The following is a 72,089-nucleotide window of genomic DNA, read 5'->3' as shown; positions in this document are numbered from 1 at the left end:
TAAATCTAATTGTAGCAACTTGAATATTCAGATTTCTTGGGAGCGGAATTCTGCTCGACCACCTTTTCTTGTAAATACCTGTATATTAGGGGCTATGAAAAATAATTAACCTATTCGGTAGACTTGTTTAGCTGATAGTCCATCTGAACCTATTGTTGTTGTGAGTTGTCCATTTCAACACATTTATTGAATATCTCGAATGTGTTCATTATCTTTACAATTATTGATATGATTATTTGTTACACTGTGGAATTTTTTATTGAAACAAGTATGTTTTGAAATTTACAAAAAAATGATACTTATTCTTCATTGGAATATTGACTGTGATAAAATATTTCAGATTTTAAGATTGGATCTGCACAAGGAGTCTGAAAAGATGTTATAATTACTTTGTTCTCAGCCGCGCGCCAGACTGAGAAAGGGTTTGGAATCGGCCCACACTCTAATACGCTGATATGAACATGACTGAAATGTACATCTGTCACTCACGTCTTGATATCGACATGAAGTAAGTTAATTAGTACAGCACTGTCATCTGACCGACATTCCATGACAGCACTTAACACCACGCTCCTGAAATACCTTCCGATATCAAACAGTGAAAGGCTGTTAACAGATTTGAAAGCAATGTCACCGACAAGTTTGAAATATATCTCTGCCAACGCACGTTGTCGCTAGTGCAGCTCCCTTGTTGCATCGAGTGGGAGCACGCCATTATTCAAAATGTCACTTCCCAATCCTCAATCCGAACAGGCACTCAGATGTTATCAACGACCACCCCAGAATCGCCACGATACACTTAACCAGGAGTACATGTATGTACTGATGACGAGGTATGCATGCATGCACTATGGCCTCTGGAGGAGATTTGCATGCACTGTGGCCTCCCAATGTCACATATCACTGGTTCATAGATTTTACATTACAGCTGACGAAATGCACCAATGTTATTCATATTTCCCAGCACACTAGCCAATACGTTTGAATACAATCGGGATGGACAATAAATCCGATATAATTAATTAAATATATAACAACAGAATATTCATAAATCGTTAATATTCAACGCGGTAACCCTAAATCACTCACGCACATTGTTGTGACAGCGAAGCCATGTGAAATATCAATTTACTACATTACTTAAAAAGAAACCTGTTTAAGATCTATTGATTTATTGTTTTGAAATAAACAACTGTACGGGTGACGTTTTGTATGTCTAATATCATACTAGCATATCTACAGCATTATCAAGATCTGTTAGTGTTAGTCATGTAGGACTTAATAAATCTGGCACTGGCAATGTCGCACATTCCGCGTCCTAAATACTTGTCTCAAAAAGAGGAAGTCCCTTTAAAGTACGAAACGTTAAATCGTAGATCGTTACAACATACAAGCTCTGCAGTGATGTCGTAAACAACGATGTTTTATGGTGTTTTAGGCTCTGGTACTGTACATTGTATACATAACGATTGACCAAAATAACAATATAGATCTCATAACAAAAACAAATGTATTTACCATAAAGAACATGCAGGGCACAGGGTAATTGTGTAGCTTTGCGAACACCTTGTGTAATCACTGTTTAATAGGGATTCATTAACACATGCTCATGATATGGTAGGAATCGTGAAATGGACTTGCTTTTAGCGGATATGTCTTATGATTATGACAAAAGTATTTGCTCGCTTTTATTTGAAAAATCGTTAATCCGGCACCCTTTCAGTGTTAAAACCTTCCATACAGAGAATTCCCGTTGGGGCTTCGTAGGTAAATATATACCAAGAGATATTGTTCTGGATTCCCCACTCCGGAAAGTGATTCATTCTGATTTTCATGGAAACGGAAACGGATTAACGGTTTTAATTTTATGCACTGTTTTGTTTTGAAACGAGTCCTTGTGTTAGTGGTATATTTAATAAAGAAAAGTTTTAACTTATTAAAATAATATTATCACTATTCAAATGTCTTATATACAGTGAACGAAACACATCCAGTCAAAATAGTTTTTACAACGTTGTGTGATATCGCCCAAACCCTATAAATAACCCTTTACGAAAACTACAATGAATTGTAAAGACACGGAGGGTAAAATCAATGGAGGCTTTCTGAACGGGAGTCGTTCTAATCTAAGAGACAAAATACATAAATTCTGGACTGTCAGTTTGTATCACGTGACTTGGTATTGTGAAGTATTGTCATGTCAAGTTTGGCGGCCATCTTTCTTTTTCGCTCCGAACAACCCATCACAAAAACTCCAGTGTGTAGTTAATCAGACATCATCGGGTCGCCGATTTACTGTCGCTTTTCGCTGTAAATTTTATAGGCATGGTCGCTTGCGGTACGGGAAAAAGCGGTTTACGAGGCAGGCAACGCTGTTTTGATAGCTTGATGGTCCGTCTAATTTGTCCTCTGACTCGACATACAACCGAACAGTATCTTTTTAATGCAAGAAATATGTAAGAGAGAAACTAATGCCATTTCTCATTTCCAGTGTGTCTGTTTGAGTCCGATATTCCGAGAGCGGTGACAAGGAATGGTATTGGTATAAATGTGCCAGCGCCATACCATGTGTGTCTTTGACTTGGAAGACATTAATTCCAGTCATGGTAAAGTGGTTGGCCGATTCCCCGAGTGTACTTTGATGTCACATGTAGATCGAAGCTGCATAGCATCAATAGAACAAGACGAGATCTTGCCTGTATATTTCATCATGATGATTTACAGTACAGTAAACTACGTTTATTACGAACACGCTTATAACGAACTGACGGATATAGCGAAATTACTTTTTTGTCCCGACTATTTTCTGTAGTTATGCTCTATAGATGCTTATAACGAACTACGGTTATAACGAACTAAAATTAGTGGTCCCTTTGAGTTCGTTATATCCGTAGTTTACTGTATGTAATTAATTTTAATGAGTGAGTGAGTGAGTGAGATTTTTCTCAGATTCTAATTACTCCCCTCCTCTAAAAGCATGGGCAAAGATTAACTTTCGCAAGGATTTGGACGGTTGAAGTCAGTGAGTAAATGTTGCTTTACTCCGCTAAGAAACTATATAATAGATTTATTTCTCCAATTCCAACCACCCCCTTCTCTATAAATCATGTGTAGTCAGTGAGTAAATGTCGTTTTATGCCGCAGACAAACTATTACAGATATATCACTGCAGTCTGTAAAAGCTCGAATCTAGGTCAGACAAATAAGTGGTTGACAGCATGAGCAACGATTCAGGTCCCTGGGTGCCCTTGGCACACAAGCACCAAGGTCGTCCATTGTTACCACAAGTTACCGGAAACAAAGTTTGTTTGGTAGAATGATGCATTGTTTGTACATACTTGTACTGTCAGGCCATTCTACGGGAAGCGAGAAAAAACGTGAATACACATGATATGGTGTAATGCGTGGGTGAATGAGTAAGGAGGGTTTTACGCGGCTCTTAGCCATATTCCTGGAATACCTTGCGTTGGCTGGGTTAGCGTTCAGTGTCACTTGTTCGTTTCATTCGTCATTTGAGAGAATGGAAATAAGGGAATTTTTTTCTCCAAAATACCTCATCTATGGTCTTTAGTCAACAATATCACAACTGTATTACGGTGGTGTGTAGTTTACAGCTATATCACAGTGGCATGTAGTCTGCAATAACACGATTATAGCAAGGTGGCGTGTAGTCTACAATAACACAGCTATACCACAGTGGCATGTAGTCTGCAATAACACGACTATAGCAAGGTGGCGTGTAGTCTACAATAACACAGCTATATCACAGTGGCATGTAGTCTGCAATAACACGACTTTAGCAAGGTGGCGTGTAGTCTACAATAACACAGCTATATCACAGTGGCATGTAGTCTGCAATAACACGATTATAGCAAGGTGGCGTGTAGTCTACAATAACACAGCTATATCACAGTGGCATGTAGTCTGCAATAACACGACTATAGCAAGGTGGCGTGTAGTCTACAATATCACAGCTATATCACAGTGGCATGTAGTCTGCAATAACACGACTATAGCAAGGTGGCGTGAAGTCTACAATAACACAGCTATATCACAGTGGCATGTAGTCTGCAATAACACGACTATAGCAAGGTGGCGTGTAGTCTACAATATCACAGCTATATCACAGTGGCGTGTAGTCTACAATAACACGATTATAGCAAGGTGGCTTGTAGTCTACAAAAACACAGCTATATCACAGTGGCATGTAGTCTGCAATAACACAGCTATATCACAGTGGCATGTAGTCTGCAATAACACGACTACAGCAAGGTGGCGTGTAGTCTACAATAACACAGCTATATCACAGTGGCATGTAGTCTGCAATAACACGACTACAGCAAGGTGGCGTGTAGTCTACAATAACACAGCTATATCACAGTGGCGTGTAGTCTACAATATCACATCTATATCATCGTGGCGTGTACTCTACAATAACACGACTATAGCAAGGTGGCGTGTAGTCTACAATAACACAGCTGTATCACGGTGATGTGTAGTCTACAATATCACCATTATATCACAGTGACATGTAGTCTGCAATAACACAGCTTTATCACAGTGGCGTGTAGTCTACAATAACACAGCTATATCACAGTGGCGTGTAGTCTACAATATCACAGCTATATCACAGTGGCATGTAGTCTGCAATAACACAGCTATATCACAGTGGCGTGTAGTCTACAATATCACATCTATACCACAGTGGCGTGTAGTCTACAATATCATAGCTATATCACAGTGGTGTGTAGTCTACAATATCACATCTATATCACAGTGGCGTGTAGTCTACAATATCACAGCTATATCACAGTGGCATGTAGTCTGCAATAACACGACTATAGCAAGGTGGCGTGTAGTCTACAATATCACAGCTATATCACAGTGGCATGTAGTCTACAATATCACAGCTATATCACAGTGGCGTGTAGTCTACAATAACACAGCTATATCACGGTGGCGTCTAGTCTACAATATCACATCTATACCACAGTGGCGTGTAGTCTACAATATCACATCTATATCACAGTGGTGTGTAGTCTACAATATCACATCTATATCACAGTGGCGTGTAGTCTACAATATCACATCTATATCACAGTGGCGTCTAGTCTACAATATCACATCTATACCACAGTGGCGTGTAGTCTACAATATCACATCTATATCACAGTGGTGTGTAGTCTACAATATCACATCTATATCACAGTGGCGTGTAGTCTACAATATCACATCTATATCACAGTGGCGTGTAGTCTACAATATCACATCTATATCACAGTGGCATGTAGTCTACAATATCACATCTATATCACAGTGGCGTGTAGTCTATAATATATAAGTTATATCACAGTGGCGTGTAGTCTACAATATCACAGCTATATCACGGTGGCGTGTAGTCAGTCAGTCAGTCAGTCAGTCAGTCAGCTGCACGTAAATTCAAACACGCATGACAATGAGAAGCATACATGTCTGACAAATGACACAGACACCATACCCCATCTATGACATCGTTACAACACAACCTATTTTTCAAGTCAATGTAACACTTTGTTCTTCAAGCTCAATTAACCATGCAATTATTTCCCCGACACCAATTCAATTTCAATCAAGAGCTAAAACCTAATGCCGGCATGATAAGAATCATCAGATTTGGATTTCAATGCCTAATTTTTGGAGTACCATTTTATGATTCCAACACCTGAAGGATTTACATAATCCGCGGACTCGGAATAAGGATCTCCATATTTACGATCAACCTATCGCGTGCCGATCTCATGATAAGAAAAAAACATGTATAGCAGCTAAAAGGTCTGTAATTTCCAAATGGATACTAATTCGCGTTCGGACACAGGTATAGCGCCGCGACACGTGTTGGACAAGTCTGGATTTGTTTTTATTACAATACACATTTTACACAGATGAAAAGGCGACCACAAAATAGCACACATGAAAGACCCTTTTTCTTAATTTATGGCCAAATTGACAACCGGGAGAAATAACCTGATTGGCTAGAGCCCTCATGAGGTCAACGCACGTGTCCTGCTCGCTATGGTCACGTGACAAAATGCTAAAAAATGAAACCAAATCCTAGCGCCCGCGTTGCTTAGTGAAGGCTTCGGTCGACATCCTGGCTTTTACGCATCCTTGGGGATTTTGGCAAGTCCAGCTTAAGCTTAAAACTTCCTAACAATATTAATCCTGATATATTTGCTAGTCAGAATGAAACAAAAAGCGCTTTATTTATTACTTGAGATATAAAAACTAATTTCTCATTCAGAAGCATAGTAACTGTAGCATAATTACGGTAGCCAATGGTTCCCGTTTTTCTTCACCAGTAATTCATTATACGGAAATCTGGATTATGCCCTTCCCCTTGTACGAGAGTGCGCAGGATTCATGTTAAAGTCTCATTTCTTCCGAATTTCTATTTAAAAGGGGTTTTGGATTTTTTGTGCAAGGTGTAATTGTTTTGAAAACCCCTCGCGTGGAATACATTTATCACGATTCATACAACAATGGATTGTACAGGAGATTTCAAACACCAAGCGTCTGTTAATCTCACATTGCAAGGGTCTTTTATTATCATGCTCGGTGTTAATGACGAAATAATTTCGACTTAAAAGAAAGAGACTAGCATCTGTTGAACTGCTGAGTGAAGGCCACATTTAAGTCACCTCTGTGACTTATTCGATAGCGAACACTACATCCAGGCTCCCTCTAAGCTATTTTACAATTTCATTTGTTATTGAAAACCGATTATTTGAAAAAAAAAATCCAATCGGACGGGAATTCATTTTTCAAGCTCAAATGATTATTCGATCTTAAATGCGTGCGTCGCCAAAACCCTTGCATTTTACACATTAACTGCGACACTTCAGGCGATATACACATACATGATCTACATGTCCTGCGAGTTTTAAAGTATCAGTGAAAAATGGGTTGATGGAATTCGGTGCTTAAAAACTGGATAGAATATTCGCATTCACGATTTTATCACCTAAACCGTGCAAGGAAATCTGGGGTGGTTGGCGTGTTTCACAATATCACTGACGTATTTCAAAGTGAATTTCCTCAGAAAAATGAACTTATACTTTTGTAAAATTGATCGCCTGCATATCAATATATACCGCAAATACCTTGTATCCCCACTATTGAATAGTGATTCATAAACACGTGCAGATGATAAAAAGTCGGAATCGTCCAAAGGACTCTGCTTTTAGCAGAGATTTCGTACGAATGGTTCTGTCGCTTTTGTTTAATATTAATACATATCTCAATAACATGAACATAGAAAGGGAAGCAATTTCGTGCTTAAATATACGAATAAGTATCAGTATATACACATAGATTACAATTAATGAAAATAATTAGTAAAAAATTATATTCATTAGGTTATATACATGTAAAATTCAAGATTTACTCTACGTAAATCTACGGGATTGCGCATATTACAAAAAAACAAGATTGTTCGTGTCATACATGTCAGAAAAACCGATGTTAGATATTCCCCTTTCACTGGTCCAGAATGGATGAATGAATATTGTTTTACGCCGCATCAGCACTTTTCCAGCTATTCACGGCAACACTGGTCCAGTGGAACTTACGCAGCCATTTTCAAGGGTTAAATTTCAAGATTGGTCAGTGTTTGTATTTTTGTTGTGTAATGCAGCACTCTGCAATATCCCAGTTGTATGACGTGGTTCTGTGAATAGTTTGAGTGTGGACCAGACAATTCAGTGATTGATATAATGAGCATCGACATTAGCAGCTGGGATACGATGACATGCATCAACCAGGTCATCAAGGAGCCTGACCACCCTATCCCGTTAATACGATGGTATGGAGGATGGTGAACGAAAAGCGCAATAAAGAGTGAGTGAGTGAGTTTGGTTAAGGGGGTCTAACACGTTTACAACTTTGATGAAACGAGACATGGTGCTAACAAACCATAAGCAGAGAGACTCTGGGATTCGAACTCATGGTCATAGCTCAACACACGCCTTGGGGAAACAAATCTGCAGAAGTTACTGTGCCACCTCAGTAGAATAGACCCCACGAGGAAACATGTATCTATGAAAACAATGACATATATTTCGATACTACTGTATATGTGTTTGTCGAAAGATTGTTTTACGAATAGAGAGACTGAGCGCACCACAGAAATACGTGAGTGTAGGTTTATGCAGCTTTTAGCAATAGGCAAGCAATGTCACGGAAATGGCTTCACACAACAGAAATGTAAACGTCATAATAATTCATATCTTGCTAAAAAATGGTCATCACCCATTGGTCAACATTTGGTCAAGTATTTGGATACACTAACAAAAACATTCTAATTTGCCAGTAAGAGGTATTACACTTACATAACCAAACAATGATCTGATAAAATTGTCCATTGAGTTCATTGTTGAATTTCTGGAACCAAAGGTCAGTATGAACCCATTTTGTCACAGAAACCTCGTCAGTCGGGGCCCCTTTATCCCGGAAATCTTGCTTTCCGGACAGGTGCTGTTGTGAGCATCTAAATCAGGATGATGATTCATCCGCACGAATACTTTAAACTAAAAAGTCGCCTTCATGCGAAGACAACAGGATGAAACTCTGACCCGATCATTCATTAATCATTAAAAGGATTAAAGTGGCCCAAATGCGGCAAGGTCACGTTGGATGCATATATATACTGAGTGGGTGGGTGGGTGGGTGGAATGTGGGTGGGTGAGTGAGTGAGTGAGTGAGTGAGTGAGTGAGTGAGTGAGTGAGTGAGTGAGTGGGTGGGTGAGTGAGTGAGTGAGTGAGTGAGTGAGTGAGTGGGTGAGTGGGTCAGTGAGTGAGTGAGTGAGTGAGTGAGTGAGTGAGTGAGTGAGTGAGTGAGTGAGTGAGTGAGTGAGTTACGCTGTATGATGCCGTAGCAATTGAAAATTCCCGGAATAATAAATCAAAACACGAAATAGTATCTTTAAGAATATACAATGTGCGTAGTCATTCCCCCGAGCAGACATACGGAACCGGTGTTTCCGAATCAACAGGATACGAACTGACTTGGTTTTACATCATACACAAGACATCACACACATCCCCGGAACATTCTTATAAACTTCTTATTCACGTTTGTATAACTTATTTAAGTAACAAACACATCGTAGACGGTAACGTACAACAACACACTACCACAATCAACCAATGATTAAATTATAAAACGTCACCCCCAGAGAATAATCAGTCTTGAATATCTGCCGAAACAGATTCCACGGGGCGTTAAAGGCAAGAGAATGATAAAAATATATGAGTGAGTGAGTGAGTTGGGTTTAACGCCGCTTTTAACATTATTCCAGTCATATCACGGCTTGTCAGCTGAATGTGGAAGGAAAGCCCGAAGTGATGCAGGTTTTAGACGTTTACCACTTCGGTGAAACCCACGAGCACGGGTATGGTTCTGCCAACCTAGAAACATAATCGGGGCGAACCGGGATTCGAACCCACAATCATAGGTTCCTGGCATGCCCAAGGGACGCAACTCTGCACAGCGAATCGCGGCGCTTTAGACGACTGGGCCACCCGTGCCCCCCCTGAAAATATATGAATGGATCACTGAAAATCAGTGATAACACCAGGTGTTTATGAAAAGGGAAAGCATGTAGCACCCGCAACTCACACAATTTGCATAAAAAAGGTAACTGTTTGTTTGTTGCCTCACGAGGCACCCAGCAAGCCTCCCGTCATCCCAATACAATATTGCCATTAAATATAATGTATTTTTCACGCTTATCACCTTCTAAAGTCTAAACTACTCACATCACATGCCTGCCATAGCTTAAACTGGAAGACAAACCACGATTCTACTTTTACGAAATGACGGTGCCTTGTTCGTTTCATGGGCTGGTTACTTTGAAACACCTTCTCGAAATTAGTTTGTCACTTGTCCATAGAAAGCATCTGAAACATTTTCACAATAACGCGCAAGGATACACACCTTCGCCAGGTGCCGGGGGGAACTCCCGAGATGTCTGAAAACATTTTACCGGATGAAAGGCATCGCTGTAAGAACGCAGAGAGGATTGTATCTGTTACGTCACGATAATAGATTGTGACGGTATTTTTTGCTGCGTAAATAACATATGTGTATGGTTCACGCTGCATCGTTTTTTTCTAAATCTTTGAGTAATTTGTACTTTTCATGGAGAAGATGTATAATTAATTGCCGATCCGGTAACAAAGCTGTTTGTTTTGCGTTGTTGTTTTTTGGATTGTTTTTAAAACAGACTTCCAGGGATATTCTAGTGGAGAGGTAATAAATTACCGCCGTATTATATGTGTGGGGCCTTTGTGATGTTTTGTATTTTCTTGATATCACCTACGGTAGGATGGTTTGTTTCATGAAAAAAATATGACATCAATTCTGATGTTACTTCTACTTCGCCGAGTAAGCTTGCAATATTTCTGATTCGGTGTTTAAGCATCATTTACCCACTCACTCACATTGAGATGATAATAATCTTAAAACAGTAGATGTATAAGCTAAAAGGTGTGTGTTGTTGCGACCCTGTTAATAGCGTTGATCTTAATGCTGATTGCTGAGATTTGATTCCCAATTGAATACAAGGTGTGAGGACTTTGCTTTTATGAATTTCATTTATAAATCATACAATTAGCTGTATACGTTGGTACCCGATGGGATGTATTTAACGTAATGACATCTTGCACTGGGACCTGATTACATTTTTTTGTGGATGAATATTTGTGTCTTAATGATCATTGGTACCCGACAGGAGAAGTATAAGATGACGTCATTCCATGTGTTATTGAACATATGGGGGCACGGGAGGCCCAGTCGTCTAAAGCGCCGCGATTCGCTGTGTAAATGTACGGCCCTTGGGCACGCCAGAAAACTATGATTGTGGGTTCGAATCCCGGTTCGCCCTGATTATGTTTCTAGCTTTGTCAACACCATACCCGTGCTCGTGGGTTTCAATGAAGTGGTAAACGTCTGAGACCTGCATCACTTCGGGCTTTCCTTCCACGTTAAGCTGACACGCCGTGATATAACTGGAATACTGTTAAAAGCGGCGTTAAATCCAACTCACTCACTATTGAACATGGAGAGATGGGTACCCGACAGGAGAAGTATAAGATCACGTCATTCTTTGTCTTACTGTACCTGTAGAGATGGGTACCCGACAGGAGAAGTATAAGATCACGTCATTCTTTGTCTTACTGTACCTGTAGAGATGGGTACCCGACAGGAGAAGTATAAGATCACGTCATTCTTTGTCTTACTGTACCTGTAGAGATGGGTACCCGACAGGAGAAGTATAAGATCACGTCATTCTTTGTCTTACTGTACCTGTAGAGATGGGTACCCGACAGGAGAAGTATAAGATCACGTCATTCTTTGTCTTACTGTACCTGTAGAGATGGATACCCGACAGGAGAAGTATAAGATCACGTCATTCTTTGTCTTAATGTACCTGTAGAGATGGGTACCCGACAGGAGAAGTATAAGATCACGTCATTCTTTGTCTTACAGTACCTGTAGAGATGGGTACCCGACAGGAGAAGTATAAGATCACGTCATTCTTTGTCTTACTGTACCTGTAGAGATGGGTACCCGACAGGAATAGGATAAGATCACGTCATTCTTTGTCTTACTGTACCTGTAGAGATGGGTACCCGACAGGAATAGGATAAGATCACGTCATTCTTTGTCTTAATGTACCTGTAGAGATGGGTACCCGACAGGAGAAGTATAAGATCACGTCATTCTTTGTCTTACTGTACCTGTAGATATGGGTACCCGACAGGAGAAGTATAAGATCACGTCATTCTTTGTCTTACTGTACCTGTAGAGATGGGTACCCGACAGGAGAAGTATAAGATCACGTCATTCTTTGTCTTACTGTACCTGTAGAGATGGGTACCCGACAGGAGAAGTATAAGATCACGTCATTCTTTGTCTTAATGTACCTGTAGAGATGGGTACCCGACAGGAATAGGATAAGATCACGTCATTCTTTGTCTTACTGTACCTGTAGAGATGGGTACCCGACAGGAATAGGATAAGATCACGTCATTCTTTGTCTTACTGTACCTGTAGAGATGGGTACCCGACAGGAATAGGATAAGATCACGTCATTCTTTGTCTTACTGTACCTGTAGAGATGGGTACCCGACAGGAGAAGTATAAGATCACGTCATTCTTTGTCTTACTGTACCTGTAGAGATGGGTACCCGACAGGAATAGGATAAGATCACGTCATTCTTTGTCTTACTGTACCTGTAGAGATGGTTACCCGACAGGAGAAGTATAAGATGACGTCATTCTTTGTCTTACTGTACCTGTAGATATGGGTACCCGACAGGAGAAGTATAAGATCACGTCATTCTTTGTCTTACTGTACCTGTAGAGATGGGTACCCGACAGGAGAAGTATAAGATGACGTCATTCTTTGTCTTACTGTACCTGTAGAGATGGGTACCCGACAGGAGAAGTATAAGATCACGTCATTCTTTGTCTTACTGTACCTGTAGAGATGGGTACCCGACAGGAATAGGATAAGATCACGTCATTCTTTGTCTTAATGTACCTGTAGAGATGGGTACCCGACAGGAGAAGTATAAGATCACGTCATTCTTTGTCTTACTGTACCTGTAGAGATGGGTACCCGACAGGAATAGGATAAGATCACGTCATTCTTTGTCTTACTACGTCGCTATATAAGTGCAATAATCTTGGACGCGACGTTAAACCCAATTTCACCTCACCTCACCTTTGTCTTACTGTACCTGTAGAGATGGGTACCCGACAGGAGAAGTATAAGATCACGTCATTCTTTGTCTTACAGTACCTGTAGAGATGGGTACCCGACAGGAATAGGATAAGATCACGTCATTCTTTGTCTTACTGTACCTGTAGAGATGGGTACCCGACAGGAGAAGTATAAGATCACGTCATTCTTTGTCTTACTGTACCTGTAGAGATGGGTACCCGACAGGAGAAGTATAAGATCACGTCATTCTTTGTCTTACTGTACCTGTAGAGATGGGTACCCGACAGGAGAAGTATAAGATCACGTCATTCTTTGTCTTACTGTACCTGTAGAGATGGGTACCCGACATGAATAGGATAAGATCACGTCATTCTTTGTCTTAATGTACCTGTAGAGATGGGTACCCGACAGGAGAAGTATAAGATCACGTCATTCTTTGTCTTACTGTACCTGTAGAGATGGGTACCCGACAGGAATAGGATAAGATCACGTCATTCTTTGTCTTACTGTACCTGTAGAGATGGGTACCCGACAGGAGAAGTATAAGATGACGTCATTCTTTGTCTTACTGTACCTGTAGAGATGGGTACCCGACAGGAGAAGTATAAGATCACGTCATTCTTTGTCTTACTGTACCTGTAGAGATGGGTACCCGACAGGGAGACATTATACATCACTTTGATGGCGCATACACAAAACAGGTGAATGGATAATTTTTTGAGTGAATTTTGTTTAATGCCACAGTTAGCAATATTTCAGCTTCATCACTGCGGCCGGGAGATAGTCGAGTCTTGGCCAGGCAATGCAGTGGTGGATACTTCTTTGCAAAGGCCCATGCTGTCGATGTACACCAAATCACCAAAGCCACCAAGCCTGATCGCGCTATCTGATTCATTTGTCGACATGAGACAGAGTGCTGAAGATCTGGCCTAAGTCGGGTCCTCATTTGTCCACATATAAGAATGCATTACGTACGTTGTAACAAGGGTACCTGGCAGAAGTAGATAGCCACGCTTTCGTCACGTGATGGACAGACTTTCTTTATGCCACGATAATTACTTGTAAGTGAGAGAGTGGGGATTAAGCAACATTCACCATATCACGGTTGTGGGGCACCAGAGATGGACTTCACAATATACCTATTCGGAGATTGGAACACGGACCTTCGGCGTGACGAGCGAACGATTTAACCACAGGACTACCTACCGTCACCAGCATTGATCTGACAGTTTGTAGATATTAACATCAGCCATATTCGTATTGTAATGAGATCTGTGATGAACTTCGGATATGACGAATTCGATAATAAGGAAACATCGAGCAAAGCATTCAATACCAATCAGTACCAATCCCAATACATTAAACTAGGGTTATAACGAACTCAAAGAGACTGTTATTTTTAGTTCATTATAACCGTAGTTCGTTATAAGGATATATACAGCATAATTACAGGACATAGTCGGGACTAAAAAGTAAGTTCGTTATATCCGTCAGTTCGTTATAGTGAGTGAGTGAGTATGTTTTTACGCCGTTTTTAGCAATATTCCACCAATATCACGACAGGGCACACCAGAAATGGGCTTCACACATTGTACCCATGTCGGGAATCGAACCCGGGTCTTCGGCGTGACGAGCGAACGCTTTAACCACTAGGCTACCCGACCGCCCAGTTCGTTATAAGCGTGTTCGTTATATAACCGTAGTTTACTGCAGTAAATTTCAACATTTTTTATGTGATTGTCAAGATTCGGTTGTCACGGGCTGCTTTCTTACTTCCTTTGTAGTTCTGTATAAAAGGAGTTCGAATATATTCGATACATCCGGTTGAAACAACTTGACATTTACCCACAATCATATCCATCACATTTTCCCAACGTGTTCCTAAACAGCTGACTGCTGAGTAGCCTTGTGGTGTCCGCGATCAATCATCACATCACATTTGATCGTTATCAAAAATAGACGTGAGGCTCAGTACATGCCCGGTGACACAAAACATTCTTTTGAAAAATAATTATACTAAATCCACATTATCAAGGAGTGAGTATGGTTTTACGCCGCTTTTAGCAATATTCCAGCAATATCGCGGCGGGGGACACCAGAAATGAGCTTCACACATTGTACCCATGTCGGGAATCGAACCCGGGTATTCAGCGTGACGAGCGAACGCTTTAACCACTAGGCTACCCGAACACCCCTACACACCGCAGAACCATGTTCGATTCCCAATATAGTCACAGTGTGATCTGACCCTTATTTGTGTACCCCAGTCGTGCTGATTTTGAAATACAGTAAAGTACGTTTATAACGAACACGCTAATAACGAACTGACCTATATAACGAACTTATTTTCTAGTCTCGACCATTTGTTGTATAAATGCTGTATACATGCCTATAATGAACTACGGTTATTACGAACTAAAATTAGTTGTCCCTTTGAGTTCGTTTTAACCGTAGTTTACTGTACTTCTAAAATCATCTCGATATTCTATATCACACGTGTCCGTAAATCTACATTACACGCAACACACGACATCGCTGTCCATTTCAGGCTGTTATATAGGGCTCCGGGAAAGGTGACACACATTTCTGTCAAGGAACCTTTAAGCTTGACGTCGTGATGACTCAAGCCTTTATTTATGGCTGACAGACCTCAGATGAAGAGATACCTATGACTACACACATGGGGTTTCTTTCACCCTGGACACGAACACCCCTCAGCACGCAACACGTATGACATATGAGTCAGACTAAAACTATCTTAAATTTGGTTATTTTTTCACAGATAAGACCCAAAACCCAGGGGTAATCCTCCAACGTAGATAACGAGTTCCATATCCCCGAACTCAGATTGCCATGAAAATACCCCGATATCATCGATAAAACGCGAAACGAAATGCCTCATACAACGCAAAGCGCTAATTCCGTACATCTCCCCTTAAAGGGTAATAAAGTGTCCTTAGTGTTAAAAACGTGAATCATCACCCCCAACTGTTCGAAACCGCCAAACCGGAACGTCGGCGAATCGAACTCTGACGGTACGGGCCCAGGTAGATATTCTACCTGTATTAATGACAACGACACCTTTGCCTCCGACATGCCATGCCACATTGTCACAGGGTTAGGCACACCGCATAACACACCAGCAGGTGACCGAAAGGTTTCGGTGTTCGGACACAAGAAGTCGGCGTTGTGACGTTGACATGAGATTCACGTTACCGCTGCCCAGGATATATTTCTCCTTCCGAGCTGAGCACGGTAAAGATCAATGCAGAGGTATACGACCCCCATCTTACTAACGTGTGATTTTTCTATTCATACAAGATTTATTGGACTGACCTCCTTACTCGGTCAGGACACATTAGAACCATAAAAATGTCAAAGTTTTTGGCACGAGGAGCAGCGCGTCAATAGGCGTTGGGGGATGGGACAGTGCAGAGGAAACGAGGGAGGTTTGTGGACCACATCCATGTCGACATATTGTCTCCCCGGCATTCAATGTCGCATATCAGACAGTAATCGAAACCCGTCTTACGTCGCGTGCCATTTCTGACAAATATTTATTTGCTTTAGCAAGGTTACGTCCTGACAGGTACGCTGTTAAGGGGACAAATAAGCGGAGACGAGCGGATTTGCCTTGTTTGCCTCCTGTATAAGGGGGGCTTCAGTCCTGTGGCGCTAGTGTAGAAAAATGTGTTTTATTGAAATCTAAACCACAGTTAGACAGAAGTAATTATTTATACTTTTCGAATGCTAATTGTATGGAGCTGGCGGTTGGAAATATGTGGCAACGGTAATTAGTGTGACATCGGTTTTGTTCAGTGTAGTATACTCGGGGTATCACGTAGCTATCTGGAGCGTGGTTTATTCGTTTATTCGCTCTGAATAATTTCTCCGCTCCGCTTTTTTTGCAAATTATGTGTATTTTGTTTAGCAATGTTAAAAGTGTTTAGGATGGAACCTGGAAAAAGCCTGATATATTTTCGTCCCATTTGTATTAACATGAGGTGAGGTGAGGTGAAATTGGGTTTAACGTCGCGTCCAAGATTATTGCACTTATATAGCGACGTGCATGCACGTGTATGTGTGTGTGTGGCTGCTTGTACTAGTCCGGACTGATGCCGATTTATAGTGCTAGCTCACTGAGATACCATGCCGCAGTTTAACACGAATACCCCACTCAGACACAGTATACTGACTCCGAGCCGACCAGTCCTTGTTTTAGCCCCTTAATGCCGAGCGCCAGACAGGGTAACAACAAGTACAATCTTTTAACGTCTTTTTGTATGACGCGGCCCGGGATCGAACCCTGGACCTTCCGCTCTCCGGGCGGACGCTCTACCACAAGACCACGGAGGCGGTCGTATTAACATGAAGAGATTCAGAAGCGCCGTATTGATGTGACAGTTAGAGCGAGCAAATATACACGATATAACTGAAAATAAACATTTTTCGGGCAGAGGTTTATTCTAAATGTTTTTAATACATGTTTACCGGATTATGTTTGTTAATACGACTTAGGGAAGTTGCGCATTGTCTAATTACTATAATTATCGAGACAACCTTATCGTGGTATGTACCATGAACATTTACATCGACATAGGCACCTGCAAACAGTATAGCTTTTTTTGATATTTCGAAATAGCAGTATTTCATTAACCATTTACAATAAGACATTATTTCATATGGTAAACTTATTATATCGATTTACATGTAACCATATGTGCGTTTGGACATTAAGAAGAACAAATATTTAAAATATATTTTTTTTTGGCAAATTGTATTTGATTAGTATGTTTTTGTTTATTCCAAATTCGATAATTTTCGTGTAACATATACAGCACTTAATCGTGTACATGTGGTTTTATATCGATGGCATCCAGTGCAGAGCCAGCCCATGTTTCATTATGAAATAACGAGTCCTGGACGGGACAAAAACCAACACGTTCAAAATATTTCAGATGCCAAATTACTCAGAAGCCTCTGTGTTTTGATTGGCTGAAGTCACCTTCAACTTTCTCGAATTGGAAATGAAAGTCCGGTCAGCGAGCCAGCCAATCAGAACGACAGCTGAGTCATTAGAGGTTCGCGACATGCTCGCGTCGGGTGCTCGCGCATTGCCGTGGTTCAACCATACGACCCTTCGCCACTGCGTGTGACGTGGCTTGAAGCGGCAACGATGCATCATTCATGCTTGAGCGTCAATTTGGTATTCCAGCATTGTCCAAAACCTGCTTTCTTGTACTACAGTGTCTAACTCTCGTCAAATCTCGTCCATCACGAGAACATCTGTGAGACTAGCCTTATTTTGTCATAATTCTCGATCCGTGTATTCATTTATCACACGTTAAGATTTGATGGGGCTTGCACGTGCCGCCATAGCCTCGAATCCATGGAGCAGGGGGCATTTACATAATCAAAATGGGTGCTGTCCTAATTTGTCATGTACGGTGACGTAACGCCTTGTCCCAATACGTAATAAACCGTCAACCCATTTTCGGTCGCATTTAACATGACCATGTTTGAGACACATAGGGAACAATACCCCGAGTCGAGATCAAATCAAGTGTAAATCTCAGACCTCAAATCATTCATCAGACAACAAAAATTTAAATTACTGCCCACAGACGTCGAACGTTGAAAAAAACCATCATTTGACTATATTGCTTGATAAAGAATTTTGTCCGAAAGTCATTTTTATGCAAAATCGTGTTAACAACGATGAATCTGATAATAGAACAAATCACTGCTCGTCAAATGTTTAATTAACTTAAATCTACGAGACGCTACTTAATACAATTTATATTTGCATATCAGGCCTGTTACTGTTTGAGAGCAGCGCCGAGCTCATAAACCATAATTTTTACTGAAACAATGCTACAATACAATTGGAATTCTAAGAGAAATGAAATTCAAATCATATCTTTATATTTCAAAATTTAACCATCTATGAAAGCGTTCATATTTGTTCTCCCGTTAGAAAGAATGAGTTAATATGAACCCATTAAAAAAGAGTAAACGACAAAATCAAAAAGACCATTTCAACTTAATGATCCATTAAATGAAAAAAGTGGGAGTGACTTTAGCCATTTGTACCATTTTTACCGCGTACATATTTCATTTCAAACTAATATATCTAATTTCACCCCTTCAATATTCATGCTGCGGAAGATCTTCAACACGAATGTTACAAACGAGCATAGCTCGAAATAGCGTACAGATGCAACGGGTTTTGGGGGGTGAAACTGAATAAAAGCACCATTGATTACATAATCAAACTCGAGTCAAGAGAACAAAGACTTGCAGATATTCATTGATTGAGATATTTTAATTGCGTCATTTTTCTTTCTTTTTATTTCTCAAAAGATGATTTATCTCAAATGGCATTTGACACAAGCAACCTCAGATTTGTATCGAACAATAGGTTCGTCCAAGTAAGGTTTCGTTTGATCAAAGCAAACAAGTCACACTGGGGTCCTGGATTGGCGAGGCTTTTTACGCAATGATGAAAATACATTAATTTTCCTCATCACGCAATTTATCATTCATTATACCGAGAAAATTCTTCAATTTTCTTCTTTGTTGATAATGTTTAAGAATCCGTAGACTGCATAAATGAATTCCATATTAGAAAGAGCGACTGAAATTATGCAATAGAAAGTTTAATCCGCAGTTTGACCTTGTCTCTCCATCCGGATGAAGAAAAGCGACATGATTGATTTGAAGAAAGGATGATCTCGTTCGACGATGAAAACAGTCTTATCTCGACGTAACACAAGTTGAGGCAAGGCATGTCAACTTAAAAGAAGGTTTGTTTGAGCAATTTGTCACTAACACGAAAAAAATTAAACTTTGAAACGAAATAGGTAAAACTTTTCTCTCATACATCACGGCTATTTTGTTTTTTTTCCGTCAATATATATAAAAAAACGTAATTTGGTGTTGTTTACCCAATGTTGTGATGGTCTTAGATTTTGGAACCACACAATCGAAATACTTTCAATTATTAAAGATGATTTGTCTTAGGATAATATGATGATTACAGTTTAAATAGTGTCTGAAAACGATTTTATCCGAGCTGGATATTATAGGTAAAAATAAAAGCAATATATTGTGTAAGTTTAAATTAAAGACAATATAACACCAACAACTGATTTGAAATTCTTACTCAGTCATGCGAGTGAGAGAGTTTGTTTTATCGCTGCTGTCGGTATTTCGGCACGAGCATGGGTAGGGTGCTGACAAGCCTAGAAACATAATCGGGGCGAACTGGGTTTCGAACCCACAACCATAGGTCTGATACTACTAGACCGCCCGTGACAGGGGGCTACATTTCGCTGTGTGGAGTTGCGTCCCTTTGTCGTGTCATGCCAGCAGATCGAATCCCAGATTTGCTCCAATTATAACCATTGGCTTGTCAGCATCATGTTTTTGTTCTTGGAATTTACGAAAGATGTGAACATTTTGCCCTATGAAACAATTAAACGGGGGCACGGCCGGCCCAATAGTCCAAGACGACGCAATTCGCTTGGGCACGCTAGAAACTTATGATTGTGGGTTCGAATCCCGTTTCGCGCGGGTTATTTTGTCAGCATCATCCCTGTGCTCATGGGTTTCAACAAAGTGATAAACGTTTGAGACCTGCATCACTTCGTTGACACGCCGTGATATAACTGGAACTCATTCACTCACTTTATGAAATCGTGAAATCAAAGAACACAGGTATGGTGCAGACAAACCATGAATCATAATCAGGGGAATCTCGGATTCAAACCAACAAGAGCGTCTGTGCTACTAACGAGTGGGTATGGTTTTACGCCGCTTTTAGCAATATTCCAGCAATATCACGGCGGGGGACACCAGAAATGGGCTTCACACATTGTACCCATGTCGGGAATCGAACCCGGGTCTTCGGCGTGACGAGCTAACGCTTTAACCACTAGGCTACCCGACTGCCCCGGGCTACTAACGAACGCAACTTGCGGTGGCTCAGATTATACGGTAGACCACTCGGACACCCGAGGCCCATTTATTGACTATTCTCTTGTTTATTGAAGTTTCTTTTGTATAATCTACGTTTTTACCGATGAGATGACAAGAGTCATGTCTACGCCATATTTAAGAAACCCCATGTGACCGAATTTGCTTCAAACAAATTGAGGGGTCTCAAATCCCATGAACATACTTCAAATAAGAGACGGTTTATTAGTTTTAAATTGACGTTTGTTCGTCTGCTTTCTGTTGATTGGTTCGATAGTCAGGCAGGGTAACAACAAGCTGCTCTTAACTGCTTTTGGTATGACGCGGTCGGGGATCGATCACCCGACCTTCCGCTCTCCGGGCAGACGCTCTATCCACTAGACCACGGAGGCGGTCGGATGATATTATGCGCCGTCGGAGTATGACGAAACGCAATCAACGTAGGCTGACCACATAAGAAGTGAGTTCAAGGGGCCTGTTCTAATCAGGGTACCCATGAAGTTTTTGAGTAGTAACTATTATGGGAGTCGAACCCGGATTCTCGTCGTGACTGAATATCTTTTAGAACCATGTTCGGTATGGTGCCATGTTTGGACTTTGTGTTTGTGCAAATTTGAGTAGATTGTTTAACACCACTGTAAACACTATTCCCGTTATGCCACAACGTGTCAGCCTTGTGTGGGAGGAAAGCCCGAAGTGATGCAGTTCTCAGCCATAAAGCACTTTGATGAAACGGTGCGACAGTTAACGATGACGATGATCATGATAACTTCATGATACTACAGTGTTACCCTTGGTCACGGATCCGTGCGCAGTCCAGTTGCTTTCTCAGCACCCTGGGGAGTATACAAATACCAGTGAGTTCGGTTTATCCGGAGTTGTGTGTGTAAGTTTGTTTGTTATGTGAAAGCATCAGTAAAACAAACCTCCCCTTGTCCCGAATGTCAGACCCATAAATGTCACGCAGTCGGCTTCTTACTTGCTATTTCGAAACATGTTTACCTCGAAGTGGATTGACCATTTTCACTCTGCCTTCGGATATCATAGATCTTTAACATACCGATTTGTCACAACATTTCACCCACGAGAAACCAGGCCCATGTTTTATACTCATTATCATGCTGGATAGTGTGCTCTCGGAGAACGCTGTCTCGTCGCGCCGAAGGCCTCGTTTCGAATCCACAGAAGGGTGCAATGCATAAAGCCCATTTCTGATGTCCCCCGCCGAGATATTGCTGGAACATTGCTCAATGCGGCGTCAAACCATACCCACTCACTCTTTGAAAACGTGGATTTAGTATAATATTTTTGCAAAAAAATATGTTTCGCGTCACGAGGCATGTACTGAGCCTAACATCTATTTTTGATAACGATCATAATTCGTTTATTAATTTCCACATATTTTGCGGCCATTAGATGAAACATCATCGTATACCTAGATAATAGACAGATACATTTCATTTAAGAAAACATCATGCTATTGACGTCATCACTCTGGCTAGAAGCATAAATTATATGGGTTTTGATAGAAACGTCATAAAAATATTTCATATGGCTTTGTCTGAAAACAATGGTTATTACATTTTTCTTTTCACACCAAATCTGGACTATAGAAGACAAATATCCATTCCAAATAATATAATTATCCTCCTAATCAAAATAGCATCATGAGATAGCATCGTGTTCATTGCAAGTATATGATTTCTTCCTTTGTCGCACCGGCCAATCATTTAACGCCGATCATTATTGAAATATCATCATGATTCTCGTGATTAATACCAGCAAAATTGGATTCGCGCAAGTCACATTACAGAAATAGAAATCATTTCTTTGTAAAATATAATATGTTTGTCTAATTTCGCCAATTATTGAATCATGATGGCTTGTCAATCATTCGGCGAATTTCGATACCCACATTTTGTTCTATAAACGTCTAATCTACAAAACACATTTCTCACTAGTCGGTGTCATGTTGTTCTCGCGAGACTTGGACGAGAGCGAGATCAAAAGATTCCACGTGGGACATCAAAGTGCGAAACACAAAATCACCTTCGACTAACAAGCGAAAATAAACCTTATCACCAGAAACCGCTGAGCTTAAATGCGTAACACAAATTTTCAATTTCCGTTCTTTGTCTAAGTTTCAAATCTCTTATTAGAAACCTATCATCAGAGACCCCCTGCTGAGAACAGACGTTCCTAATGTCTCCTATCCTCGATGGTCGTCTGCTCTTTGGCCGCCATATTGGCCAAATGTCCACCCCTGCCGTGAAAATCCATTCTCGACCAGGCAAGGCGTATTTAGGACCATGTCCGAATCCCACTATCGAATCTGTACACGGCAAGGGCAGAAACTGCCAATTCTCGGGTTGTTCAGCTGTCACCATCTTTAATTAGATAAGCCATGATATATGGTTGTTAGGAAAACGTTCTGTGTATCTCACGGATGAGATTAGTGGGAAAGAAAATAGCATGTGCATGTCATCCCCATTAGCATACAATTGAGAGATGCTCAGCGTTCTAATAATGACGTCGAGTAAAGGCAGCAGATGGCAAATTTATGTCGAGACAGAAACTCGACTCAAATGACTAGAATGTTAATATTTTGTAAGGTCGAACGATTACCGAACTCTAGCGTCACACGTTTGGAACAAGCTGTTTTCGTGAATCAAATCTTAACTCATTAGATCATTAATGACATTGATCAAATTTCACATAAAGACTAATTTCAACATGTTCACGATTTAATATGTTTATGTGCGTCTATTCGTTTATTAAACCTGTTCACCTCATCGGATGAAATATGCGTAACGTAAAGGAAAATCCAAAGAAATGTTTTTTTATAGTCTTTGGTTTTTCACATGTAAAAGTCATTTAATGTTACTTAGAGTTTCTAGATTTGACAACTTCGATCAATGTTCTACAAAATTAAATTAAATTTAAGAAAACATACGTTTTATGCACTTACGAAGTATTTCAGTGACGTTCAGAATTTGAAATTCAACTAAACATCTATAAACGTTTAACTTTTGGTGAAGATAATTCTATCTGCACAAGGAACACGTGCTGGGCGTGTCATCGTTTCACGGCGGGACATGATATTCCACGATGTTAAATTGTTTTTGTTGAGGATGCGTCCGTTACACCGTCACGGTCACTGAAATAAAAGCAGTTTGCATTTCAGGCTCAGAGTAAAGACATAACTAGATAAACAACTAACTTCAGATTCAATTGAAATGTCATCTCCAACACGTCACGGCTTGTAGAGCTGAGATGCATTAACACGTTATCATCACTCCCTCAAACCTGGGATTGGAAACCCAGTTGTACCTTGCATCAATGGTTGTGTAGCACCTGTTTACTTTGTGCGGACAAGCATCGAACAGGACACTTTGAACTGCCGAAGAGACACTTATTTTACAAGCGGGATATATGGTCCATGAAAAGGATAATTTATTAGAGGTTGCTCTGTTTTGCAAATAAATGAAGATTTTATATGAAAAGCAGATTTGGTACGAACATTTAAGAATTAATTTTATTTTGTGACAATTATCTGAAACCCGGAACTACAACATTCAATACAAATGTCATTATCAAATATTTAAGATAGAAGTATGCATTACAAAGAGATTAATTCTGTGAGTACTTCGGTGTCATTATTATTGAAGTATTACATATACACTGATTTTCAGTAATCCATTCTTATAATTTTCACCGCCATTTTGCCTTTTGTGACCACAGAAATCTGTTTCGGCGGATAATCCAGTCTGTGTATTCTCTGGCGTAGGCGTATAATGTTCACAATCCTAAGAATGACAATTTTTTAATATCTATATTGTTTTTACATTTCGCGTAATATTAAGCAGGAAATTATTGATTTAATCACCCGCTATATACATTAGCCAGTTGTACAACTGTTATCGCTCCAATTATGAAAAAAAAGTATGAAAGTTAAAAATGTACAATGAAAAAGTTTGTTTTGAAGTTTCCATAACTTTATTGAAAACAAAAAGCATGTTGATGACATATTAATTTTTCTTGTAAATAATTTTGTTAAAGTGACTTTTTTATGCATTTCAATGATAGCTGTGAAGGGTATTGTCTTCAATCGAAACGTACGTAATCTAATACCGAAAACAAAAAAGTTTTCAAAAATAAACCGCGGACAGAGATAACGACTTGCTCAGGCTTAACTGCACTTTTTATCAAAGAAAAAATTAATAGTTATTTCTTTTTCCAAGAAGACAACCCAACATGTTTATAACTATTTTGAAATGCGATAAGAGGTAAAAAAAAAGTTAAATGATTATTTCGAACAAAAAAGCTATCCTCCCGTTAAAAATAACGATTTCCTTCACGCAAAAAAGTACTATCTAAAGTATAGAAAAATTATGGGTAATTTTCCAGACGAAGTCATTTTCGCCCGGCCTCTGTGCAAGGACACCTCAAGTGAATATTGGATTACCTTGCTCGGCGACAGATCATTGTGAATAGCAATCTAGCCGTGTAATTTTAAACTCGGAGGAAGACACATGGTATATATACAGTTGAAACTAGTTCGGTCATGACTCAAACTAGCATGCTATCTCATTCCCCCAAGCTCGGGACGGCCAGATAATTGCCCTTTCATTGAGTTTTATGAGTTTAAATGTGCCGCCGGGATTGGCTCTATTACGTCACGTGACCACAGAATCGGGGAAAATTACGGCCCTGTTCTGACGTTATAGGTACTAAATCATAGATTTATGCCGAAATGTATGGCCCTTGAAAGCCTATATGGCTGGCAATGATTCCCGTCCCAGTGTCCGTCTTACAAGCCTTGAACACAGAAGGTTATAGCTCCCATCTCTTGCGTTTAGGAAAATACAAAACTCCTTCCAGTTTTATATAAAGAATGGATGGGTATATATTCTCCGTGTGCTTTCTAAAAGCAGGATTACGTGTTAAAGCGAATAGGGAGCGAATTAGAAGGTGAAACGTGTGTAGTTGATGGATTATCGATTTCTGGTACGTCGGTGGATCTCGAAGAAAGACCTCATCGGCATGGAGTCTTAAAAGAAACGGGTAAGTGCATAGAGGCAGATTCCAGAATAGTTAATGGCGGCATTGGGAGGAGAAACCAGCATGAGATATCGACAGGGCGAGATACTGTACAGTTCCACTCTTGTACCTCCGACGAAGGTCGAAGGAAACACGCCACGCGCTGTCAACATTCGTGGCTCAACCGACGACAGAACAAGACGCGCTCCATTCTGCTTCCGAGCATCGCGAATCTGTTCACTGAATTGTGTTCGGTCAAGTGGCCAGTCGGTCAAACGAGCTTACTTAAGTATCGTCTACTACGGGACTCTTTAACATCGCAAACATTTCCAAGTGAATCCCGACTTGACACCCCACCATCACCCCCCGAGGACGTTACAATGGGGCTCGTTCAGGCCAGTTAGTCCGCGACTTCACCTATAGTAATATCTTCTGACCTCATTCTCTTACCACGTGTGAACGAAATTATCATAACGGATGTTAGTGAACGTATATATTCAGATTCAATCTATGTTCGCTGATGTTAGATACAGGAAAATTCAATCTAGGCTGTACTCGACGGGCTTTTTCTTTATCGTATTTATCACCGAATTTATCATTATGACACACAGCCGGCATACCTATGTACCTTGAAATACTAACTGACATTTTTGGCGTATGAATGATTTATACGTTGTAAGGAGAAAATAATATAAATCTATGAGAGTAGTTTATCTATATTTTGTTAACTAACAAATTCTCTTGTTCAGAAGAATCAATGTTTAATTGCATTTTACTTTACAATTTAAATGTCGCGTGACGATTTAGTGTCAATACTACATTAGGCGTTTATAACTTATTTAAATCTTAAAAGTTATTTTGTATTTGTGATAATTCGTCTTAGAAGCCTTAGAGTATGAAAATAAATGTTAAATATCACGGTGTTACGCATTTTGTTTCCTTTTATGTCTTATTGGTCTAAATTTGTAAAATGATACTGAAGCAATCATCATATTCATAGTAACACTATTACCGAAGAAAAAAATATCTATAAATTTCATCGCTGTATTTATTTTAAATTTTCTATATTGGCAAATAAATGTCGCTGATGACAACATGATCAGCCTAAACAAACAAGAACGCTAAATCCAATGAATTGATTTAATACATGATATCCATACATAGATTGATGAAATAGAAACTTATTGGTTTGTTAACTCTTCATACATGCTTAGATCGATGTGAGTGTAATCAGAGTATATCGCGTTATGTTTATTTATTATATTATAATATTTCATGCAATTATCATGACATTAACATAGACTTATCACGACACTAATAACGATAGTGCTAACCTAATGTCCTATTGGAATTAACACAAACATATTGCTATTTCTGTTCAGTGTCTACATGGGACGAGTTGTGTTTTAACTTTTCAATGAAGAGTTAAATTTAAATTTCGAATAACGAATCAAAATTGAATTCGAACTGTCTGCCAGCATTACAAGAACAGGAGTGTACTCACATAGTATGACAAAAATACCAGCTTTTATTTCTCATATGTGTTTTACGAGAATACACGAATAAGTGCCTTTCAATTTATCGATTTAAACATGATCGATTATTAATGAGAAAGCTTTGAACGAATATGGAACGTTGAGTATTTATTTAATGGTTGTACTACATTAAGATAATTTCTTTACATGCGGCATAAATGAAGCGGTAAAAAAGTATTTAAATATTTCATGTGATATTTGTTGAATAGAAATTGAAAAGAAAACACTCTTACTCACCAGGTAAGAGAAAATCGGCTATACAAACGTATATACAATTTCTCAAGTCTGTCGAAAATAACATTGTTTTTGTTTTAACAATGTCATGACGTTTTTTCTAATTATCATAAAGTAAAAAGATGAAATTACATACTAATTTTGTGACAGAAAATCCTAACGAATACATTTAAGCAGATTTTCATTGCGCTAAATACCATTAATAGGCCGTTATGGGCCGTTATATTTCATAAGTTCACATTTAATGTGCGAAAAGCCTCTGCAATAGGCTATAATGAACGAACTGTTTCACTTTATGCTGTAAATAATATCAAACCCATTGTTTGAAACCTGCCTTTGGGAGCATGCTAATGGTTACATGACGTGATAAAACAACACATGTGCACGTTATTTTCAGGCTGAGACAGTTTATTTGGTCGGTTTTATAACTTTTCGTCTTGGCCCAAAGGGAAACCAGTTCAGAGGCAACGTTTGCTTCCGAAGCAAAAACATGTTCGAACGTAAACAGATTCAATTTCATACATTTTTTTTAGTCAAGGTTTTTCTGGTTAAAATATCTAAAAAATCATGTACCATTTATTTCAAATAATCTTATGAAGGACAATTATTCTTTGGTTAATGTTAGTGTCTTATTTCTGTTTTGTTTTTTTATACGGTGTAATTGGAGTGCGACATAAAAAAAACCTCCTGTATGTGAATTAAGACGATAATCTTAACGACAGGATACAGTAGAATACCACAAATATCACCTATCGATGTCCAAATCAGCTTGGAGAGACATAGATTTAGCTTCCTTAAAAACACCATTTCAAAAATAATCTTAAAAGTGAAACATCTGCTTTAAAGTAACTTTTCTTCAACAATCTTTATGTTCAATTCTTGTCAATGTATGCCTTGTAAAAATCTATGACAACCCAAGTTAGCCAAGGGCGTTCAACAAAAAATACTGCTCAAATTAACACTGGGGCAGAAAAGATGTGTATGATTTGGACCAAACACATTGCTTCAGTATTCAAATACGCTTAGTATTGAAGTCACTGGCTTTGTAGTATTGTATTACCTTCCTATTTTAGAAGGAACAGTGTTCACGGGATTTAACACGTTTTCAATAGATTCCAACTACTTAACAGAACCAATTTAGATCCCCATATGCCGTCTCATTTCAAGTGGACACTCAATGACCACTGACCACTCAATAATGACCTCTGGAAAATATCAAGTTACTTTTCTACTCATTAACTGCATGTCCATATTTTCTAACCCTGAGCGTTACTCAATGTGAACAGTATATTATATACTACACAATATTTGATAGGGATACGTCTCTCAAGAAATAACTCAAATGTCTTTCAAAAGTTGAGGAGTATATATAGTTAGTTTAATTGTTGCATTATTCGGTTGTTATACTCTGTAAAATATATGATGATATAGTGAGTGAGTGTTTGCTTTAACAATGTATTGTTTGTTGATATAGACAACAATTTCCTCACGAACATGCGGATATTCATATCTGGGCCACAGTAGATATCAAAATAAAACTGAATCATGAATTAATTCATGACACGGGGTGTTTACGAAACTTTAATTTCCAATATTCCACAGAGAATCCTTTGTCGTAAACATTTGTACTCACGGGGTATAATTTCAAGCCCAAGATAAACTACAGTAAACTACGGTTAAAACGAACATGCTTATAACGAACTGAAGGATATAACGAACTTACTTTTTGGTCGCGACTATTTGCTGTAGTTATGCTGTATATATGTTTATAACGAACTACGGTTATAACGAACTAAATTAGTAGTCCCTTTGAGTTCGTTATAACCGTAGTTTACTGTAAATGCATTAGAAGGACCATTGACTGTCTTTGTGAAAACTATGTTATCCTAGGATAATTCTTATATTCTACTCGTTTATATAAAAACGCTTTATATACCACTCAAACGAAGTACAACAACCAATTTTTCAAATGACCATCGTTAATCTGTCATGTCGATTTTTTTAGTCGCGTCATGACAGATTAACTATAGTCATATGAAAAATCGGGTGTTCCTTACTTCTTTTGAGTAGAGTATTTAGGAGAAAAAAATGACATTGGTCATAGACGTGTGCCAACCCGCAAAACTCTATAAAACAGTTTTCACAAACTAAGTTCACAATCCATGAGAATCTGGGATTCGAACCAATCCACGTAAGACAGAAAATTAGCTTGTGATCATTAATGTATATTTGTCTATCACGTGAGACATACATTACTCCTTGCATAACATGCCATACTGTATTATGCCCAGTTTAGTGTATATGGCAAAGCCAACTCTCGTTACCACGAACTCAATTAACATAATGGCAATATATCTGACAAGCAGAATTCTTGAAGCTCTTGTGATGCAATAGCGTCATTCCTCTTGTCTTGAAGTAGGGGAAACTCGATCGTTTTCAATAAATCTTTGAGTAAAATGTTTACAGTCGACGTACCGACACGACTTTAGTTTACACCTTTAATTTAATTACGCTAATCATGTCCCCATTATATCCGTACTCTAATCGTTTATCTCGAAATTTCGTTTATTTCGAAATCATCCGAGTCCTAACTGCATTTGGTGTTTATATCCCCAAAAGTACTATAATCTGTACTTTACTAAGAAAGTGTTATCCCAAATTTGCTATTTGTTCAAATATCATCTTCGTATTAACAAAATTGGGGGAATCATATTGGACCAATTATCTTCGAGTAAACAGGAGTTACCTTGTCGTGCAAGTTAATATACAGTTATGTTTTCTCCCCATGTAAAATGCCACGATAACGCCTTCTTGGCAGCACAGCAGTCTATCACCTGTCACTGGACTCTCCGTAAGATGTACATTCTGCCTGGGCTCACCTGGTATACCAGTGGTATGGATGTCTTTCACCGAGATTAGATACCACTTGGCATACCAGTGTGTGTATTAACAAGAGCTGTCCCTCTCCCGTCAACATCCATCTTTCTCGCACACTCACGAGTGGAATGCTTTAGGCTGATACTCCAGTTTAACATTGTTTAATCCTGGCTTTGTCGAAGTTTTGGTATGTCGAAGGTTTGGTATGTCGAGGTTTTGATAACTCGAAGTAATACCTCTCCGTGCTTTATGATCACATTCGTTTGATTTCGTTTTCCTGTACCAGAGGAAATAGGGTTGTTTGTAAATGTTTAAATGATGACCCTTTCTTGATAGAAGCATTTCTTTGTGGATATTATTTTCTACAATGGAACCTGAAACAAATTAATTTCGAGCCCATCTGTGATTAATTGTGTGGCAATCAGTGTACGACATCTGCTATAATGAAAGGGGGTGAGGGGTGGGGGTGGGGGGTTATGTTCGTGTAAGAAATTATCGGTGACTTATTGTTGAGGATGATCACTGCGAGTTGAGCTGATTTACCTGCAGCTTCGTTTATTGGTCACAGCGTTCGCTATTCTTTGTGTGTAGTGATTGTAGGCTTTCTAGTATTGCTGTATCACGATGACTGTGCACGGTTGATGATGATAGGATTTGGTTTAGTGGCGTATAATAGGCTTGTTGCAGATTGAGTCGAGCCCTGTATAAGATGTTCGGGTAAGAAACTACACTACGACAGGCAGACACCGAGGATTGAGGTGAGGTGAGGTGAAATTGCGTTTAACGTCGCGTCCAAGATTATTGCACTTATATAGCGACGTGCATGTACATGTGTGTGTTGTGTGGCTGCTTGTACTAGTCCAGACTGATGCCGATTTATAGTGCTAGCCCACTGAGATACCATGCCGCAGTTTAACATGAATACCCCACTCAGACACAGTATACTGACTCCGAGCCGACCAGTCCTTGTTTTAGCCCCTTAATGCCGAGCGCCAGACAGGGTAACAACAAGTACCATCTTTTAACGTCTTTTGGCATGACGGGGACGGGGATCGAACCCGGAACCTTCCGCCCTCCGGGCGGACGTTCTACCACTAGACCACGGAGGCGGTCTATTGAGGATTGAGGTGGGTTGTGATAGGTGAGGGTGAGGTGGCGTGGTGATGGGTGTGGGTGTGGGAGTGGTAATGGGTGTGGGAGTGGTGATGGGTGTGGGTGTGGGTGTGGGTGTGGATGTGGATGTGGTAGTGGTGATGGGTGTGGGAGTGAAGTGGGAATTGTTGGGGCGAGGGGGGTTTAAGGTGGGGTGAGGGGGTGAGGACGGATAATGATTAGTGTGAGGACTAAATGGGATGTGGGTGTGGGGTTGAGGTGAGGTGGTAATGGGTATGGGTGTCGGGTGGTGATGGGGGTGGGGTTGGGGTGGTGATGGGGATGGGGTTGTATTGGTGATGGGTGTGGGTGTATGTGGGGGGTGATGATGGGTGTGGGGGGTGATGATGGGTGTGGGGTTGGGGTGATGGGTGTGGGTGTGGGTGTGGGAGAGGTGATGGGTGTGGGGTCGGGGTGGTTGTGGGTGTGGGTGTGAGGTTGGTTGTGGGAGTGATGATGAGTGGGGATTGTCGGGGCGAGGGGAGTGAAATGGGTGATAAGGGAGGGGGGTGGGTTGTTAAGTTGGGGTGAGGACGGATAGTGATGAGTGTAAGGGCTAAGTGGGATGTGGGTGTGGGGTTGAGGTGAGGTGGTGATGGGTGTGGGTGTGGGTGTGGGTGTGGGTGTGGGTGTGGGTGTGGGGTGGTGATGGGTGTAGTGTTGGGTGGTGATGGGTGTGGGGTTGGGGTGGTGATGGGTGTGGGTGTGGTTGTGGGAGTGGAGTGGAGTGGTGATTGGTGTGGGAGTGGTGATGGGTGTGGTAGCGGGGTGGTGATGGGTGTGAGTGTGGGTGTGGGTGTGGGGTGGTGATGGGTGTGGGGTTGGATGTGGTGATGGGGGTGGTGATGGGTGTGGGTGTGGGGTGGTGATGGGTGTGGGGTTGGATGTGGTGATGGGGGTGGTGATGGGTGTGGGGGTCTGGGTGTGGTGGGCTGGTGATGAGTGTGGGAGTGGGTAGTGATGGGTGTGGGAGTGGGTGGTGATGGGTGTGGGAGTGGGGTTGAGGTTAGGTGGTAACACGTGTGGTAATGGGTGGTGAAGGGAGGATGGGTGGGGGTGGTAATGAGAGTGGGGTTGAGGTGAGGTTGTGATGGGAGTATGGGTGGGGGTGGTAATGGGAGTGGGGTTGAGGTGAGGTTGTGATGGGAGTACTGGTGGGGGTGGTAATGGGAGTGGGGTTGAGGTGAAGTGGTGATGGGTGTTGGGTTAAGGTGGGGTGGTGATGCGAGTGGGGTGGTAATGGGATGGATGGTTATGGGTGTAGGGATGAGAAAGGGTGGTGCTGTGTGAGGCGGTGGGATGTGATGGGAGTGAAGTTATATGGGGGGAGCGGTGATGGGTGTGGGGGTGAGATGGGGTGGTGATGGTTTGGGGGTGAGGTGGAGGTTATGGGTGTTGTAGTGTTACAGGATGGTGATGGGTGTGGTGGTGAGGTAGAATGGTGGTGAATGTCTGATCCATGACCATCAGCACACTTCACAGACGAATCCAGTGTTCTCGTGTAGGTTAGAATGAGATACACAAAAAACATCCTTCAACAACATGGCGACATGAAACTGGCAAAGGGTTACAAAAGCGTCTTAACGGGTATCCATACCACGGGTAGACGTATCCCTATCATAGTCTACATTGATAGGTGTCTCACGAGAAACAGTACCCCGGGTATAGCCGAGACGGAGACTGTCGGACAATGGAAGAGTCACCCGCCTTATCGGGTGGGACTGACACACGTCACAGTCATAACACTACCCAGACAGGCTTTGGCTACAGATTACTGTCAAAGAAAGATTTCTTCCATTTCAGGGTTTGTGTATTCGAGTTTGGGGATCCCCAACAGCGACTTGTTAAAACGTCAGCTACTATGAATGAATTCACTTGTATCTTCATCTCGACACCGGTCCCTCGAGGAGGGTTTGGGTTCGCTATTACAATCAGCTGATAGGCAGTCTCTTGACTTTTTGTCTTTCGAGACGGATGGATTTAAAAGAGCAATTCACAATAATTACCAGTGTGTTTTATTCTTGTGGTATTTGTTACACGTGAAGGAGGAATTCGGTTTGGGTGACATGACTGTCTTCTCCTGTGTATACCGGAAGGTGATAGGTTCAGCGGGAGTGAGACAGGCCTTAAAGCCACAATCTTAGAAGATAAAATGACTATTGTATAGGTACTATTGTAACAGAAATCCAAATCCGTCTTCTGTCGATTACAATGCTAATTTGTGATTTGACATGACATCAATCAAAAGCTTCCATGTAACTGGACTTCCGTTGTCTGTTTCCAAAAGGGTATATTTACACCAAAGTTGTCAATTACACCACTGTTCTTTGTACGTTCCTCCCTTGATGAATCTGTGCTGTCCATGACGTGTTGAACAGCTGATCGCCTAGCGTCAGTGAAATGTGCACGTGTTAATTTCAGTTAAGAGTGTGTCGATTTCAGGTACAATATTTTCTCACTTCTTCACAAAGAGATCTTATTGCGGAAACAAAGTAAAAATGCTATCTCTTTCACGTAATATCTGTCCAGACTCATTATGAAATCTTAACACATTCATCACACAGTGTCTTCTAAAAGTAATTGCTCCTAATTCGTTAAGTATCAAAATCATTATCACAAAATATTTCAATACGGAGACAATGCAGCAAATATTGCGGCATGTTTGAGTGATTTCCGTCATCCTTTCCACGACAGTTAATTAATATTTTTCATAACTCATCCCATGCACGATCCCATGCATCCCCGATCGAGGCAGAGACCTCATAACATATTACTTAAACATAATTGCCATGTTTATTTCACTTCATTACCGCGTGAATGTTTTCAATGTTATATGGCTTTGGTGTTTTGGGGAGCGCCATAAAACAAGGATGTTTTGTCATTTGACTTGTGAATGAAATACTGCCCATCTGCAGGATGGTTTTATTGCGGAATGACTATAATAAAACTCGTACAAAAATAAACCGTTTAGTGCTCCCCGACCTTGATCGTTACACAGAGCCCAGACAGAATAAACACACACAGCTATTAGAAGCATTTGGTTTTGTCATCGCATGGCATCGAACCCACGTTGTTTCTTCTTACTTGAGAAAGTTAATATGTTGAGGGGTGAGGGGTGGGGGTCGGAGATAGGATGGGAATGCCACCTACTAGAGAAATTGTCTATGTACGTATGTTTTGAAAGATTATTTTCGTCTTACTTTTTTCAATGATGATGTTAATTTTTTTTTTATGTAATGGTGCTTCATTAAAAAAATTCTTTTTTTAGATTCTGAATTCATAAATTGAAAATTTAGTTACATTAATGTGGCTATAGGTTTTGGAGTTTTGAATAAGCATGAGCGATTCTGCTGAGTCAGCGTTCGGAATATGGTTATAGATCACTCGTATGTACACACATACATAGGTATATAAATAAATGAAAGTGAATCTATTTCTAGTATACACCAACATATCACAGACAGGCATCAATGAAATGTGTTCTATCAGATTAGTTAACTACAACCTCGGTCATGAATATACCTGCGACAATTTTGTCATTGAATGTGTAGCAAGGTTTGTCGACACACACATTTCAAAAGATGGATGATTTAATGCCCAATTATTTACGTATTAATTATGATAAAGGGCCAGTCTCTGACTTCTACCGAGGGAACAAGCCCCGTCTTCCTCCGGCGAGACAGTTAAACGATAAATAATACGGAGCGTCCCAGTATTACTACATATTGAGGGCTTCCTTGATGTGGGGTGAGCAGCGAAGCATGGCCAATATTCAGGTGGAGAACATAGACTCCCATTGAGAGAAATGTGTGAGATATTCAAATACAACCAATGCGAGTCAAAGGGGAGCTCTGTAAGTTTCATTGGACAAGCGTCACGGGTGATAATCGTCTTTTGATATTCAGACGTGTTCGGTATTGACTCCAGCCAGCAAGGCAGAGACGAATATAAGATTGTACAAAGAGGGGTGGGTGTATTGTTCCAAAACGCTCAGCGCCCGCTGTGAATACTTACAAGATGAAAGAGACCGACCCATTGATGCCTTCTTGGAGAAAAAGCCATCCCCCGTCTCTAACTATTGTGGAGTGGTCAAATTTGGGTCCCCAAAAGCTCTTTGAAGTCAGTCCCTTGACCCTTGTTCCCATAAATATCTACCTGTACTTGTAGCTGTCAGGATAGGGGACGAGGATTTCGTGGGGTCCTTTATCATTCTAGAGGAAGCAGGGCGAAGTTGTAAAGTGATTGTTGCTTTGGCTTAAAGGAGAGTTACGTGAGAGAGATGTAATGTTAGCTGAAGGGGATTTTCGGGGTCATTTTCAGGGATCGACTATGGAGGGCTTCGCAGACGGTGGCATTTTATTTCTCGCTGTATAAAGAATATCTTGAACATTAACGTTTTGTAAGATTTCTGATAACTTGTAAAATCTTTTGAATCCAGGACATCGTGTTTTTCAAATACTCTTATCAAGATTGTTTATGGAAACCTTGAGTGTATATTTTATAGAAAAGAATATTTCTGAAATTATCTACATTTTCTGTTAAGTTAAATGTTTTTTCTTCTGGTAATTCAAAAGTATTTTGTCATTTTTGTATGTGCATATTTGATTTAGCTTTGGAAAACGTCATGTGATTGTCGCTGGAAATTGCCGAAATTTGTAAAAGTTACTTTTTGCTGTATGCCTGTAAATCCTGAAAATAGTATTGACTGGAATAAAAAAAAAACATTTCATGAGTACTCCCCATGTGAATTATTAAACGACTCAAGAATAAAGTAACAGGACCTAATGAATATAACAAATCGGACAGGTACCATTTGCTACAGGTTTTATTTACATAAACATGAACATCAACAAAACAAAACCAACTGAATTGTGCTAATATTTCTAACAGCATATTTTATTATAATTATATGAATTATCAAATACATATATTTTATGTCAGTACACTTCTAAATAATAACTACAGATACTGAGTACACATGTGTATGTTATGAACGTATTAAAAAAATCGTAATAATATAATAAAATGAGAGGCTGATTATTTATATCTATATTATTATGTATCGTTCAACTTACCAAACACAATTTGTAGCTCATCTTATAAAATATTTGGTGGGAATAACTTGAAATACCTGTGTCTCAATTAATTTTATCAGCTTACAGGAAGTAACCGAATAATCGTAAAGGCCTCCTCACGTCCGTCTAATATAAATTATAGATTTTCAGGATATTTCTTTGGCGCAAAAACGAAATGAATAATGTCCATTCTCCACTGCTTAAAACGAGAAGGCGAAGTCAGATAAGAGCCGGTTATCCAGAGAATAGTATCACGACCTTTCCAGTGACCTGTGACCTTTGAGATCCAACGAATCGCGATCGTCGAAACCAGACCTCTTCGCTAGATTTTAACCGCTGACTCGAAAGGTTTATGAGGAGGGGGTAGACATTTAATTACCGAGACGAATTCAGTCCTGGATTCTAACAAGGATTGCTCCGAGATAAAGACGGCGATAGGCAAATTTTAAAATCACAATTCAAGCCAACTTAAGTTAGGCGGACGGAGGACGATCTTGGTCCGGTTTAGGTAAATCCTTCATGAATTTTCATGTGTTTAATTACCAACGAATTTAGGTTTCAGCAGCTGTCTTCAATTTAGGAAATAATGATGTGACTACTGATGTTAAAGGTCTGAGGGTTTTTCGTTATTATAAGGCAGATTATTTCCGCAGTCGTGGATCACGTGAGATAACTACTTAGCTGTGTAGCGTATGTGCACAAAATAATGCTGGGATAACGCTATCGATGTGTCGCAAAGTTGCCATCAAATGCATGTCTTAAATTTCTTTTTGAAACGAAAAAGGGCGTTCTTTTATTTAATATTCTAAATTGAGCATCGGTTAGATGATTAAACTGGTAGGCTTTCTTCAAATATAAATATAATAACGATTTTCAGTGTGTTATAAATATATGAAAACGATTCCTTATGTAACAGCTTGCATTATTGAGTTGTGTTAAATTATGAGGTAATTGAGAATACCGACAATGCAATGTTTACAAATTCGTCAATATTTATATATTTGATAAAAATGAAATATTCATTTCAAATGATGAAGTACCCATAGCATTTTCCAAAATGAATGAGTAAAACTTTATGAATAAAAATAACAAGCATTGGAAAAGAATTTGTATCAGAAGGACGTTTACACTGATTATATTTTTATGTGAAGCTGAAATTGTTTCTGACCTTTAAAAAAACAAAATTATGTTCAATGCATTTCTCAATAATATTTGAACACGTTGTATCAACATCCCGAAACAATTGTAAGTGAAAAAATGTGTATAAAAGTACAAACAATTTTCTTGCCCATCTGGAAAATATATTTAATGGGGAAACACAAGATTTTCATTAGCTTAACATTTCTTAAGTTACAGTGTGAATGATTTTAATGTTTTAAGTGTTGTCTGTTTTATGTCTTCGTGCAACTGGAATGGTCTGAGGGGGTAATTTACCTCAACATATGAGCCTAATCATGACAGTATCATGTTGCACGTTAAACCCAAAAATATGGTTATGAAGAAGGGGCATTGCGACGAGGGACAACGTCCTGCAAACTGACCGGTCAGTTAGTTGAAATACAATATGATCGATTGAGGAATTAGGCCTTAATCATGTCCACTCTGAGTGACCATTAACAGATTATAGAATCAAATAAAGCAAGTCCCAATAGGAAACATTTCCTTCTCTTTATCATAGATTTAGCAAAATATTTCACACTTTCGATCGAAATTAAAAATATTTTTAGCTCAATGTTAAATGTGGGTATGTAAAAATAAGGTGCCAGTTTGAAATGTAATAAATATTCAGATAGTAGCATACATTTCAGGATCTCGCTTGTCCATATGGTCAAAGATTTAATTCTCATTTCTTTTGAATTTTTAGCATTAAAATAAAGAAGGTCTGATTTTCCTAATGCGGGCTAAAGACCGACTTTAGAGTCATTCTAACGGCTTACACTGCCTGGTTCCATCTGGCATAGTCTTTATAATCCAGAGCAATAATTCATGATACAACGTTTTGTATTCGCACTGCCAAGTCGGAAGATTTAACCATGAGTTATAGCCTTGGAGAAACAAAGCGAAAATTCGGCGAGATTCAGACACGCAGAGACAAACGTTACGGGCGACTACCCAAAGATTTTAACAAATTATTTTTGCTACAGATCAAATTTGTTCAATTTGTTTTCGAATATGTACCTTCACGGATTTATATAACGAATGCTCATCTATTTTATGTTTGAATTGAAGTAAGTTTGTCCATAATTTAAACTGACTTACAGCCAATTGGGTTTAAATAAAATATAATTTGAAGTACAGAAATACAATAGGATGTTTACAATGGTTCCTGCACTGCGGTAAGGTAATTGTTTGAGCACAAAATACGTACGGTATTTAGTCATAATACATTTACTGAAATTGAGGGCGAATATATACGTTCTTACTAAATTAACGAAATACTTGGCAGTTCATACATTTGAATAGCAGAATGTGTAAAATAAGGATGGAAATTTAATAAACTTACAGAAAATAATCGGCACATTTCCTAGTTCGAGAACTCTAACCCAGAATGCAACATTCAAAATGGCTTCTGTTGTTTACCAAGGTAAAGTCGGCTGTTGCTTGAGCGGGAGCCATGTGGTCACTGAAACGGACGGCGAACGCTTAAGCGATAAACTTGGGACTGACGGCCCATAGCTCGTAAACATGTCAATTTTTCTCCCAAACGCGGTGAGCTCTGTAGCGAGACATGTCCTTTTCCAAGTCGATGCACTTCGAAAATGTGCACATGGCGACTATTATTGAAATGACGCTTTGGGGACAATTTGCCCAGAAACGAAATTTCATTCATTTTTCGTGATTTGTACATTGTTTCAAATTAGGAATATTCCCAAGAGGATAAGAGATTTTATGTCACAAATTTAATAAAATAATTATTCAATGAAATCAAAGAAATATTTAATCATGGTCCTTTTTGTTTTATGATGATATTTTTTTCTGAAATATGACACCAGTTTCGTGTGACCCCATCTGAAAAAAATAAATTTTGCATTCTAACTGTACAAAAATACACCTTCGCCATTATATTTACATGAGGGATATAAAAGTTCGTTTCGATTTTATGTAAGAGTGTTGTTTGAATTATTCATAAGCAATATATATCATGTACGAACATGATGAATGGCCGTTGATAGAAAGATTAATATTATAATCATGCTGTCTGTGATGCGCTGCGCCAGTGGTTTGTTGCGAGTCATTCTACTGGATTGAGAGTAACATCACACTCGTCTTGCGGGGCCCCAGTTGCTACAACTCACGGTTGACCGAATGAAATATTAGCATCGGGTCGCTAAAGGTCGAGGGGAGGTAACTCTGCCTTTCATCCCACGCCCGAGCCACAAGCGACTGGCGGGTAACACGAATAAACGAAATCCAGAATAACACGTACCTATTGCAATTATTTGGTTCGGTATTGGTGTAGCTGATATACAGTGTACATATTGAAAATGTGGGTCTTGTATCTTCTTATGCAAAAAGGGATATATAATTTATAACAACCAAAGTCATGTATACGTCTTTGTTTCAATATATGTTCAGTACGTGTTCAGTATGTGTTTTTTCGAGGTAAATCAAAATCACACTTTTCTTTTTAATGACTTCTTCACACTGACAGCTTGGAATTATTATTATCATTATTATTATTATTATTATTATTTAAAAACGTGTTTATTTCATCAGGTAAAGCAACTGAAGTGGTTTTATACAGGTAATATAAAGACATATATTTCAAGAAAATAACATAATATATCTGACTAAGTTCAAACGGAATCAATGGCACACTCCCAATCGTCAGGGCAAAACGGGATATATTTATGCCAATTCATATTCGGCATATACTGGTACGTTTGCAGTTAGTTGTCTCCCACTCAGCAATATTCCAGCTCTATCAGAACGATCTGTAAATCGACCCGCCTAACCAGTGACTGAAAGAGTGAGCACTGGACCAGGCCTTCGGACTACGATGACACGCATGAGCCAGGTCACATGGGCTGACGATCCGACCCAGTATAGTCGCTTTCAGAGGCAATGAAATACTGGGAACCTATTCTAACCCGGTTCTCTCGGAGAATCTACAGTGTATTCAACCAATAAATACACTTATACTTACCAATAAACCTTCAAATTTAAAATCAAAAGTATTTATTTATATTTGATGATAATGGACACTGCCATGCAGTCTTGGTGTAAACGCTAACATTGTTAGGAACTTAGAGTTCGAAATTATTGGTGCGGTGATTGTTATTAAGGCCATCACCGCTGAAACATGTTACAGTTGTTTTGATGGTGTTTATTTCATCATCAGTATCAATACATCACAAAGATGTCGTTGCTATAATTCATTTCAACTTTGGCAAAGTCAGTAATGACCGTCAGTAAACTGATTCATAAGACAAACGAGAAAAGCTTGCGAGTAATTAACACACGAGAGGTTTTTTCGCCCGACAAGACAGGGTTCAGTAAATGTCGTGCCTCGCTACCTTAACGGGTCACGTTTTCATTGATTGACATTTATTCATTTTAATCAATTGCAAATTATATTTATCTATCTGGATCCGTATCATTTACCGAAATCAGAATAAATGCTCTATAGGAATTCATTGAAATGGAGAAATGTTGTTTTAGGTGTTAAAAAACAGTTTTCATTAAACAAAATCCATTATTATATAATGTTTATTATTGTACCTACAAGGAAACAAGTTAGTTTGGACTTTTTTAAACCACACAAGGATCTATTTGAATATGTAAATTCATCGATTTCGTTTTCATCCTTATATATTTTAAAATCTTAACCACGCTCAATCTTTCTTCATAACGGTAATCCCCCTGGGTTAAAAACCATACACTGCAAAATTTATCAAAGCAACGGGCACTCAAAAAATTAAATTTGCTTACTCGACAAAATTTAAACTTAAAATTCCAAACAAAGTAGATGTTTTAAATATGTAAATATAGAAACGACCATTATATACAAACGCGGGGCGGTTCAATTCAGTGCAAAAATCTCGTTAATAAGTCTACGGTGTATTCCCCAGTTGTGCTGTGCCTGTGTCATCCCGTTTGACTTAGTGCCATCTAGACAGGCTTGAGTGTGGTAAGCGTTTGCCGTCAACTATTAAGATAAATATATTTAGCCCACAGCAACAGACGCCGAATGAAGGAAGCGTCCCTTTGATGTTGCCGACAAGCCTAAGATTACCCGCTGAAAACTTGACAAATTTAACAGTTTGAGAGCTTCAATCATTAAAGAGCGTTTGCCGTGAAAATCTGTCGACGCCACAACAAGAATAATGTTCTCAGGACATGTTTGAAATACCCTGTATTAATTAAGATCGTTGCCCAACGGTTTTTCTTACAAGGGGAGCATTTTTAGCTTGTTTTTGTTTTTGCGAATTTAGATAACATCTCAGCTTTTAGTCTCATTTATCTTAATTATTCGATAGATTTCCTCTCCATCATAATTATTTTCTGGATGTAACGATGAGCTATGAACATGTGTACGAAAGACCGTTCACCCAGGGCAGCAGCCTTGCTTAAAGGGCGTTTAATTATGCCACGCGGAATATATTTCATATAGAGACGAATCTTTCCAAACATGCTTTGTTGAAAAACATGATCTATAATCAAGTAAATGTTTGAATATTTTGTCCTACCTGTTAGAATGCCCACGACTGTCATACTTAAACCTCATGTTACCTCAATACTTCTGTAAATATCCAACTAAAAACATCTTATCCTGATAATGCAATGTACTTACTATAATTCTGCCACTTATAACAAAAATAGCTGATATCAGAGAAGGTGTGTGTGTGTGTGTGTGTGTGTTTGTGTGTGTGTGTGTGTGTGTGTGTGTGTGCATGTATGTATGTATTGTTTAGAAAAATATATACTCCATGTATTACATTAACAAACATAACTATCAACCTCAGGTTGTAATTGACAAGTGTTCTGAATTTAGACAAGCCAAATATCAGGTCAATATATTATTAAAGATTCAGATCGAACAGAATACCACCATGTCAGCTGTTAAAATTGTGACCCACTGTAATATAACTGAAGTTACATGTTTAACAATCGAAGCCTTCCGTTAAAGTATAATTTACTGATATGATTCCATTGCACTATCATGTGATCAGTTCCAGCTATACCTCACCCCCACCCCCCCAACCTCCCCCCCCCCCCCCACCCCCTCACCCCCACCTCACCCCACCCCACCCAATGTGCACACTCAGTCGCGGCTTCGGCCATATCGAAGGTAAAGCATCACATGTTTCGTATTTTAAATGTACCTGTTAAACTCCTTCCGACCAGTCTCTTTACTCCTATCTGGGGGGTCGCATCTTTGAAGTTACACCATCATACAAACTTCTTAAACGGGCTTAAAGTTCACACTTACCAACACCATCATCAACGTGTCAATGACAAAAACATCATTTAAAAATAATCTTACACTTTATCAGATGACATCCAAATCCACCATTATTAAACCGTATACCGCAAACTTGAAGCGCTCATGTCGAGCAGCATCCCGTGGATCTACCAGAGGGGACATCACCCGTATGAACCCACATTATCTAACGGTTAATCAGAAGGCCTGATAGATCAGCTAAACATGGAGGATTAGTTGTCAACAGCTGACAACATTTGACAACATGATCAATGCAATGAACATTGCTTCCAACCACCTGGGAAGTCACGTGAAGGTTAGATTTGCTGCCATGCCCGTCTCCCGATCAGCTGTTACAGGTCTGTCAATTATGTGATTATGTGCATGCAGAAAGGTTAATCAGTCGCTGATATATCTAACGAATTTTGTGTAGGTTTCTGACCCGGAAGGGTATGTCGATGTGACATTTTGGGGCTGGACGTTTGATTTCGATGTTTCATAATGGTTTCTGACAGAGACGCAAGGGATCTGGTCTGTTCTGATACAAAAAAATCTAAATGTCATAAATGCTGATTTATATTTTCCCAAATTACAACAACCGCTCGATCATCTGTAACAGCACCAGCTGCATTGCTGTTGTACAACAGCATTGCTGTTGGTAACAGCTGTTCAGACACATCGTTCATGTTACGTCGTTGTGACGTCGATGTTTCGCTTCAAACCAAATGAGTGATTGGGTTTTGTTCTGTGGTATATTGATGAAACCAAACGATCAGCGGTGATTGAAAACATGTGTTTTACTCAGTGACAAGTCTACCTATTCATATCATAGCTGCGTATTAAATGATTGGTACCTTCATCCTCACAAAGTTTATATATTATCATCTATTCTCAAATCCATCCCCACCCCTCTCCCACTTTTTCCGCTCTCCCCTCAACCCGTGGTCCAACTCTCCTACAACACGAGCTACCCCCTCTTCCCGGCACCCCCACTCTCATAACCCCCACCCCCCTTAAACATACCCAGTCACTTATACGCTAATCTCTCCCTGCGCTACTTCGCACATAATCTCCCATCACCATCGGTACTTTTTGATATTGACATGTACTGAACGTTCTGGGTGACAGGACCTAATACATTACATGTACATTTCAGATGAAATTGATTCGTGTATATATGAAAGACATGACAATCCTGCCTCTAATCTAGGCCTATCGGCAAAGCCATCTACCCTGGGGCTCAACGAACTTGCGTGTTCATCGGGTTCACGGCTGCCTGTCAGTGAAGGCTGACGGGGGGGGGGGGGGTGAGGGGGTAAGGTGTCAATATCTGTCGTACGGACTCCTGATCAAGGGAGATAAAGCACAACTGAATACGTTCCAATTTACCTCTGTTGTATGAGTTGTTACGTTTTAAAGGTAGCCATCGATCGTTCATTCCAAGCGCTGCTTATGTCCAAGGCGAGGCTTACTTTAAGAGCTTTTTTAACCAAAAGTCGTTTTAAAATAGCTTTCAATAAAGACGATGTATTGTTTTTTCGTACACACCTGTGGATGAGAAACCAAAACAAATGTCGATTTCAAGGTCCGTGAATCTGTGATTGGTAACTTGGTGATGAACTCAGGTCACGTCGTGAGGGACTACTTTCCTGGTCGTAGTGCATTGATAGGTTTAACGCGCTTGTGTCGAAAGTTCTAGAGTTTTAGCGTGATTAATATATGTTCTTTCATCATATCCAGATTACACTATCACCGTCGTCTTGACAATCCACAGATTGGGTAAAACTTTTTCGTGTCGGTGGAGGGTTACACTGAATATGAGTAGTAAGCAGTAAGTCGGACGACTATTGTGTTAGGTATTAATGCGACCATGAGAATCAAACGATCATGAGAACAGACAAAATATGCAATATTTTGATGAATTGAGCAAGAAATAGATTACTGCACTCGCACCATATATCTTACAACTCGTTTTTATTCAAAACCTATCTCAGTCGCTATCGCTCGTTAGACACATTTCGAAACTACTCGTTGTAAGATAAGATGTATCTGACTGCCATGTAGTAATGTCTGTGTAAACACAGGGGTTTCTGTAAAAAAGGAATTTCAATATTGTGGCGTTTTTAGTTCACGTGTTACTCGACGTCTTCAAGCCTTTGGGCATCTCTCAATAGCTTCCTTTAATTTAAACAATGGCATTTACTTGTTCAAAGGTTATGGTTAGATCATGGATTTGTTTTGATTACCACAAGAAACTAAACCTACCACTTTTTTAACGATGACAGTACACAATGCTTGATCTGAAGAACCATTTATTTAACCGTGTTTTTAACTTTAAATCGTTAATTTTAAGCAATGATAAAACATCTCATCTTGTCAGATTGATACTTTCTTTCTATGTAATGTGTATAGTTTGGAACAATAAATAACGATGTATTAAATATTCATAATTAAACGCATAATTTACATAAAGAAGAACCATTGTCGGGTGCATGGTTCACAGTGGTCAAATGTCTCACACGAGTGACCTCCCTTTGACCGAAAGACTCAACACAATATGTTTGTACTGTCATTCTGAAACGGTAGTAAAATACTGTCTTATTGCCCACAAATACGCCCACGAACACTCGCTTTGACAGCACATACATAATACAGGCAGTCTACAAGTGAAATATACTTACACAGAAGAGCCATTTAACGTTAGGTAATAAGGGTTCTTAAATCCAGTGATTTTTTTTTCTCAGCTGAGATGAAGTGAGCTTTCATTGCAAAATTCCTTGTTTTTTATACAAAAATAAATGTTGTGCTTGAGGAGTATCAAAGAAAAAAGAAACATTAAGATATACAGATAATATAAATCACAAAGACGTTAACTGATTTCAATATAGGTATCATCTCTTAATGATGGAGAGACATATTAATTTCATTATTGTAAAAAATGTTATATAACATATGAGTTTATTTATATGAGTATTATAATTAAAATCCCCATGTTTAAATTACAGAACAGCGAGTGTACAGCGAGTGAGTATTGTTTTATGCCATATTTAGTAATAGTCCAGCATCATCAGAGCTTGTGACACCAAAAGTGAACTTCACATTGTACAAATGTTGGGACTCGAACCCGGTTTCCAGCACACGCGCTACCCTACCCATATGGCTACTCCACCACGCCTTAAAAGAAAAACAAAATTCAACAGAGCCGAAGACCGACTGCGTTTAATCTGTCACTATTCAAATTAACATCATTTGCATATTCATCATCACGTACAGGTGAAAATGTAATTCTCCTCGCTTCCAGGAAATACACTTCAGAGTGTCAGTATAAATAGTATAACCTATGTGTGTTTATCAGATCGACGTACAGGCAGAAACACATCTTCGAACATTTAACTTCACAAAAGTTTAATTCAACTTGATTACTGAACAGAACTCATACTTTTGCACAATGATAAAAACAAGAATGCGAGAAGTTCAACAAGAACAGTTGTGGATTCACAGAGGGAGATAACTCGTACCAGACTAAATATTAATTCGAAAATACGTTTGAGGGAGCGACCATTTGATATTGTGGTAGACACATGCTCTTTTTTTTCAGTTTTTATAAGTTTGGAGCAACAGTATTCTTTTCAAGGATTCTCGGGGACAATTCAACTTTTTTCGATAAAATCCCCTACAGGTCGTACAACAAACGCATCTGGGATGTAGAGATTCCATGAACTACTACAAGCTTCAGCAACCGATGCGAGTTCAATCATCTGTAACAGATACTAATATGCGACACGATGAGGAAATTTCGCATATCTATGACATCATCTGCGCGCTAGCTAAAACAATCTGTTCGTTCATAATTCTTCCAGCGAAATACCCGTCATTGCTCAATTAGTACAAACAGGTATTAGGCGTACGATAAGTTAGAATCGATCGGCTACTGAATCAGATCGTTGATATATTCAGTTGAGCATTCGCCGTTGATGTTTATAGTATTCATGCATTTACACTATGATTTTATGTCAATAAACTCAATATTTATATTGCAGATATGATCTTCACACAGACATTGATTTCGCGTTGAACAGGTAAGTTAGTATATTTATATTAGTGAGTGAATATAGTTTTACGCAATATTCCAGCAATATCATGGCGGGGGCACCAGAAAAGGGCTTCACACTTGGTACCCATGTGGTGAATCCAGTCTTCGGCGTGACGAGTGAACGCTTTAACCACTAGGATACCAACCGCCCTATATTAATATGAATAATCACAACAATCATACATATTTATGATACAAAGGAGTGCGTTATGATCACCTTGGGACTGAAAAGAAAAAATGCGCCGCCAGGTGTTTTCAACAATATGAAGAACATCACAACGATTTAGTCATATCTTTATTTAATGCATTTATTATAACGTTTACAAACTTTCAGCCTAAACGACGTTTTAATATTTGTTTTATTTATATGATACAGGTCGCTTTGAATCTCTATACATGTAGTATACAGTTAATTAACCATATGTCACTAGTTGATATACATTGAACATTAATATCAATACATCACAAATTGGTACTAAATATATTATGATAGAATACAATCACTTGTTTAGTTGAGGAAATGCAAATATAGCAATGTTTTGGGGAATAATACTTTTCATAATTTTACAAAGTATACGCTACTTTGTAAGGATAAGAATTTATGGATGAACAATTTCTTTATTACAATTAAGAGCGACGTTTCGGTGTAGGTTCTAACACCGTTATCAAGCAGTGCAGTAAGCAAGTATTTATATACACGTAGGAGGCAATATTTATACAGTAGGGTAGACAGTAGGGTAGGTGTATAAACATTGCCTCCTACGTGTATATATACTTGCTTACTGCACTCTGTAAATCACTTGCTTGATAACGGTGTTACAACCTACACCGAAACGTCGCTCTTAATTGTAATAAAGAAGTTGTTCATCCATAAATTCTTATCCTTACTTAGTACTCCAACTTCTAAATGCCTATCAAAGAAGTTATACACTACTTGATATTGAAATTGTACTGTTCGGTATTTATATGACAGTTGAATGGAAATATATACATAGTAGTGACTGACATTTTGTCTCTTTATTTCAACATCGTATTGTCTCACGTACCGATTCTTCGTATCGAGAGAATTACTCAATACTTTGTCCAGCAAACGGATTCATTTATCCGTATTCAAACAGTTTTCAAATAAGGAATAGTAGTTATTTACTATATAGCAGAAATGAATAAATCTAATATTTAAGTTTCCAATTGTACAATTATTTGTACAAGTATCACTTCTCCCCAACTTGTATTTCATTATTCAAATAGAACTGTTTCTACAAAAATACCCCACCCCCTCCCCCCCCCGGTTGTTTACGGCACTGCACATATTAAGTTGAAGAAACGTTCACTTTACGTTTGCACTACGACCAGGAAAGTAGTCCCTCACGACGTGACCTGAGTTCATCACCAAGTTACCAATCACAGATTCACGGACCTTGAAATCGACATTTGTTTTGGTTTCTCATCCACAGGTGTGTACGAAAAAACAATACATCGTCTTTATTGAAAGCTATTTTAAAACGACTTTTGGTTAAAAAAGCTCTTAAAGTAAGCCTCGCCTTGGACATAAGCAGCGCTTGGAATGAACGATCGATGGCTACCTTTAAAACGTAACAACTCATACAACAGAGGTAAATTGGAACGTATTCAGTTGTGCTTTATCTCCCTTGATCAGGAGTCCGTACGACAGATATTGACACCTTACCCCCCCCCCCCCCCCCCCCCCCCACCCCCCACCCCTAGCACTCCCCACCCCCCACCCCAACCCCAATAAAAAACAAACAAACCCAACAAAACATCCTTGTCTTCTTTTTTTTAAACTTACTTGACGAAGTCTGTGAGTCCTTTTTGTCACAATAATCCATATCCGGGTCACATACACGCCCCCGAAAGGTTAAATCGAGAAATACATAATTTATAACTATGTGACATGTTCTATATTTACACGAGAAATGACATAGACAAATATGTTTGAACTGAACAAAACGATCGAGCGAGGCAAAGACGTTAAAATTAATGTTTTACATATTGAAATTCGACATTATTGATATTGTGAGTAACTTTTTAAAACGTTAACCACTTCATCTATACAAATAGCATTTGCATACTTAGCACCACTATGCTGTCGTGTACATATCATAGGCGTTGAATAAAGACGAGTGAAATCTACATCAGTCAATTCCAGACTGCCACACGTGACGCCACGCGCAATACATGTTGGACAAAATCGTAAGGACATGTTAAAGGTTGGAAACACATTCTTTAACACAAACTATCCACAACGTACACATTCTGATAAATCACCAATCTGTTAGTGTCCGATACGTTGGCATATACATTCAATAACAGCGCTATGAGTTACCTTGCGGGGAAGATCAAAGCCCATTGAAAACTAACTTGTCATGAAATGGACATCTGAGGGCTTTGAATGTACCTGACAAACTGACAACCCTTCGTCCGTTGACACATTGTAAGGAGCAAGGTGTAGTACTGATATATACATGTGTATATTTCAAGAATAGCCACAAGGCTTATGAAGCCGCACTCGATAATGGGGAAGGTCAGTGGAAGCAGGCTGAAGACGGTGTTCATATCAATGTCGTTTTCATACCCTTGTCATTCGACATGCCGACACGTGTCGTTTGATCCGATGTAGATGTCAGCATGATTGATGAGTGGAATAATTACTGTTGATCGCAAACAGGTGTACATTTGAAAGCAATTCGTATCTTTCTTGTAATCCCTGTTGCTCTTTGTAAAGGCACGATTTAATTTGAATGACAAAAATACTCCTTGAACGATTTTCAGATATATGTTATACTGTGAATGTGTTCGAAGAAAAAATACGTTTCATAAAAAAACGTTTGAAATCTTGTTTAAATAATCTTGTGAATAGATTCATGTCATTTGTCATTCCAGAACGTTTTCATTGAATATTAATACCATTATACAAAGCTTCAATAAACAATTCGGTTAAAACATGATTCATGAAATCGGAACATTAATAGAATTAAATTTCAAATTAAAACATGCTTTGGGGTTAGAGCACTTGCACGTCCTTCAAAACCATCCCAATGGAAATCCGTTTTTTCCTGTGTAAACTGAACTATTTCTCTAAAATAGTAATTGAATAGTCGACTATTCATCAGGGTAATAGTGCAAGCAACGTTAGGCTGTACATAATGATATTGACAATTTGATTGACAGGTATGGAAAAGCAGTAGTTGTTATGTAAAGCATTTGCTGTGCAATACATACCACTATAGAAGTGTCATTCAGGCGTGATTGACAGGGTTACAGACAGATCAAGTTGTTTGATAATCAAACAGATATTGCCATCTCGATTTGTAATAAACCACTGCGGCTTGATTGACAGCTATTGTAACGGTATTATAGTACGATCTGCAGCGACAGACCAAGTTTGATGTTGCTCATAAAACGCATATTGTCAGTTGAAACAGTTTGTTTGAAAGCTATTACAACGTAATAAGTGTTACCTGTCAATCAAACTTTTATGATAGGCGTATTCTGCAAGTTGCTCTTCTGATACAGTTCTGTACAAAGCGTTGTAGGCTGAAGCAGTGTGGTATTGATCGTTAAAGCACCCGAGGAGTAATTATAAACATATATGTCGGTATAAAAATGTTTTTATCATAATGATAGAATATACAATTACGTTTGAATAACATTTGTTAATAGTGAATTGTAAGAGTCTGTATCACGCGAGGCTTATGAATATAGAATTATAGTCTTCACAAAATGGAAACGGAACTGGTTCCAGTTTGTACATATTTAGCATGAACAAAGCCGCAATCCGGAACCAGTTGCAACATCCAAGGGTAGGCAACTCTTGAGGGAATCGATAACCCTACTTTGGACAAGACAATTTCCATATGGTTTGAAGCTAATACAGTGCCCTGTGTTTCAATACACAATTGAATTTTAATTCCTGTGGCCATTTTGAAACGTTATTATTAATATTGTTAGATTTTACAAATTTTACATTATATACAAGATCAAAGATTCAGTATCTATTGTTTTACCTGATATGGGCAACTATCCTCGCTTATCCGGGGTATTAGATCATTATTCTATACCGATAAATGCCATGACCCAACGCAAGCTTCATCCTGACACTGTTCCAGGATGTATGACCCCGAGAATAGCCATCCAATCAAATTGCACTCATGAGCGAGAAAAATTCTGTGCTAGGTTGAAGTTTAGAAAGGCCTGTTTAGAATGGTGAGTGAGTGAGTTGGGTTTAACGCCGCTTTTAACAGTATTCCAGTTATATCGCGGCGTTCAAATAGAATGGAGATATAATAGCCTGAATAATTTCGGATGGTTCATAACCAAATGCAGGTATACCATAGAGGTTTCATAAAATGCACTCCCCCAAATGTTTCAATAAAATAAATTTCACGTAGTTATCGCAGAGAGATGCGAGACAATGCATTGAAGTGTATATTCAGCGTTCCATATGGCATGCGTTGAAGAAACCTCCCCATCGGCAAGTAAACGGCGTTCCAGGGATCCGTATCGAAAGGGCTTTCGTGAAGCGTGCAGTTCTCAAAAGAATTACATGTGTAGACTAAACTTTCCTTAAAAGAGTTATAGATGCATTGTAATTCCAATTACAAATCTGGTTTTGCACCTCTAAAAATCTAATTTGGAAAATACACCCCAAAACGTGAGTTTATTAAACATAACCTTGCAAAACGCACAGAGAAGTCTCTACCCCCTCCCCCCCCCATCCCCCCCCATCCCCCCACCCCCTACCACCACCCCACCCCAAGACCCCACGCCCCTTCTCCCTCAATCTCTACCATATAGATATTGTGGCTTATTTATGCATGCGTGTTTATGTAGGTACCTAAATTCCACTTTACAATGTCTGTTTAGCCGATTTGTAATCTATTTCTTAGGGCATGAAATTGACAAGTGGGTGACATATCCAGCCGCGCAATTGCTATAGGACGCGGCAGACATGTACAATTATTCATCAGGGGATATGTGTATAATTATAGTAATAGCCTTGACCCACAACTCAAAGAACATAAATGCATGACTGTGTAGTGTAGTGTAGCATACGAAATCTCAGCACGTTGTAAATACCACGCCGGGAACAGATCCATTTACCTTCCACATCGACTTGTCATTCATCACAATTTATAGGTGTATGTGCTCAAAGGACATGCTAATGTATCGTGTATGAACTGAGTCAGGTTGATAAAGGGTTTTGACAGCATCCGGATTGAGTCAGTGAGTCAAAATGGCTCCAAATGAACGAATGTGTTTACTAGTGACACCGTGTATTTATATATGAGGTTAGGTGAAATTGGGTTTAACGTCGCGTCCAAGATTATTGCACTTACTTAGCGACGTGCATGCACGTGTGTGTGTGGCTGCTTGTACTGGTCCGGACTGATGCCGATTTATAGTGCTAGCTCACTGAGATACCATGAGTGAGTGAGTTGGGTTTAACGCTGCTTTTAACAGTATTCCAGTTATATCGCGGCGTGTCAGCTTAATGTGGGAGGAAAGCCCGAAGTGACGCAGGTCTTAGACGTTTACCACTTCGGTGAAACCCACGAGCACGGGTATGGTGCTGACAAACCTAGAAACATAATCGGGTTTCTGGCGTGCCCAAGGGACTCAACTCTGCACAGCGAATCGCGGCGCCTTAGACGACTGGGCCACCCGTGCCCCCCTGAGATACCATGCCGCCCTTTAACATGAATATCCCACTGACACAGTATACTGATTCCGAGCAGACCAGTCCTTGTTTTAGGCCCCTTAATGCCGAGCGTCAGACAGGGTATCAACAAGTACCATCTTTTAACGTCTTTTGGTGTGACGCGGCCGGGGATCGAACCCCGGACCTTCCGCTCTCCGGGCGGACGCTCGACCACTAGACCACGGAGGCGGTCTGTATAGCGCGTATTTTCACAATGGGATCTCATGGTAAACATCCGAATGATGCAATTAAAAATGTAATCATAACGAATCTTACACTTGGGATAACAGTTTCGTAGTAAAGTGCAGATTCTAATACATTTTAAGGGTTAAGCCCATTCCGGATATTGAATAAAACTGTGGAAAAATGGATGCTGCAATTGTACTATTAATATAGAAATATTTGATTCTCATTAATCAATCCTAGGTTTCAAGTTCGGTTTACCGGTATCAAATCTACACATTTCTCTTACGACAAGCTGATTCATTGCAACTAAAAACAATTATGATAACTTGATTATATACTAAAAAACACGATACCAGAGAAAAACTTGTCTCGATTATCCGCCGAAACAGATTTCATTGGGGTATAAAGCAACATAGCAGTGAAACTTATGTGATTGGATCGCGGAAAATATATGATAACACCAGGTGTTCACGAAATGCCGACCTGTATATGACACATATAATGCATTGAAATAAACAATTATTTATTTATTTCACATAAAACTGTGATTGACCACAAATAAAAATATGACCGTAGTTTCTTGAACTCGTTCATATATCGCTGAAAGTGTAACACATGCATTCCCCAAAGCTTCAACATAACTTTCCATTACTGTAACAGATGTAAGAATAAAATCAAGATGACATATCATACCTATTCACGTATGATTCACAATTATGGCAACATAATCTGTATTCAATATATATGCATATTAAGGAAACAAAAGTTGTATATTGGAATTTCTCTTAGAAGACAACGCATTCCAACCGGCAATTTATACAAACCCTATATAATCATGCAAATGACACCGAATTAGTCGTTTTTATAAACACACTTTCCTAATGTTTAATGTATGTCTCCCAGATTCGTTTAAATAATTACCTTCTGTGCAAACCATAGCCAAACAGTTTGGAATGTATCAATGGCGACAGACCCCTGATGATATAACGTCCCCGGCAACAAATTGTCATTATCAAGACGCCATATTAATTCGAACGAACCTAGTGACGTGCTTACACTTAAATATAAGTCCACATAACAAGCTTTTCAATGATCGCATCATTCTATTTTTAAATCATCTGCCGTGGAAGTTAAAGGTCAAAGCGCTATGCATTATCGTTGTAGACCAAGAGAAAATTTAAGGGATACAGGACAGATAATTTCTATAGTAACATAAAGACTGAATGTGTAAACTGGTCATCCGATAAGAGGTGTTTACTCGTAGGGAGTCTTATCACCCTGACCTTGTGGTGCTGTAATTTAATTGTGGCACTCTTACCATTAAAGTTTATTGTTGGGATGAAGGGGGGACTTGTAGGGCAGGAGTGCGTGTAAACAAACGGAGGGGGAGGGGGAGTTATTACCAACTTATTGACAGTGGCATGGGAGGGAACAGAGTGCACGTAGACTCAACGTGGGGATTCTGGGGTATATTGGTTTTGGGAGGAGAGAGGAAAGTGGGGATTCTGGGGTATATGGGTTTTTGGAGGAGAGAGGAAAGTGGGGATTTTGGAGTATATGGGTTCTTGGAGGAGAGAGGAAAGTGGGGATTCTGGGGTATATGGGTTCTTGGAGGAGAGAGGAAAGTGGGGATTCTGGGGTATATGGGTTCTTGAAGGAGAGAGGAAAGTGGGGATTCTGGGGTATATGGGTTCTTGGAGGAGAGAGGAAAGTGGGGATTTTGGGGTATATGGGTTCTTGGAGGAGAGAGGAAAGTGGGGATTCTGGGGTATATGGGTTCTTGGAGGAGAGAGGAAAGTGGTGATTCTGGGGTATATGGGTTCTTGGAGGAGAGAGGAAAGTGGGGATTCTGGGGTATATGGGTTCTTGGAGGAGAGAGGAAAGTGGGGATTCTGGGGTATATGGGTTCTTGGAGGAGAGAGGAAAGTGGGGATTCTGGGGTATATGGGTTCTTGTAGGGGTGAGGAAAGTGGGGATTCTGGGGTATATGGGTTCTTGGAGGAGAGAGGAAAGTGGGGATTCTGGGGTATATGGGTTCTTGTAGGGGTGAGGAAAGTGGGGATTCTGGGGTATATGGGTTCTTGAAGGAGAGAGGAAAGTGGGGATTCGATGGGCTGTATGCGTGATCGTTGGTAATGCTATCACCCACAGGTGTTCATGGTCTTGTATAGATTTTGTTCTGCGCCATATTAGTCACTGCTGTATTAAACAAGTGGGTGGGTAAGTAGGTGGATGAGTGGGGGGATGAGTGAGTGGTTGGGTAAGTGGCTGGGTGAGTGGGTGGTTGAGTAGGTGGATGAGTGGATGAGTGAGTGGGTGGGTGCGTGGGTGGGTGCGTAGGTGGATGAGTAGGTGGATGTGTGACTGGATGAATGGATGGGCGGGTGGTTGGTTGAGTAGGTGGATGAATAGATGGATGTGTGACTGGGTGAGTGTGTGGATGAGTAGGTGGATGAGTGGGTGGGTGAGTGTGTGGATGTGTGAGTGGTTGGTTAAGTGGCTTGGTGATTGAGTGGATGGTTGAGTGCGTGAGTGGATGAGTGGGTGGATGTTTGACTGGATGTGTAGGTGGGTGAGAAGGTGGATGAGAGCCTTGATGAGTTGGTGGATGAGCGGATGGGTGAGCTACGATGTAACAACTGAATGTGTGCAGACAGTCCCATGTAGCGCAGTTCCTGGTTTTCCTGGTAAAGTATCGATTTCCTTGTCAACTATAACCGTGATATTGATAATTGTTGCATTGTACAATATTCATCCAATCGTATAATATTTCTAATACGAATAGATAAGAGACGCACACCGAATTTATACATGCTGGGGTGGAATGATAGACAGATGAAATAAAAGAGAAATGTCCCTATTCATCACAAATCTCAGCTCAACGCAGAGACTATATATCATGAACATTTGTTTTTGAATCACGGTCAGATGGTGATGAAACCTGGTTTTCGCGAAATTGTGAGCGTATCCTGCCATTACAAACACACGCAAAGGCAAGTCAATTGTCCACCCCCGTAAAACACAGGAGAGGTACAAGACAAAACAGGGAATTGCGTCGGACATTATTTTTGTCGCAGATGCGTCAAACTTGGAAATGTATCTAACATGTCTATCATATAACTTTTTGGAAGCTTTACTGCTATATTGAATGTTGTAACCTTGATACACGTACTATAGATATGTTCATAAAAAAATGTGCAGACAGAAGAGGGTACTACAACTAAATCACACCACATCGAATATTGTTTTACGCCGCTTATAGCAACATTCCAGTCATATCGAGGACGAGGACACCACTAAGCTTAGCTCACCGCCATACGGTTAGGAGAGAGTTTTTTTGCCTAGTGAAACAAAATCATAAGCAAATATTCGGGGTTCGATGATACATAACAAGCCAGACTGTATCCCAAAGTCCTCACTGGACATCGTTTGACGTTGAGATTGTATTAGCGCTTCCGGCGAAACGGAATTCGCACATGGTAGAAACCTGGCTTCTTTGCTGCTCAAAATCTGCCGCACGTGCTGAGGTGAAAACTAAGGCCTGGGCACCGATCCAGATGAAGAATCTTTTAGGGGGATGGGGAGATGAGGTTGGAGATGCGAATCGTTTGTTATACACAATTAAGGAATTTTGAAAAAAGTTACGAGGACCCAGTAGATCGCATTGTTTAAAAAATATCCATAACATGTTCAGATCGATTTGGATAGTATTAGATTCCGCACTTCCGTGTGTGAGATATTTAGGTTCTCAGGAGACAAAAACATTCATCTTTGGCCACAGACAGGCTGTGGTCTTTTTCATCCATACTGATTTACTTGATCAAGCAGTAAGAAGTGTAAAAAGGAAAATACTAAGTTGTCAGTCATATGCCAACGTCGTGATTTTTATAACAAAAGTTTTTCGTAAATTGAAAGTTAGAGCCGAGCGAAGCCTTATCAAAGATGTATATTTGGAATGAATCAAATCTACACACGGCAATGCTGACACCAAAATAGTCAGCAAAAAGAGATGATTAACAGACAGACTGGTGGACAGACTGATGTACAGTCAGACTTGTATATAAACAAACTGATGGTCAGGTCAGTGGGCGGACGCTTCTCGCAGACTGGCAGATGGACAGATTTATAGTTCACAGGTCAGACAGACACATTAACATACAGACTATCAGTCAGTCAGACATGGCGTAGGTTCCTGATTAGACATACGACATACAGACATACGACATACGACATACAGACAGATGGACACGCATCAAGACGTTGGCAGATATGGTGCTCAGAATACCAGAATGTGGATAAGGATGTGTGCGTGTGCATGCGTGCGTGCGTGCGTGCGTGCGTGCGTGCGTGCGTGTGTGCGCGTGCGTGATCGTGTGTGTTGTATATATGAATCATTTAAAATACATATATAACTGATATAACGATATATTAACAAGCGACAATGTATGACCATGTATTTATAGCATTTTTATGAAAAGGTCAGATGTGCCTTTCAGCATTACCGTGTTTTGAATTTTTATACTTTCTTAGGCAACAAAGACTTCATCATTGTGGACAGATTTATCGTGTTTACTTTTTGATCTACACAGATGTGCCTGATCATGTGGTAAGAAGTTTTAGAAAGAGGAAGTGAGTTGTGTTTTACGCCGCTTTGACAATTATTACAGCTTCGAGGCGAGTCAGCTTCAGCGTGGGAAGAAAGTGATGCAGGTCTTAGACGTTATTATATTTTTGAACTCATGAGCATAGGTATGAGTATGGTGCTGAAGCCAATAATCACCAACCTTATCACTCGCGACCAGCGGATCCTGGCGCGGTAAAGGGACGTAACAAATGACTACTGTACGCACTGCAGCGTCTTTGGCCACCATGGTCTCGTGTTCCACCTATAAAACGAGAAACTAGCTGGACAGACCAAGAACATCATACGTTAAGTATTAAGCCTTTTAGGAAAAGTCGTTTCTATTTTCGATATTTATCTACATTATTTACAGGCCCATTTTGTTATGAATGCAGATGTTGCGTACAGTTAATCAAAATATTCCAAATTATTGCCATTCTTTTGCGAAAGCATTTTTTACAGTGACAAGCATCCTGCATTATACATTCACCCGAAGTGTCACAAAATTCTGACGTCGGTCGCGACAATCGGGTCACGGTTTAATTTGTACGACAACCGTAAACCAGCACCGTCTGGGCCGGTTTTCGTCACACAGACAGCAACATGGCCGCACACTGTACGTATCAAATACGGCAGTAAAACTGTCTATGGCGGCGTCTGGGCGACCTGTTACCTATATTAATTTTGCACCTCCTTCATTTCAGCGTAGTTATCGCCATTGCCTCGGGGATTTGGGGAATGTATAGCAACCCTACAGAGTGTAAGCACGTGGTCGTGGAGAGACAGAAAACATGATCGGATTTGTTGAATTTCTCGCGTTTCGCCTTCAGGGGTGAAACTCGCCTTGTCGTCTGTTGGGTCTTAGCAAACATGGTGTGCTTGTGTTTACGCGAGTATGTAAGTTAAATTTGAAATGAATTTAAATTCCAGGCATCACACCCGCCCAGAAACACTCGTGTTCAAGAATCGCAACGGTCTGGAGCTTAAAAGTTTCACCTATTCCGAGGCGTGTCTATCAATTTCCCTATAGTTTTGGTCGTGAGGGCTCCCAGGCGAGTCTAGATCCCAGTTGGCCTTCTCAGGAACACAGTCCGAGGCACCCTCACCCTAGACTTGCAAAGTCTCTATTGCATTATTAATAGTTTAAATCGTAATTTCTTGATTATTCAAATGATAAGAACAAGTTTTCCCTATGACGGACTGGCGTCCTAGTCTAGACTTGCCTGTTATAAGAATAGAATTACTATACACCAGTTGATTCACCAGTCAGTTCAGCCTTGGAGCAAGGTTATCCTTATCCTAAAATAGACTTACCATGCATTTGGAAAAGCAACGTTATTTATGATTATATATTTAAGGCACATTTGATCTTGCCCAAGACTTGTTTTCGAATGATTATTTATTCCTTTACTTTTACAGATTTTGTTTTTCAAATTCCGCCTGGCATTTCTTGTCTTTTCCAAGTCATGGTGAAATTTCTGGTTACTCTCATTCCCAATTAATAGCACTTTGAAAGGGAAAGGTTGAAAGGAATGGAAACCATCGCGGTCTGACTGTCATTGTGATCCGAATTAAAACTATTTCAGGCTACATCCAATCGTGAATGTTCTCTTCATGTTGAGCACAATACCATCAGTTCCAGCTCACGGCGTCTTGATTTCTCGGTTGTAGGCGCTTTAGATCTAGAGCATATATATTTTTTTCAAATTTCACGGAGAGAGACAGTTTGCTTACCGTGCAACTAAGCGTTTCAGTGAAAGTGTCACCAAAGGCCTGTCATTCCAGACGTTTGTGTTTGACATTTAGCTTGTCAACATGGTTTTTTCATGCTAAAGCCTTTAGATGGAGTTTTCTCATCTCCTTACATCCTTTTTGTTTGATTGTTGTTTAACACCGCACTCCGCCATATTCAAGCTCTGAGACGGTTGTTTGTAAATAATCGAGTCTGGACTAGACAATCCAGTGATTGACATCATGACCATAGATCTCCGCAATACGATGGGATACGATGACATGCATCAACCAGGTCAGCGAGCCTGACCCCTTGATCTCGTTAGCCTCTTACGATAAGAATAGTCGCCTTTTACTACAAGCTTGGTTTAGGGAACATCTTCACTGGTTGATATTTAACAAAAATAGCATTTGCATTTTCAAAATGAAAATTGGCGGTGCTAGTCGTCGTGGAACAGGGCATGCTTAGCCTCGCGAACACCTGGTGTCATCACAGATCAAAACATATCCCGACAGCCCTGTGAACTACATAAACATGATAAGCATATATTCACACTTGATCCGGGTGTTTTCTGGCCTAATGGTCCATGAAGTCCACATCACTATAATAAAATAGTTTCAGTTGCCTACTCGAGACTCAATTATCTCATGAGTGAGTGAGTGAGTTGGGTTTAACGCTGCTTTTAACAGTATTCCAGTTATATCACGGCCTGTCAGCTTAATGTGGGAGGAAAGCCCGAACTGATGCAGGTGTCAGACGTTTAACACTTCGGTGAAACCCACGAGCACAGGTATGGTGCTGACAAACCTAGAAACATCATCGGGGTGAAACGGGATTCGAACCCACAATCATAGGTTTCTGGCGTGTCCAGGGGACGCAACTCTGCACAGCGAATCGCGGCGCCTTAGACGACTGGGCCACCCGTGTCCCCAATTATCTCATGACATTAGGCCACAGAAAAAACAAGTTTCTCATCAATTCCAGATTTTAAAAAAGGCAATGTGACCTGGCTTTTTGTCTTTTCTTTAACCACGTTTGTATACATGCCCTTGGGCGGTCGGGTAGCCTAGTGGTTAACGCGTTCACTCGTCACGCTGAAGACCCGGGTTCGATTCTCGACATGGGTACAATGTGGAAAAGCCCATTCTTGGTGTCCCCCGCCGTGATAGTGCTGGAATATTTGAAACCTATCAAATGCTTTCGAAGTGAACAACACACGTTTGTTGTTTAATCCAATATGTCCTACTTGTCCTCTGATGAAGCGTTTATTTATTTATTTTAACGGTTTGGTTGGCGACTAAAGGGATCGGTGTGGTCAGGCGACTTGATTGATGTATGCCATCGTATCGCAAATGCGTAGAACGATGCTCATTATGTCAATCCCTGGATTGTCTGGTCAAGACTCGATTTTTGCAAATTGCAAACAAAACCTAAGTATCAAGAGAACTGTGCTGTGAACAGTAGTTGAGGTACAGTACCTCTTGTCAGTGGGATGCAGGATGATAGCCAGCTGTGATGCGGGTCCCAGACGTTTACCACGCCATATTATTTGGTGAAACCCATGAACAAGGTATGGTGATGATATCACCAAATTAAGAACATAAAAACACTGAACAAGGAAAATTAAAACAGCTTCTGTTCAGATGTATATGTTTGGTGTTTTATTTCGTTTAGTCTATTTTGTATCTTTCTCTTCCAAATGACAGTCCCTGGAAATATCATGTAGTACTGGGACTTGGCTGCCATACATAACCCGAAACAAATATATCCATTACAGCCCATGCACGTCTATAATCGTCTAGATTACCGCTGTTTATCTGGGCTCCTTTTTATTATGTTTTGTTATATTAATTTACAACTGTTCTTTCCATAAAATTCTGTAACTAGATGTTAGTCTTCGATGTAAAGGGACATTGCGCGATTCACCACCCTGTGAAATCTACTAATGACGCTATCTATATAAATTCAGCTGGTCCTTGCAGATCGCTGAATTCGCGCTCATGTTAAAGAATTCATGTTTTACGCTTGATGAATCCTTTTTGAAATTTTTAAACACTATGTTTATTGACTAAAATGTGCATTTAGAAAAATTAGTTTTCATTTTTTAACGACATTTTCCCCATCTTGTTTTGACCCTCAATGTTTAATTGCAGTACGACAGTGACAGCAGGTGTGTTGTACACACATTCTTGAAAAACAAATTATACAGTACTTCTTTTTGACGGGGAATATACCAGCCTGTGCTGAATTCAACCGTGATTCATTTCACATAACAACACCTGATCACACCTGTCAGTCTATCTTGTCTGCAGTGAAATCGACAAGAGTGTCTCATGACAGTTGCGGATGAGCGATCAACGTTCGCGTATCTTCCCAGGTTTCGCTATCTGCGGACAATAGTCGTTTCAACATGCTGGTAAATCTAGAAGCTTGTATGCGTTGAAACACATAAAAATAAAAGCTACAACGCACAGAAATACATTATCTGATATGATTTCGTGGCAGGGCTATTGAGAAGGCAGTGAAATTTGATAGCTATCGTTCACGGGCTCTTAGCGGATGCAGAGTTCAGAAGTTTGTACTTTTCAAAGTCTTTAATGGCATGATCATCACCGTGAATGGGTGTGTGTACAAAGGTAGAAGGTGTATCTGTGTTGACAGTTTGCAGTCATACCATATACCGAACAATCTTAGTTAGGGCGGTATAATTTAACAAATAGTTTATGACCTAACCCACGCCTGTAATTAACCTTTGGCCTCAACGGCATGTTCATAATCAACCCTAGCCTCTGTCAATAACTTTTGGCCTCAACGTCATGTTCATGATCAACCAAGGCCTTTCATTAACGTTTGGCCTCAACGTCATGTTCATAATCAACCCAAGCCTCTGTCAATAACTTTTGGCCTCAACGTCATGTTCATGATCAACCAAGGCCTTTCATTAACTTTTGGCCTCAACGTCATGTTCATAATCAACCAAGGCCTTTCATTAACTTTTGGCCTCAACGTCATGTTCATGATCAACCCAAGCCTCTGTCAATAACTTTTGGCCTCAACGTCATGTTCATAATCAACCCAAGCCTCTGTCAATAACTTTTGGCCTCAACGGCATGTTCATAATCAACCCAAGCCTCTGTCAATAACTTTTGGCCTCAACGTCATGTTCATAATCAACCCAAGCCTCTGTCAATAACTTTTGGCCTCAACGTCATGTTCATGATCAACCAAGGCCTTTCATTAACTTTTGGCCTCAAGGTCATGTTCATGATCAACCAAGGCCTTTCATTAACTTTTGGCCTCAACGTCATGTTCATAATCAACCAAGGCCTTTCATTAACCTTTGGCCTCAACGTCATGTTCATGATCAACCAAGGCCTTTCATAAACTTTTGGCCTCAACGTCATGTTCATAATCAACCCAAGCCTCTGTCAATAACTTTTGGCCTCAACGTCATGTTCATGATCAACCAAGGCCTTTCATTAACTTTTGGCCTCAACGTCATGTTCATGATCAACCAAGGCCTTTCATAAACTTTTGGCCTCAACGTCATGTTCATGATCAACCAAGGCCTTTCATTAACTTTTGGCCTCAACGTCATGTTCATGATCAACCAAGGCCTTTCATTAACTTTTGGCCTCAACGTCATGTTCATGATCAACCAACGCCTCTCATTAACTTTTGGCCTCAACGTCATGTCCAGATAATGTCTTGACCATTGAATACTTATATCTAATCATTCACATCGGGTATTGATAGTTTTCTTAAACCAATGAGTAGATTGTTCTTTAATTTAATTCTTTGGATATGCCGTTTCAGGTGACTTCTTGTGAGCATATGTCCGTGTGCTTCTCCAGGTGAGTCGCATTGCATGGTGATATATGTCGCAGTTACAATGAGCGAGATGTTTCACATTTGTGCACTATTCACTGCGGCGGAGCCTGCATTCCGTCAGTTAGAACAGGTCTTTAAAGACATACCGACGTGTATACCAGCTGTGAAAGTGACTGCAGGAGATAATTACGCAGTGTTCTACTATTAGGTTGTCGAATTTCGTCATGCGTATTTTACGTAAGCAACTCAAAATTAATTAGGTTGTGATTAATAATAATGCTTTAGTTTGCGTATTTTAAGCAAATGCGCAGCTTTTATGGAGCTCTGTGTCACTGTGTGCCAAAATGGTTCTTCTTTCAAAGGAATAAAAATAGATCTAACTTGAAAGTGAAATAACAGGCCCCAAGTTAGACTTGCACATGTCTCGGAAATAATTATTAGTTTCAATCAAAATTCCTAGATACATAAAAGATGAAGATGTCCCTATAAGAGACTGATGTATTATCCGCTATGTAGAATATATAGACTTGTCTTACTGTACATTAATGGAATTATCATTCAGTACAGCCTTGGCGCAAGTCTAGCCCTGTGTATCCAATACTGGCCGTACGAGCGGACAACGAGGATCGGATGGACCGGCTCTGGGACTTCACCGATGGCGTGGATAGTTGCTCATGATTTCAGCCACTGGTTCGTCTGTCCAGACCCGATTACTTACATACCGTCGTGATATACCTAAACATCTGATCATGCCAATCCAGACCTCCAACAGTTTAACACAGACGTAAGACAGCCTTAACACTAAGACCGATTTGGGGAAATGGGCCAAGGTGTGAAGACCATGGCCACACTGGTACTACTTAGAGAATTCCCCTTGGTTTAGTGGATAGAGTGTCTGTTCGGAGAGCGGGGGGTCGGGGTTTGATCCCCGGTCGCCTCATACCAAATGACGTTAAAAGATAGTACTTGTTGTTACCCGGCCTGGCACTCGGCATTTGGGGCTAAAACAAGGACTGGTCGATTCGGAGTCAGTATACTGTGTCTGAGTGGGGTATTCATGTTAAACTGCGGCATGGTATCTCAGCGGGCTGGCACTATAACACCGGGATAGTCCGGACTAGTACAAGCAGCCACAAACACACACGTGCATGCATGTCGCTTTGTAAGTGCCATAATCTTGGACGCGACGTTAAACCCATTTCACCTCACCTATCAAGTAATGTATTGCTGCACTGCGTTATCATTGCGTGCAATCTGCATGTATTTTAATACAAACGTCAACCTTACAATTAATAATTATATTGTGCACAAAAGAGAATTTATGTAAAATAAAAAAGTTCATAGATTATATGTTTGTTTACATCATCACAACACATTTCAGACCCAGTGTCATCGCAAATTCTTCAATTCAAAATTGAACAAATTCACAAATTGTGAAAACAGATGCATCGTTTAATCGCTTACAATGCTATAAAGTAGATGAGATAAACTGCAAAAGGGTAAATTTCCATTAAAATTGAGGATGCATACATTTCAGATAAAAAAAATATTTGGCCATTGTCATCACAATTGATCGTCCATCCTGCGCAGTTTCCTGGTTCCTATTACATCCCTTCCAGGGCTGAAATACAACCCTGTTGCAAGCCGAGGGAGGAAAAAACCCGGCAATTCAAAAACTTCTGCAATATTTAAAGTTTATCAATAATTCCTCGTTAAATCACTCGCTCGGAACGTAGGCCTTTGTAAATGTTTTGCCACGAACAACAGAGCCTACAACAGAGCCTACGACAGAATACCTTCTCGGTAGCGATATTGGGCGTCCGGAGATATTTGATACACGCAGAAGGCTTACGTGCCCAGTTTATAGTCACGAAACAGCACCTTGAGACTTTTAGGTGACTAGTTTATACACGAAAGGTGGTCTTGGTGTGGTTTTAACTCGCGTATTGGGAGACGAAGCACATTGTCTTCAAGCGATCTCGAGAGGTATGTACTGTCTTTGTGACCTGGCTCGTTGAAAGGTTTAATTTGCTACTCATGAGGTTGTTTAGCTTCAGTAAAGATGGACTATGGAAATATTTCGTATCGGATAGTCTGTAACCGATTTACCTAATATGAATACACCTTCAACTAAATTTCGGATAATTCTGGAATTTACTTTTGTCGCTCATTTGTGTGGCGATGGTGGCCAAATGTGTTGAGCAATATGGTTTCCTTGTCGGGAATAGTTTTAAATGTAAGTTGATTAAAATGTTAGAAATCCGTTCCAAACATTAACTACGAAACATATGAAACATTCAAATGTGTCAGTATTAATTAACACATCACGTACTTATATCACGTACTTACTTGAGGTTTTCAAACCTCACGAAATCATGTTAACCATCGAACATATTTCAGGTTCGGTATTTCGAGTCAAGCGAAGGATTGAGTAAAGAGGGTTCAACGATAAAGTTGTATCGTTTTTGTGTTCGACCTAACGGTTTTTTTCTTCGAGATAACGAGGTTTTGTTTTATTCGAGAGTCCGTTGTCTCGACATAATATTTTCAACGAAATATCTTTATGGCCCGTGGAGTCCTTTAGGAATTGTGGCTTTAACTCGGCACTCCTCTTCTTTCGAAAAACGGGTAACTCGACGAATATTCGACGCACATCACACTTGGGTATATGCTTGGGTGTCGATATTAACGCTGTCTAATGAACCTCTATGTAAGTTAGCTTGATATAATGTAAATCAGTGGCAATAGCAATGTAATATATACTACTTAAAACAAATTAAGAGAACCCGGGTTTTTTCACAAAAGGTTGGGGCGGTCGGGTAGCCTAGTGGTTAGAGCGTTCGCTCGTCACGCCGAAGATCCGGGTTCGATTCCCGACATGGGTACAATGTGTGAAGCCCATTTCTGGTGACCCCCGCCGTGATATTGCTGGAATATTGCTCAAAGCGGCGTAAAACCATACTCACTCACTCACTCACATAAGGGTCAAGCTGTCATGGTCATGACAGATTAATTATAGTCACAAGAAAAATCGAGTGTTCTTAACTTATTTTGAATGGTATACATTGCATTAATGTTTAATCAAAGGTTCCTGTCATATGATGAATATCTGTTTCATGCTTTGGGTCACAAATGTGTATTTAATTATTTTGGTGATTTCATTCAAATGTAAATCTGTTTAATGGCCGAGTTTGGGGGATTTTGTCCGTAACTTAACACACAAAATTCTTTGTGAAGTGTATTAATAGTTAAAACATCCCTGTTTCGAAAATGCGCCCAAGCAGGTCCCATTGGGTACATTTCGATGTTTCTTATGTTCCAACGTTGAAACTCTAAGCACAAAGGAATGATAAATCATTTCCGTGGTGGAGGTTTTCTGGTTATTTCTGGAGTAGTTGGTCTTTTTCTATATTTCTTCCCTAAAAACACGCGACACATTTACACCGGTTCCCCGTGACCTACTTTCAAAGTGCAGAATCCATTCCTCGTTCGACCAAAACACGAACCCAAGAACCTCCTAACTCGAACCCAATGACAGTACTAAATCCTATTCGTAGGCCTTCAAGTTCGAAATATCCAAACTCGAATCTCTCAGAAGCCACAATAATCAGATCTCACATATGCGACCTAATGTGACGACTGCTGATCACAAATCATAGAATTGCAACCGAGAAGCGTCCCTTCCCGGGCTCACGCAACAGCTTGTGTCGGACAGCTTGTGTCGGACAGGTTGTGTCGGACAGGTTGTGTCGGACAGGTTGCCGTGCCAGGTGAGGTTGCTTCCGTGTGTCAAGTTACATTGTCGTGATTTATTTGTGTCTCGCACAAAAACCAACCTCTCCACCATTGTAACTCCCCGCCTGCATTCTATAAACTAGGATCAGCTCGCCGGCTCAAGCCAAGCGCAGTATACCTCGAGTTACAAATGGGTAAAAGATAGCCTCTCGTTTGGAGCTTATCAGATAGATTAGAGCTGCGACCTCTCGCGGAGATATTTTCTCTGGCGTGTGTTTTTTTTCAACGCGTGAGTCGAAATTAATTCAGTTGGTGAACGTGTGAATAGGGCTTCCTTTCAGGCCACGTTGCGATGGGGGTTAAACTTGAATCTGGAAATAAAGTTTAGGAGTGAACATATAAGTTTCGAGTGGCGAACGGTTTATGCAGCATTTATGACGCTCTGCCTGGATAAGTGGTAGGCCGTCTCCATTTTATCAGCCACGTCAAGTTATTATCGTTATAAATTATATAGCCTTCTCTCTGGCCGATGTTACTTGTCAGAGTATTCGTCCAAAGGCTGTCAGTTGGCCATTCTGCTTCGGACGTATATAAGGTAGGACGTTTCCTGATTTTCTACGCTCTGTCAAACATACACTTGTTTCCTACCCTATATGCACCCATGGCTAACTTACACGATGTTCAAGACTTTGTCAGATGGGATGTGTCCTGGAAACTGTTATATTCATATATCTTCTGTGAATAGTGTGCGTTGGTAGAGTACATGCCAATACTGTGAAAGGACAAAACCTTTAACCTTTAATTCAGAGTCCATGACTCTAAATATAGTTCGCGATTACTCTTGCCAGTTTAATCTCAACCCTGACCTAGATGTGTATTCAAGTATTTAAACAAATCCTGTGGTTTTAGGTCATCCGATTCTTGATTTGTGTTATAAACACTAGCTTCACTAAGTACATTCAGAAATATTGGAATGTGTAAGCCTGTAGCATGTCTAGGCACTCGCCTTCCGCCCCGGCTGTCTAAACGGGAATATGGCATCTTTGATTTACGCAGTTTTGTTAATGGACCCTGGCTTATATGTCTTTAGCGTCGATGGCGGTTGATAGCAGGCCGGTGTGACAAACCGTATGTCACCAGCAACCACGTTTATATTTCTGTTGATAATCTTTGCACTTACTTTGCTTTGCGCTTAAATAACAGCTGACAAAAGAATCGATTAGAAATCGCCACGATATAGCAGTAGTGGACGCGCTTTCTGCAACCGTGTATATTACATCGTTGGGACCGACGGCGAACAATTAGGCTGTGTAATTTTAGAAGGGTTCTAATATTTCAATATGCGCATCCCATGTATTGTTGGCGCTGCAGTTGCCAACAAAAGACTGTGACAGTTCGCTGTTACTTCCCGCCATTCAGGCTCGCAGACGACAATTTAGACGATGCGGCTTGTCGGAAATAGCTGCTCATGTAGACTCGATATGGAGGAGAATGGCAGTAGGTATTCAGACATACTAACTCCGCTTCTCTTCTTTGCAGAGGGAGCTGAAAATAGGCCTCAACACGTTGCATATCCTTCATACCCAGCACTAGCCGCCATTTTGCCGTAATGGCGGACAAGTGTTGCTGGGCTTATGCTGGACGAAGGACGTGTTTTATGGTGTGGGAGTAGCTTCGATGAGCTTATACACTTCGTTCACCTTTACGCCTACCCTGTAGATCCGAATTTGTGTGATATTCGATTGACGAATTCGTACCTGCGGTGTACAGTGTAATGGCGGAACACTCAGCGATGGAGCGGTGGAGTTTGGGCGACAGGTACAGGGGCCGGGCCTCGTTACACGGATGGCTGCTCGTTACTTTGCATGACCGAGAAGAACTGTGACACATATTTTGTGCATTTGAACGATGCTTGCCGACTTATGTGTCCTTCCATCTAGGCATGTCAAGACGTCTTGACAACTTTATTGGCGATTTTTCTTTCCAACTTTGGTTTTTACGACATAACTCCCTGGCAGAAGGTGTGTCCTCATCCAAACCAATTAACCCAAGTGTATTGGCTGTTTATTCTTCCAGACTATGATTGTATATTTACGTTAATTTTCCTCTAGGTGTATCCTCACCCTAACCAATTAGTTTACTAATGACAAGTTTATTGGCTGTTTTTCTTCCAAACTATGATTGTATATTTACGTTAATTTTCCTCTAGGTGTATCCTCACCCTAACCAATTAATTCATTAATGACAAGGTTATTGTCTGTTATTGCTTTCAAACTTTGTATATTAACGATATATCTTCCTCTAGTGTGTATTCCCACTCTAACCAACTAATTTGATAATGACACGTTTATTGGCTGGTTTTCTTTCCAACTTTGATTTTAAACGATCTTCTGATGGTATGTATATTCTCATCCTAACGAAATGTGTCCTCTTTTCGTTTTTCAGACACTACTATTATTGCACACATCGTGTGTGTGTGTGTGTGTGTGTGTGTGTGTGTGTGTGTGTGTGTGTGTGTGTGTCTTGTTTAGAAAAATATATACTCCATGTATTACATTAAGAAACATAAATATCAACCTCAGTTTGTAATTGACAAGTGTTCTGAATTTAGACAAGCCATCTTTAAAGTTTTCAGGTCAATATCTTATTAAAGATTCAGATCGAACAGAATACCGCCATGTCAGCTGTTAAAATTGTGACCCACTGTAATATAACTGAAGTTACATGTTTAACAATCGAAGCCTTCCTTTGAAGTATAATTTACTGATATGATTCCGTTACACTATCATGTGATCAGTTCCAGCTATACCCCACCCCAACCTCACCCCACCCCAACCTCACCCCACCCCACCCCCACCGCAGCCACCCCACCCAATCTGCACACTCAGTCTACTATTATTGCACACATCGTGTGTGTGTGTGTGTGTGTGTGTGTGTGTGTGTGTGTGGATCGATGGATGGATGGATGCACTAACTACTTCCAACTCAACTCTTCGTCCTCCATTTTACCTTAGTACTCTCCATCTGATAATTACAAATAGTCTTTTCTCTTGCTTTTGCCATTGCTATGTACATGTTTGCACATACATTTTTGGTGTGACATGTGACAATTTATTTTTTACCACACAGCTTCTAACACAACCTCAAAATGTCAATTGTACGTTTATATATTTTACATTAACCATTTCATTACGAACAGGACATCAATACTTAGACCTGTGCATGGAAACACATGTACATTTTACGTATACATGTGTGAGTGCTTTACCTACTGCTAAAAAATGTCAAGGACCACCCGATCCTTTCATATTACAGTAAACTACGGTTATAACGAACTCAAAGGGACTACTAATTTTAGATCGTTATAACCGTAATTCGTTATAAGCATATATACAGCATAACTACAGCATATAGTCGGGACTAAAAGGTTAGTTCGTTATATCCGTTAGTTCGTTATAAGCGTGTTCGTTATAACCGTAGTTTACTGTACTTTAGGTAATGATAGATTAACTATACATATATGTGTAGCAAGGTAAAAGAATCGTGATGATCCTAAACTGATTTCGGCATTACATAACACTCTTTACATGTTATACTTTGGGTTCAATGACAATCGTACTCGTGCAACGCAAATTAATATTTACAAACCTTCCTATGTGACGAATGCAACGTTGAATACAAATTAATATAAAATTAGTCATTAAACAGGAATTTACCGATTTGTGGTGTACATGAATGTGGAATTATTACGTTCATGTATCAAGTGCACGTGTTGCAAATATTGCCCCTAATAACGTCGTTGTAATGTTATAATGTCACATGTGTTGTTGCGAATTTAAATCAAACGAAATTCCCAGTACAGAATACAAATGTTGACAGATATTGCAGCGTATTAAAAGCACAGACATAAAACACTGGTCCGTCAAAAATCGGAACATGTGTTTTGTGGTTTTGTTCTCAGTAATACAGACTTGTAAAGGAAGAGAGTATTTAAGAGAGGGAAGTTTTTCTCGTTTTACTGAGCGTGGCATGATGCTGTACAGCGTCATATTAAAGCGTGTAAGATAAACATTCGTGTTTATTTGAATATTTGTGATGATTGTAAGTGTAACTCATTTTCGCCAGAGCGATGTTATCGGCCAATAAACCCAGCCTAATGCTTATCACTCTCACAAACATAGCTGAGGTAAACTATACAATAACTGATAATGTTCTTGAAAATAGATCAAGAAAGTTCTGGAGGACGAGACTGAAGGAAACAAAACGATATTGCACTAAATCAAAATCGCGCACTTCTGTTAGACTTGATACAGACCCTGTAATAATTATATCAGAACACTCGAACCGTGAAGATCTGCGGTAGAATAGGTCTTCAGCAACCCATGCTTGCCTTAAAGCCTTAAAAAGCGAATTTGGTTGTCGTAAAAGGCGACTAACGGGATCGGGTGGTCAGGCTCCCTGACTTAATTGATGCATGTCATCGTATCCCAATTGCTTTGACCGATGCTCATGATGTCAATCACTGAATTGTCTGGTCTAGACTAGATTATTTACAGTCAGTCGTAATATTGCTGGAAAATTGCTGAGTGCGGCGTTAAACAACAAACAAATCAGAACACTTCCAAAACAACACTTCAATACTTGACAATTTAACGCAGAATTGGCTTAAATATTTTAAATTCAACGTCTAAGTGTTAGTCAATAATTCTGTGGGATGTCATCCTTTCAGGAAATACGATAGTGATTACCTCCCTTGCAACATTGTTTTTCCATCAATATTTTACCCGTTGCCCACTCTAGTTGGCTTCGCATCACAACATCATTCAACAATTCATTCCCGTTCGCTTTAAGTCTTAGGAAATTGCTCGAAGCACATCGCCAATTCGTGAGCGGGTGGGGTGGGGGCGGGGCTGTGGTACGTTTAGATTCAATGGACAGGTAAGTTGTTTCATCGACCTTGGCCCTTAACCTTTGGACAAATATTCAGTGTGAGTGAGAACTTCCGGTTTAAGTTTTATTTAACCCTATTAGGACACAAAAACAGAAACTGATCAGACCCTATATAACGTATTGAGACAGGTTCAAAAATTC

The 72,089-nt window shown here is 39.9% G+C and overlaps 1 protein-coding gene across 1 annotated transcript; it reads right to left on the bottom strand.

Moving 5' to 3' along the window:
- Positions 1–31,726: 31,726 nt before the first annotated feature.
- LOC139463607 (uncharacterized) lies at positions 31,727–68,888 on the bottom strand. Its single transcript, XM_071244878.1, has 2 exons — positions 68,756–68,888; positions 31,727–32,514 (listed from the first exon to the last, which is right to left on the bottom strand). The coding sequence occupies exons 1-2, from the start codon at positions 68,886–68,888 to the stop codon at positions 31,727–31,729; spliced, it is 921 nt and encodes a 306-aa protein (XP_071100979.1).
- Positions 68,889–72,089: the final 3,201 nt, after the last annotated feature.

Source organism: Haliotis cracherodii, unplaced genomic scaffold (genome assembly GCF_022045235.1).
Source record: "Haliotis cracherodii isolate W230 unplaced genomic scaffold, xgHalCrac1.p SCAF_16, whole genome shotgun sequence".
NCBI lineage: Eukaryota > Metazoa > Mollusca > Gastropoda > Lepetellida > Haliotidae > Haliotis > Haliotis cracherodii.
Note: the sequence above shows the minus strand (reverse complement) of the source record. Positions and strands in the feature narration are given on the sequence as shown.

Bases quoted from the DNA above. Each gene is read 5' to 3' on its own strand.
- LOC139463607 (XM_071244878.1), bottom strand. From the start codon at position 68,888: ATGTGTCACAGTTCTTCTCGGTCATGCAAAGTAACGAGCAGCCATCCG. The intron at 32,515-68,755 runs GTACGAATTCGT...ACTCATCACCAG, and splicing joins CATTACACTGTACACCGCAG to CCCACCACACCCAGACCCCC.